Raw genomic sequence first — 72089 nt, 5'->3', positions numbered from 1 at the left:
CTTTGAGCACATTTAGTAGATATTGCACTATATAAAGCTCAATTTAAAAAAACAATATTTCAATGATGATGATATGGTGGTGGTGGTTGCAGTAGTAGTGGTAGTGATGATAATGTGGTGGTGGTTGTAGTTGTAGTAGTAGTGATAGTGGTGATGATGTGGTGGTGGTTGTAGTAGTAGTGGTAGTGATGATGATGTGGTGGTGGTGGTTGTAGCAGTAGTTGTAATGGTCTGTCCCCGTCGTTTTTCGCGGCCGCGATTTTAGCTGTTACCCGCAACTGTCCGCGATTTTTGCGATTTTCCTGAATATCTTTTTTTTGGTGGACTTTTCCCTTAACTAACTGGATACTGAGCTTTTTTTTGACCGCACAACCCTTGGAGACTGACTGGGCTTCGAGTTCGATAACTCTATGTGTGTGTATTTGTAGGCATGGTCAAGACTGGAGGACTTGAAAGTTAAATTTGATGCGTGTGGCATGTCATTGCCTGAGGCAGAGCGGTTTTTCCCTGAAGGCATGGACCAGCGTGAAAAACTGGAGATGCAGGACAAGTTCTGCCAGGCCTTTTCTGGTGCCAGTCAAAAGTTGGACAAGTATATGTCCACAGAAGGCCAACCAGGGATTCAATTTATTAAACAGTTGCCTTTTTTTTTTATCCTAGCAGACTTATTATGTTTGATGACACTGATCTTTCATCTCTGCCTGGAATGAAAGAGGTGCCTGCTACAGAAATCAGGAGATACAAAGAATCTCTTGGTCCAAGAGCCTTAAAGGCCTTTATCGGATTCCGGCACGATCGGATACTAGCACACTTTTTGGTGATGACTGACCGTGCCAGTATAACGCCAGTATACTGTATTATTATCATTATCATTATTATTATTACTGTTGCTGAGGTAATAAACAGATGTGGTTTAAATTGAAACTTTGGCCTTTGTTTGTGCGTTTGCGAATCGCAATTTTTTCTCCCCCCCCCCCTTGTCAGATAATGTTCCGCAAAATTTGGCAACTTTTGGCAATTTTTATGGCAACTTTTGCCCTTTTTTATGGCAACTTTTGCCCTTTTTTATGGCAACTTTTTGCAACTTTTGGGGTTTTAAATGGCAACTTTCCGCAGGGACAGAATGGTGATGATATGGTGGTGGTGGTGGCTGCAGTAGTAGTGGTAGTGATGACGATGTGGTTGTGGTGGTTGTAGTAGTGGTAATGGTATGATATGGTGGTAGTGGTGGTGGTTGTAGTCGTTTAATTCTATGGGGAGACCTAATCCTTTCCATTAATATTTTACTGATGTTTCCAGAACAGAACCCATTTCAAGTAAGGATTCTGATAAAGATCTTGAATCATTAAAAAAAATATATCAAATTTTGCTTCACACACTAATGACTGCATTAATAGACGCAATGGCAGTAAAAAAAAAAAAAGCCTACAACTAACCCTCTGATCATGACTGGATTCCCTTATTTAGAAATAATGCCAAAAATTATTGATGAATTTCAAAAGTAGTTATCTTTGTGAGGAGGATATTTCTATAAGGAGGACACATGGTTCAGGAACAAAGGATATCTATCTTATACATGTCTTAACAATAGATAACGACTGTAAGATGCATACTTAGCATCATTTTTTTTTATTTTGAAAGCTGTTTTTCGACGTAATAATACATTATGTACACATGTATATTTATATAGTACCACAGCCATGTACTGTTTTAATGGGATGTTCAGTTTTGGACAAAAAATGGTGCTAGTTAATATCTCCTTTTATAAATCTATTGCCTGACCGTATATCATTAGCTGACTCAATTTTACGAATAAACATAAAACAAAGTACCGTAACAAAATGTTAAAAATGCGAATTATTCCCTGTATAAAGATGTGAGACGTAAAAACAACGAAGGATAAACTGCTAAGACCTGAAAAACCCTAGCATAGTAGGAAAATAGCCGAAAGAAAAGAAAGTGAAAAGAAGGGACCTTTTACGTTTACCTTTACTTCTACAACTTAACTCAGGCTTCAAAAAGACGTCATATTGCCAGTTATTCAGTGGCTGATATTTGTAAATACAATATGAGCATTTAGATATCGACATACATGGTAAGCACACGATTTGGTATTGGTATGTGTTACTATCAAACCTAACTCACAAAATACAGACAAATCTTTTTTTTTCATCTTCACTCAACTCAACAAAACTACTTAATTAATTTTGGAATTGGAAGCTGCTATTTTCACCGTACGGTGATAATAATATGACAGGCTATTTTCACCGTACGGTGATAAGAGTGGAATAGGCTATTTTCACCGTACATTTATAATAATGTGGCAGTCTTTTTATTTATTTATTATTATTATTTATTTTTTTACACATGTCTGCCAATAAAGAAAACTGATTATTGGCAGGTACTCAATTACGAAAAGGCCATGCTTTTGGTTATTGCCAGACAGTGTCTGCCAATCAATAATCAAAAGTCCATGTTTTTTATTATTGCCAGACACGTTTGGTCACTTGATTTTATGCAAAATGCCAAATTAAGCGTGAAAAATGCCAAATAATCTGAAAAAATGCCAGTGGTAATTTGTCTCCCAATCACTTAATATCAAGTTGTATTTAACACAAGAAGAAAGTAAATAGTGCTCAAATGCCAAATCCAGCTTTTTATGAAAGCAGATGGATCAGTTTTTGACACTTTGAACTGAAAACGTCAAACTGGTAATTCCGACTTTTTTTTTTTTTCAATCTGCAAGAAACTTGTTAATCAGCAAATCGGTTCATTGTCCACCAACCATTAAAATTTTTATTCCCAACTTATCTGTTAACTTTATTGATCTTACGTTGTTTCTATAATCTGTTCAATCTGACTACAATTTTTGGGAAATTGATGATGGCCGGGGATTTTTTTATTTCGTAGACAAATCCTGGGTGTTGTTCGCCCCAAAACTGACCTTTTGTCCTGTCTTCCTCATACCAAAAAAAATTCCCTTTATTCATCCCCAAGGGGAAATTTGTCTTTAGGCTAGGGTCTATCCCAAGGGAAGACTGGAATAACCCAGGCATCAGTCGCAGTGCAGGGCCACAAAGTGAGCAAGGCAAGGAGACTTGCTCAAGGCCACACAACGAGGCAGGTAGTCAAACTCGGTACCTTTTGGGTACGAAGCAAAGACTTTACCTCTGAGCCACACTGCCCCAAATAATACAATTTATTATCACACTTCCACAAAACTAGATCCAACAGCATATTTGAATCAGAGATGAAAAACTAAGTGAGTTTTTTTTCTTCTATTTACTTATTGCTTTATTGTTTGTTTTTTTCAGCCGTCCAACACAAAATTAATTTAGTTAAAATTAAATTTTTTTTTTTTACTAAACTACGTAATATTTGTTTCACTTTTTGCTAAGGAGATCATAATTTTGGTCTTCCGAATCTAAGCTGTATTTGCATGTATAGAACTGTTTTTTTTATGTTGTTGTGTGGAGTTGTTTTGTTTTAGTTCTTTCTTTCTAATTTTTAGGCTGTATAAATAAATAAAAATAGAATAAAATTCCCTTTATTCATCCTCATAGGGAAATTTTTATTTAAGGTCTATTCCAAGGGAACAATGGAATAACCCAGGCATCAGCTGCAAAGCAGCGCCCCAAGGTGAGCTAGGGCGAGGTGACGCTCAAGGCCACACTGCGCAGCGGTGGGTGATCGAACTCAGTATCTTTTGGGTACGCAGCAAACACCGTACCGCTGAGCCATGCTGCCCCATAATAATAATAGCATGCCACCCCCCCCCCCCACCCCCAACCAAAAAAAAGAGAAAAAACAGAAGAGAGATTACAAGTAATCAGCCGTCCAACACAAAATTTATCTTTACTTTTTAGTTTTCATTTTTTGTGTTCTTCAATTTTCTCTTAGTTTCAATAATTCATATACCTTTCTGGGGGGGGGGGGGGGGGGGGGGGGGGGATTTAAGTGATTTTACAAACTATGCAAGTATTCATCACCCCATTTTGTTTGTACTGTTATCAGAAACACTATTCACTTTTCTATTTTTATGCAATGCAATTAGTCCTGAATTGTTTTTATCATTTAACCCAGCCTATTGGTCTTTTAAGCCAAGACACCTATGGGGTGGAACACTTAAACAACAAACCATTAATGTTCAAGCTGGTCACCAAACTCCCCCCGGCTCCCGCCCCCAAGACCCGCTCCATCGTTGAGCTGTATTCATCAACAAGGACAATTTAATAATTACAACCAAAGGTGCCACGATAATGAACCAGTCTTCAAAATATATTAAGTGCAGTCTTTAAAACTCTCGTTCTGTAAATAACAAAAATGTCCTGATATACTATCGTATCCTTGAGAAAGATTCTGATATCCTTGTAATTACTGGCTTTCTACTGATCCTTCCAATGAACTAATTCTCAATGGATTCAGTGTTTTTAACGTCAACAGACAAAACAGAAAGGGTGGTCGTGTCATGATTATTTTTAAAACATCCCTTAAAATCAAAGAAGGATGTACAAGTCCTTTGAACACCTAGAAGTGATTTTATCTTTTCACAATGCAGTTTAGTCTTTCTCATAATTTGCTTTGATTTCCAAAAGTTTTTCAGCATGCCGAAAGCCTGATTTGCCTTTTATACGCCTATAAACTTTTACAAATGTAGGTCCTTCTTACTTATAAGTATAAGACCTTATTGAAGCCTATACACCTAGTTGTGTTTTAAGATCACCAGAATCTCTTTTAATGAAAGAAATAAAATTCATTAATAATTATCACTAAAAACTTTTTACTGTATAGCTCCACATCAGTGGAACTCTCTCAATTTTAATACATTATCTGCAGAGCATTTTTAACTGGGTGCTTAGGCACCTAAGAAACATATTGTTATTATTATTATTGCTATGATGGTGATGATGATGATAATAATATTAATTATAATTATAATAAAAATAATGATAATACTAAGAATTAAAAAAGTAAAGTAATGATGATAATAATAATAATGATGATAATAATAATAATAATAATATAATAATAATAATAATAATAATAAAATAATAATAATAATAAATAATAACAATAATAATAATAATAATGATATAATAATAATAATAATAATAATAATAATAATAATAATAATAATAATAATAATAATAATAATAATAATAATAATAATAAAGGCAATAATGGTACATTCAAAACACTTTAATTATTTAAAATATTAAAGATACTCAATGTTATAAAACACGAGGATACTTCCAGGTTTACTCATCTATTAAGATAGAGAAAAACAAACAAAATTCACAAAGATTATATCAAACATGTATGAAATTGATATTTTGAATAATGTGTCAATGCCATAACTGATTCTAAAACTTGATTGCTTATTTACAGGCCAAGATGTGTTGACAAAGAATGTTGGAATGTCAAAACACACAACCTTTATGTCCGAAGACTTTGGAAGAGTGTCAAGCCCATCCTTCACAAGACTGATGGAATTTTATTGTCATTAAGATGGAAGTAAATGATCTTACAGGTGTCAATCATGTCTATGAATTTGAGCAATGCAGTGGTGCATTTGTGTATACTGTAGATGACTCTGGGCCAACTTATATTAAATTCAGTGCTAGGGTAAGACTTAGAATTGTATTGGATAAAAATACAAGTGCAAAAAATCCAGATAGTGGAAATGCAAAAGAGTTGCGAATAAGTAATACAAGATTTGAGGATGAATTTAAGTTGTCTCATGAAGACGGGAGCCCTCATCACGTGGATATTGCTAGTGAAGATGATATTAAAAACAGTGAAGATGAAGGAAGTAAGTCTGTTGTGTTGAGACAATTAAGAAGTCCTCCCGCAAATTCCCAAAATGAATGGAGAGAGGAAGGCGGTTGTGTGGATTTATTTGAATCAAATAATTATGAGGGTAATAGAGCAACAAATTCAGACCTTCCAGAATCCACTAGAAAATGTGAACCAACCAAATATAATTTGAGGCAGAAGAAAAGGGAACTGGATCATATTGACAAATCTCAATTTGGAGAAGAAAGAGAGGAGAGCGGTGACATTTCTGTAGAGGAGGAATCTATTTCTCAAAAAGTAAAGCTGCGGCTAGAAACCAAGAAAATAAAAATGACTACTAAAGATTTGAGAGCGAAAGTCCATAAGAATGCACCCAAAACAAAAACTAAAGAAGTGAAAAGGAAGGCAAGGAGTGATCGAGAAGACAAAACATTTAAGAAGAATAAGAAAAATGAAAATGAACTTCAGAATGATGAAATAAAGTCAAATCATGACACTGGAAGGAAATCTAGGCGCAAACAGCCAAAGCCACACAAGTTACTCTCACAAAATTTAAAATGTGATATCTGTGATGTTTTATTTTTTTCTAAGGTTGATTTTTATAATCACAGAAGGAACAAAGGTTCAAGCTTTCAGTGTAATATTTGTGGCAAGGATGAACCTTTTGAAGCACATTTAATGGTACATATGCTTAGTCATGAACCAGATAAGGGCTATGTTGACATAAGTGATGCTGAAAAAGAAAAGGATGTGAAAAGGAGACGACATAAAATGAAATGCAATGTATGTGGATTAAAAGTTTCTTCAATAGATAGTTTAAAGGTTCATATGATACTCCATACTGGGGAATCTCCATACCGGTGTTGTGTTTGCAAAGATCAAGCCTTCTTTTCGTTATCGTCTTTGTGTCATCATCAAGAAACGCACAAGATAAGCAAGCGGTTCCAGTGTAAAATTTGTCAAATGAGATTTACATCAAGAACAGAATTGTCCAAACATAAATTTGTCCATGAAGTGAAGTGTAGTCTCTGTGGTGCTCTTTTTCCAAATAAAACCAGTAGAACTTGCCACTACAGAACTTGCCATTCAGATGAAGTTAAAAAATGCTCCGAATGCTTGGGTTTATTTCCGACAGATGAAGAGCTTAAAAAGCATTTACTTTACCATCGCAAATATAAAAAAGAGCAATGTCCTGTATGTGGTATTGTTGTTACAAGACTCAAGGATCACATGTTGGTTCATGGGTTAGCAGGAGAAAATCTGTTTGCATGTGATGAATGTCCAATGAAGTACAAAAGAAAGTCATCTCTCAATAAACATCTTCTTGTTCACACTGGTGAAAAGCCATATGCTTGCAGCACATGTCCTAAACGGTTCAGTAGTCATGGGATGCTACGAAAGCATTTACTTACTCATACTTTGGAACGGCCTTTTGTCTGTGAAGTATGTGGTAAGCAGTTTTCTCTTCGTACTACTTTAGTCACACACAGGAGAATTCATTCAGAAGTGCGGAAGTATCCTTGTTCTTATTGCTTACAAGCTTTTAATTACAAAACTTCATTGGAGATCCATATGAAGTGTAAACATAGCACCTCTGATGGTGCATTATCATGTGATCATTGCTTGCAAACTTTTCAAAATGAAAGCTCTCAAAATGCTCATACATGTATTGGCCACATCGTAGAACCAAAAACATCAAAGAAAATTACCCGGGATCGGGTAATATTAAATTCTCAAGCACAACCATTGCAGGAATTTACATCATCCCAAAAGCATGAAACAGATTTTTCACAGAAAGAAACCCAACCTCCTCCACTTGGACAAGATCAAACTTTTTTTTATAAATCAGATCAACTTTTGTCCCCTATACAAGAGGAGTCTCTGAAAACTAGACAGGAGTATACATCATCACGTTCAGGAGAATTGCCAACAATAGGACAAGAAACAAATTCTATATCGCATGGACCACCCACAAATGCATTTTTCCACTTTTCTCAGCACTCCCATTCCAACCAAACCAGTACAATTCCCAATCCACTTGTCCCATTACAAAACCCTTCAATGCACCCAGTTTTAAAAGAAAGTGATATACCTTCATATCCACCTTCCAATGCAAATCTCATCAGAAGCCTTTTGACTTCAAATATGCAGGAGTCTATTGTCAATGGAAAAGAGAGAAAACATTTGAGTCACCAGAGCTCCACAATTAGTTCTCTGCTGTCAGCTCCACTAGTTTACAAGGACATTCACTCTGCTTTGGAGCAATTTCCTCAGACCAATTTTAGCAATGGGACTATGGCCAGTGGCAGTAAAACGCCTTCAGAAACTCTCGATAATAACAAATAAGTTCCAGTATAAACTTAAGTGCAAAGAATTGATAGATTTGAAGAAAAAAATCCTGCAAAAGCAGACAATCAAACAACACCCCCCCCCCCCCCCCCAAAAAAAAAAAAAAATAAAAAAAAACAAAACAGAAACAAACAAATACAAAATTTAACCCAAGCAAAAAACCAAAAACTATCAAATCATTTTCTATATTGTTATTGTTATCTAGCTTTGCTGGTCGTATTCGTGCAAATTTATAGTCCTGGAGGTAATTTTGAGTTATCCATTATTTGAGTATTGGTCTTATATATCTTTGTTCATGGTTTATTCCATCATTCAAGGCATTTTTTTTTTTTTGATGAGACCGAGGTGATATATCATAAAACGGTTTAAATATTTAAGCTGCCTTTTGATCAGGAGTTAATGCTCTAGATCAACTTTCCTGATGGCTTAAGCACCATTGACTCCAATTTATTTACTTGAGTCCAGTTAAGATAACTTGCTTAAGATAAAATCTTGTTTAAAATAAACATTTCATCTGATCCTGTTTTCCATGATATAAGCAAACTAGGAAAAGTCAGGTTAAATAAACACGAATCAGACTCAGTTCAGACTTTTCTTTGCCAAAGGGACAAATTAGGGAGCTGGTACTGGTATAATCTGAAAAGGATAGAAGGGTATATCTGTTTGTTATGAACTCTCACCTTCATCACAAAACACGAACATTGTACAAGAGAGCACGAGGACAAGGATGAAGACAGTGGTAGAGTAGCATCTCCATTTTTATTTTCAATTCGATATATCAGAGTTCAAACTACAAAACAGGCAGTGGTGTAAGTAAATTTTGAAATAAAAAAAGTGTGTATGAAGCAATGCTGCTAGACAAAGCAGAAAGAAAAGTACAAGAAACCCCCCCCCCCAAAAACAGCCTGTTTTGACTGGGGATTAAACCTCAGACCTCCCGATCACTGGTAATACATTATAATTATACACCATAGAGCCGATAAATGGGACAATTTAATGCCTAAATTTATCACAAGGGAACGTTTTTTCACTGTAGTGGCCTTCTTTTTCCACTTCCAGGGGGAGGGTTTCGCCGACTGGTCCATGTACTAGTAGTTGTGGTATTAGAGCTGTGATTTTCACCACGGGCTTGGATTAAAGGTGACTCATGGGGTAATTAGGCTACATAGCGGTAACATAACATACAAATATTATTATTAACATATTATGGAAGAATTGAATTATTTTGGTCAAACTAAATTAAGTTTATCAGAAAAAGAAATAATCCACAGTATTCATATTGAATTATTCCTCACATTCAACTTTTATTTTGTGTAAATTATTTGAACTATGTATATATATTTCTTTCCATGAAATGTTTTGCAAAGTTAATATATTTTTACAAATTCATTATTTAGCAAAGATTAAAATAACATTTGAAAAAAAAAATTATCTCTTTATATTTTAACTTATTCTCTTATTTAGGATTTTTTTTAGCCTTGCTGTAAAAAAGTATCATTAAAATCTTGAAGAGAATAATTTGTGAGTTGGTGCGAAATTAAAATGCCAAATATCCTTATAAAAAACACAAGGATTTTTTCTTTCATGTCACTTCTTCATAATTAATGTAGTGTCAGCAGTCATTGAGACTGCTGGGTAGGGCTCTCAACACCTTGGCTTATTACTTGCTTTCTGTCTCTTTTTATTGTCTTACATTGTGTCACCTTCAACTGCCTTCTCTACATGTCCTCACGTAATTTCGCCTTGACCCTAATTGGTCAATATTCCTATATGTCCTGTTGTCTGAAAATGGTCTTGGTCTCACAAATACAATCTAAACAAGCGGGCGGTTGATGGGAGCTACTGATACTGATGGGATTTTGAATCCATCTATTCAATGTCCTTCTCTACTTTACTGACTCTTTCTCTTCATGGTCTAGATTGAGGTAGAACTTGAATTTAACTCAGGCATCTCCGTGCAGGAAGTTGATGAGAGTGAATGTGTTTTTCTGTGAGAAGTGTCAGGGGAGCCCATGATTGTTGTCTCCTTAGCTAAAAGCTTTGCTTAGAGTGGGACTGGTTTTATGTTTCTTTTAATGGGATATATTTTTAAAAAAAATTCCTATTGTTTTTCAGCTTCTTTCTATTGCATTATCTAAATTGGGCTTTTATATAGCGCAATATCCACCAAATGTGCTCAAAACGCTTTACAAGGGTCCCTGGTCAACAGCAACATTTAACATGTAGGACGGGACATAACGCCTGTTAGGCGATATTACAATTTTTCGGACAAAGACAACGCTGTTAACGGCCAGGTACTCATTTTACAATTGATTACGGTGAGAGAATGTGAGTAAAGAGCCTTTTCCAAGGACTCAACTATGCGCCGAGCGCGAGGCTCGAACCCAGGACCACTGGGTGGGGATCCTGACCTCCCATAGCGGGCAGGGAGGTACATACTGTGTCTTCTATCCCCTTATATCTGTTTTCCAACATGCTTTCTAGCTTTGTCTTGGAATGAAATTACTTGTTTTTTTTTTCCTGGCCCTAGTCCGAGTCCTGGCTGGGAGGGAAACAGTCATATGCATAGTTATTGTTTTGGGAGATGATATTTTTTTCATTGTAAATCATCTCTCTGTTATGTATTATTGTATGTGTTATTTTAAATGTATAATGTAAGTATTTGAGTGTGTTCCTCTTTGTTGGATTTTGTGCTTGTGTCCGGATAAGACAAAGGTGATCTCAAACTAAGTACATTGGTGGTATGCTCTTGGAATTTACATCTGATCCCTATTTGTTCCCAGTTCCCCTTTGTCTTACTTTCTCTTGAGTGCTTTAATTGTAATTCTAGAACTATCCCATTTTCTTCCTTTTTACTTGCGCTGATATAACCTAAATGTGTTGCAAGCGCTGTAAAACCCTTAAAAACAAACAAAAACAAAAACAACGAACCCAGGACCTTCCGCTCAGAAAGCGAGTGTCATACCACTAGACCACATAGCCGCATCTATTGTAAGTTATCATCAATATTGTTACAATCTTATGGTGTACTATACTACTTGTTAAAGATCTTAACAAGTGTGTATGATCTTTATCTTACACCAGTGCCTGCTTCCTAATTTCTCAATTTTTTAATATCCTACTGGAGTCGTACCGTCCCCTACCGTCCGCTAAAGCCTTACGAGAACAAGGGCAATAATCTGTCCAAAACAAGCACCATAAATAATGCCTTTTTCAAAGAGCAATGTCGCAAAATCTTAAGGCATGGTGATAGGTTTGGGTTGTCAACTGATTTTTCCCCGGCTAGTAATATTATCCATGTTCTAGTGGTGTCAAATATGTGATGTATTTTTCCCCTACCGACCACACTCTTTTCCATCATTCCCCTACCGCCCAAAGTCCGATCCCCCACCGGCCACCCGATCTTACCACTAACGGAACATTATTATGAGGCACTACAATTTGATATAAAGCTCAAATGAATAACAAGAAAGGCTGTACTGTAAATATTATCGTAAATATACAATAAATAAGACTATCAGTTATTCATTAAAAAAAACAAACAAAAAAAACAAAACAAATCAGCTTAAGATTCTCACTCGAGGCTCTTTACAATTTCTACCTGCCAAGGAAACATTAATACAGTAACAATTATGAGGACAAGACATGACATGCAGATTTATTTTTTAAAACTAAAATCAAATTGAAACAAATACTCATCGAGCCCTTCCTCGTCAAGGGCTTCAATGGTATCAAGCTGGCTGCCCGAGCATTGTTTTTTTTTTTTTAAATGTACGTAACCAGCGCTTGCACCGGCCGCAACTAATTCGGCCATTGTACTCTCTATTGCTCAAGTAATCTGATGAACATGATGAATCATCATCCAGAATAACCTATGTACGAGTCTCTTACTAGTTTCGCCGAGGATGATTTCTGTCTTTCTCTTTTGTCCTTCCCTCTCCCTTTCTGATTCAGTGCCAATCTACCTGCTTTATTTTTTACCTCTCCTGACGTTTCCTTTCCTGCTGTTTTCTTTGCATCTAGCCCCTTTTTTCTGCCTTTCTATTAGCAGCAACTGTTAAACGACAAACTGTTTAGCAACTATTTACACATCTGGGTCTCGGAAATGAAAAAAAAACCAACATAAAACGTTTTAAGGTGTTTGGTAGGGTTTTTTAAAGACCCATTTAAAGTGTTTGGTCAGTAGGGGACGAGACATGCGAAAATGCCCTTCCCTCATCGACCAACCTGTTTTCAGGGCACAGTGGAGATTCAACATCGATTTGACAATAGTAATGTCCAAATATAGATCCCAGGAGGCAGTTTTAAGCCACTCAATATATTTCTACTGTTAGAAGAGATACATTCAGCTTATTTGTCAGTCTGGATGGACGACGTGCAACCCATAAGACAAGAAACATTTTCATCTTACCTGAACAAAAGTTGTCAATTTGAGTGAGTTTTCGCTACAACTTGCTATTTTAACAGTTTATAGTGGCGGAAGCAGTCTTCGTAGATGATGTAATCGAGTTATTACAACTAAATTCATTCAATTAAAGACGTAACAAAACAAAAACTCTCTATTTGGTCGGTCGGGGAAATGGCCGTAAGGGAAGGGATGACTCTACTTGTTGGGGATTTTGTGTATGTGCCTGGGTGGGTGAGACTTACAATGACAAGTAGTTTGATTTTTGTTTTTAAGTTTAAGAGTTTTACGGCGCTTGCGACACAAGGTCATATCAGCGCCAGTAAAAAGGAAGAAAATTGGATAGTAAAAACATTTTAGATGTACAATTAAAAGGACTTGAGAAAAAAGTAAGACAAGGGAGAATGATTCAAATAGGGAACAGATGTAGATTCCAAGAGCACACACACTATCAGTGTACTTAGTTTGGGATCACCTAAAAGTCTCACCCAGACACCAGCACAAGTCTCCAGTAAGAGGAAAACACTCAAACTCAAATGTTTACAAATCATTATGTTAAGAATAAATAAAAAAAAAAAACAGTACATAATAGAAAGATGATTTACAAGGAAAAAATACCCATCTCCCAAAACTATGACTATACATTCGACTGTTTCCCTCCCAGCCAAGGACTTCGGCCAGGGTCAGGACAAAACTAATTAATCTCATTCCAAGACAAAGACAGAAAGCAATTGGAAAACAGATACAGGAGGCAGAACAAGTTCCATGCCCACTATGGGAAGTCGGAACTCCACCCAGTACAAGTAGTCAGAGGCATATTTAGATTGCTTTTCGGGTCTACTTCTGTTCCATGGTCGAACAACAGAAATTCACTAAATTTTGTTTTGGTGAGATTTTACAGCTTAAATGAAACGCAAAGCAACAGCATTATTATTTTTGTTTGTTTTAAAGGGTTTTACGGGGCTTACAACACATTTAGGTCTTGGTTTGTTTTTAAGGGTTTTACAACACATGTAGGTCATATCAGCGCCAGTAAAAGGGAGAACATGAGACAGTAAAAAGTTCTAGAATTACAATTAAATCACCCAAGAAAAGGTAAGACAAAGGGAATGGTACAAATAGGGAATTGGTGTACCATCAATGTACTTAGTTTGAGATCACCTAAAAGTCTCATCCAGACACGAACACAGGTCCCCACTAAGAGGAATACACTCAAATGCTTACATTATAAATTCAAAACAACAAACATAATAATAATACATAACAGAGATGATTTACAGGGGAAAAAATATCACCTCCCAAAACAATAACTATACATTTGACTGTTTCCCTCTCAGCCAGGGCCAGGACAAAACCAAGTAATCTCATTCCAAGACAAAGACAGAAAGCAAGTTGGAAAAAAATATATAGGGGATAGAAGACACAGTAAGTACCTCCCTGCCCACTATGGGAGGTCAGGGACCCCACCCATTTAGGTCTTATCAGCGATATTAAAAAGGGTGAAAATTTGATAGTAAAAACATTCTAGATGTACAATTAAAAGGACTTGAGGAAAAAAGTAAGACAAAGGGGAATGGTACAAATAGGGAACAGATGTAGATTCCAAGAGCACACTATCAGTGTACTTAGTTTGAGATTACCTACCTAAAAGTATCACCCAGACACCAGCACAAGATCCAACTAAGAGAAATACACTCAAATGTTTACAAATGTAAGTGCCACCCTGCCCACTATGGGAGGCCAGGAACCCCACCCAGTATGTTATTGTTATTTGCGTACATTAAATAAATCAGTAAAGACAATCCTATATAAATTCCAAATGATTATTTATTCATAAAATCTGATAACAATAATCAAAACATCTTATAGTCACTAACACAATCAACTCTACACACACACGCACACACACACACATCTCACAAACATACATGCACGCACACACACACACACAAACTTCAAAACACGCGTGCACACACAAATTTACACACAAGCATAAGTATAAATATTCAATATTGCTATATTGTTACAACTCCATCTTGACAATATAATATCTTCATTTGAATATTGTCCATACTTTCTGCAGTAAAGTGTTATTAGTCAAAGCTTTAAATACAAGCATGTTGATAAAAATCAAATGGTGGTTGTGAAAATAGACCTATACTCGCTTTACTTCATTGTCAAGGACGATTACTTTACCGTGGATTGAACTTTTGGCCTTGGTGGATTTTGATTAGTATTTGAAAATCAAAATCAAAACTAAAACTGACTAAAAGCTTATGTACACCAATGGGGACTTCAAAGCGTTGTAAAGAATCCTTCTTCCTTTGATCAAGAGAAATTATAATGTTATTGTGAAGGCCTTCTAACGGACAACTTTGTAACATGGATACAATGAAGACACGAAAAATGCCCTTACTTTAAATTTTTAAAAAATTACTACGGACAGATTGCATTCAACGAATGCTGGGATTGAACAAATTCTGACCACTGGTTTTGTGGACCTCAAATTTTGTTGTCTTTGGATTAACTGTACCACAGTTCATCTAAGACCAAAGCATTTGTTTTTTTTTTTTTTTGTTTCTTAACAAATATCTTTCATTTTCATAAGCATGAAGCTACTTACCCTTAGCCTAAGGCGAATTCCACACACAACTTGACTATCATTAAATGTGTAAGTCTTGAGCAACCCTCATAAATTAATCAAACACGCTTCAAGTCTTAAATCATAAATATGATCATATTTATCTATATCTATATCTATATTATAATTATATATATATATATATATATATATATATATATAATATATATAATATTTATATATTATATATATATATGAGATATATAAGACATTACACATACTAAATAAATTCCAAAAAACAAATAATTTCTTATCATTATACTTGTAATCACAGAAAAACGCACTTTACGAAATGTGGGAAAACAGTATGTTAGGAGTTCATAATCTTGCATAAATACAAAATGGGAATATATTTAAATATTTTCCCTATTCACCAGTTTATGGCAATGGAAATGACAATAATTTGTTGACAGCCAATGAGAAAACAAGTGGAAAGTACTTGCAATATACGAATGTCCTATCAACAGTGTAAACTAGTATTTGAAACTGTCTATTTCATGTTAGAGAAATCGGGATGAAGTCTAGCTCCATGGTAAAATTGCTCTTTTGGTCTACTTTACTAAAGTAATTAACTTTACTAAAACTTGATGTTAACTATATCACCCAAAATAAAAGAGGAATTCCATAATCTTTCTTCAATCTCACCAATTTCTTATTAATGAAGATAATATAATGAGCAAAAATAAATGTGTGGAAGACAAAGAAAGAAAATAGTTAAAATTGATATATTTCAATTCCTTGTTATCCCGGACAGACAAATAAAAAAAAAAGGAAATGGAAGAAGCCACGTCATTCAATCCTCATACTCATAAATAAAGCTATTGACTTTGGGTCTCACAATTCATAAATAGAAAAATAAAGTGGACTCAATCGGGATCATAACGATAAAAAAGGCTTATAGAATGTGCTAGTTATGAGCAGATTCCATTTCTTGTGCAAAAGGCAGATATTACATTTCAGCATGGAACCTAAATATTGTGGCATGATCTCAGAAATGAAAATGTTATATTACAAAACATAAATCAACCTACATTTGATGTATTCGTTCCAACTATCATAACTTCGAAATGGATGTTAATCAGGCCCACACATTGACCAAAACAACTTTACATTTACACATGGTGAAAAGGACAAAATAATCTTGGAAACATTTTTTTGAATTCGAAAGCAAATTATAACAAGGAAATACTCATTAGAAGCATGATGATGACATTGAAGGTCGAAATATCTCAATTGGTAAAGCACTCGCCTCACAAGCAAATAGACTAGTTTTTAATCTTGGGTTGAGTAGATGTTATTTTTTTGTAACCCTCATTCATAAAATAAAATAAAATAAATAAAATAAAATTCCCTTTATTCATCCCATAGGAGAAATTTCCTCTAAGGTCTAATCCAAGGGAAGACTGGAATAACCCAGGCGTCAGCTGCAGTGCAGTGCCGCAAATTGAGCTAGGGTGAAGTGACTTGCTCAGGGCCACACAGCGCAGTGGCGTGTGATCAAACTCGGTACCTTTAAGGCACTAAGCAAAGACCGTAACGCTGAACCACGCTGCCTCCCAATGCATAGCTGGATCTATAAGATCTGCTGAAAAGTACTTTGTAATAGATAAGCATCCAAACTAAAAGGTAACATGCAACTGTTATTGTCCTAAAGAAACCAGATTTAACTTTGGCTTTGAAGAACTAATTTTTTTATGATGAAGACATAATGTAAACGATTTCCATTGAGAGTAATATCCATATCTTTGTTCATTGAACATTCTAACTGGAGCAGGGGAAAAGAAAATGATTAAACATTTGCTAAAATTATACTAAGTAAGATATTGAAAACAGTGTGAAAATTTAATAAACACCTTATTTAATAATAAATGTTCAAAAATTGTTTTTGTTTCATGTATTTAGAAAGTTCTGAATATATCAAAATAGCTGAATGAAAACTCTATTATTTATATCTGGTATTTATTTAATATTTTATACGCTTAAAGTTTTTAGGTCTGTCTGAAACAGGATATATGAGACAGAGCCATGATATCTCTGAGATCAAAAGAAAAAAAAATCACAGAGTCCTCACTGGTAATCGAACCTGCAACTTCCCAATCAAAAGACATTTAATCTACTACACACAGCCGTTTATTACACTAGAAATCTTTCACTTTAGTTTACTACCGCCTCACCCCCAATGGGAACGACCCACCGTCGATGACGGGGAGACCACCGTGTGGTTACGTCATAACAGATGTCCAGAACGTGAAAACTGGCCTATATTTATCCCTGCAGGTAGAATGCACCGCTTGGATTTCATTGTCAGTCAGGCTATAGGACAGATTTCGTAAAATCGTTCATTTTTACACTGCAATTGCTGACCATACACTTCTTCTTATTTTTCTATTTTATATGGATATAACGGCCACATTTTCGTCTTCAAGACGCAATTATTTTCATTGATATCAAGAAATGGTGAGTATACTTTATTCTTTCTTGAAACATGTATATTTTTCTATTTAAAATTAACCTGAAAAACATTTTTAATTGTTTAAAAAATTCAAATTGATGTTATCTGAGTTTTGTTACCCTAACACATGGTAGTAAATACAAGAGTAATAATCTACTTTTAATATAGCATTTATTTCACCGACTTGTAATGACAGGTTTCTGCACAATGAATGTGTAAACACACCTTGTCTAATTCTTTGTTGGCTAACAAAATAGTCCCGTATTCAGACAAACTCCAGAGACATAAGAACACGAGTCCAATGGTGATGATAACGTTGTTGTTGTTGTTGTTTTATGGTGATGGTGATGATGATGTTGATGATGATAGCGCAGTAATAGTAGTAATCGTAGTAGCAGCAGCAGCAGTAGTAATAGTAGTAGTAGTAGTAGTAGTAGTAGTAGTAGTAGTAGTAGTAATAGTAGTAGTAGTAGTAGTAGTAGTAGTAGTACACACACACACACACACACACACACAGAGAGAGAGAGAGAGAGAGAGAGCGTGTGTGTGTGTGTGTGTGTGTGTGTGTGTGTGTGTGTGTGTATAAAACTCATGTACGCACATTTTTAGCACGGAACGATTTTTATTGCATTGAACTTTGAACCTATAACTTTCACACCGATTTGCCATTCCGACTTCACGATTCGCACCTTCCCTCGATATTCTTCTACATCGCCCGTTGATACAGTCAACGGGCGTGAGAAAAGAGGGTAGATAGATATATTATGACATCATCAAAAAGCGATGTAATCAAAGGTGGCGGATGATTGTGTAACCTCAAAAGCCCGGTGGACTGCGCTACAATGCCGAGCATTCGAGGGGATATGTGATTTGAGTGGGAGGGGCTTATTTGACTTTGCCGATGACCGACTGGTGGACGATTGAAATTATAATTGTCCTTTTTCAGCAGCCAGTGATTGGCACTCCATGGATAGAAAGCAGTTTGGATGTCATGGGATGAAATTTCTGGAGAGGTGGAGTAAATTTGAAATGAATTGAAAGTAACTTGGGGCGTTGTCTAGGTGTCAAATAAGACTCTCGCAGACCGGTGATAAATCAATTTTTTGGCCGCAAATGCTACAGTAAACTTCTTTCTCTATCTATTTTTGCTAAAAATATTTCAGAGTGGGTATATAGGCGGATTCCATTTTGAATAACGTGCATTTAGAACTATATTTTAAAGGAAAATTATTACGTTATTATTATTAGCAGGCATCTAGGCGATCACTATCGTATTATTACTAACAATCAATAATATTATTATAACTCTTATTATTACAATTCTTCTTCTTCATATTATTATTATTATTATCATCATCATCATCATCATCATCATCATCATCATCATCATCATCATCATCAACATCACCACTCATCATCATCATCATCATCATCAATATCAATAATAACTAATGATTTTTTTTTCTTTACTCAGATGAATGGTCATACTGAAAACAAGCATGTCTCAATGCAAATGGACTCTGCCGAATAAGCTGTGAAAGGGCTCAAATGAGATATGTGGTTAAAAAACATTTCATGCAAACTGCTCCAGAATTAGCAAGTGAAGTTCCACCGGTGAAAAAAAAGAAAACAGAACGTTGGTTGATTAATTAGATGCTGTTCCTTAAAATAATCGTGAGGTTTTACGTATGTTAATAAAAAGTATAAAAATATGTTAAGATCTATACAAAGTTCAGAGGAATACTTATAACTTATTTTTACCTATGATTGTCAATTTATTTTAAAATAACAGTTCATTTTGATTATCTGATCATTAATCCCCCCCCCCCCTTTCCGTCCTTTTCAATGCGTTTATCACGATTTTCTATTGTCAAAAAATGGATATTATTTATTTTTTACTACTACTACAACTATTATTATTATTATTATTATTATTATTATTATTATTATTATTATCATTAACAATAATAATAATATTGTTATTATTACAGTGGTGATCAAGAGTAAGATAAATACACTGATATTATATGATTATTACTAGTATTAGTATTACATCGATATCACGTGTTTCAACTGATTCACAATGATCATTTCTGTTATCCACGATGCTTCGGTTGATCAATAAGCAGACCATTTTCAACAAATTTCCATTTTAAATATTATTAGTATTAGCTATCTGGTCGGCGTCCTTTTTTTTTGTCGCAGCACTGGAGAGAGAGAGAGAGAGAGAGAGAGAGAGAGAGAGAGAGAGAGAGAGAGAGAGAGAGAGAGAGAGAGAGAGAGAGTAAGTGTGTGTGTGTGTGTTTGTGTTCATAACATAAAACTAATTTATGCAACGTTTTACCACGAACTAATTTTCATTTTACCACCTCAGTTTAATCTCTCATCAGTTCTCTCTGACAATTGAACTTTGAACCTATAACTTTAACACAGCTACGTCATTCCATCTTCACGATTCGCACCTCACCGCGACATTCTTTTATGTTGACTCGTGGTACAGTCAACGGGGTTGAGAGAAGAAGATAGATATTGAGTGACATCATCAAAAGCGATGTGATCAAAGCTGGCGGATGGTTGTGTAACATCAAAGACCAGTGACTGGTCTACAAGGCCTATCATATTCGTGGGTATGTGTGATTTGAGTAGGAGGAGCTTTCTTGACTTTGCTGATGACCGAGTGGTGGACAATTGAAATTAGAATTGTCCTTATTCAGCAGCCAATTGGAAATGGGCAATTGTAAAAAGCTGATTGGACGCTCCATGGAAAGAAAGCGGTTGGAGGGACATGGAAGGACAGTGCCGGAGAGCGTGGAGTGGGGAGGAGTAAATTATATTGAATGAATGATAGTAATTTGGGGCGTTGGTCAATTCTTTGGCCGCAAATGATTCAGTAAAATTCTTTATTCTTTCTTTCTTTCTATTTTTAATTCCTTTCTGTCAGGGGGACATATTATAGGCGAATTCCATTTTTTTTTAAACGGGCATTTCGAAAGCTATTTTAAAGAGAAATTAATGCGTTTTTCCAAAATTAGCAGGCGTTTAGGTGATAGCCACTATATTATTTTCATGAAAATGATCATCATCATCATCATCATCATCATCATCATCATCATCATCATCATCATCATCATCATCATCATCATCACCATCATCATCATCATCATCATTATTATTATTATTATTATTATTATTATTATTATTATTATTGTTATCCTTATTATTATTGTAATTATTTTCGTCATCATCATCATTATTATTATTATTATTATTATATCATTATTATTATTATTATTATTATTATTATTATTATTATTATTATTATTATATAGTTTACATCTATACAAACGTCAAAGGAATGCATATAACATATCTTTTCCTAAGAATTGTCAATTGCCATTACTAAAACCAGTTCGTTTTGATCATTTGATCAACAAACTCCTACAATTCGGTGATCACGAATTTTTTTTTATTGCTGTCAAAAAAGGATATTGCTGTACAGGTGAGCGGATATCTCAACAATGCTTCATTACAAAACGACTTTGATTATATATTTCTACTCTGTGAATATTGATGATTATTGCAGTATTTCTCATTTATTTGTATAAACTCAGATAACTATGTAATTTTTGATTATATCGTTTGAAGTAATTAAAATTTCTGACCCATTTTTATGGTTATTTCCTATAAAATCTAATCCCAAATGATCTACTAAAATTATATCAAATAAAAGTATGTAAACCACTTGTTATGATTCTAAAATATCTTATTGCTACATCTAATAGCATCTTTACTACGCTACTTTGAACTTGAGAAAAAAATCATCGAAATAGGAAAAATTGCTCAGTCTCCCTTTCGGCACAGGCCGTGACTCGCCATCTGTTATGAACTAGCGTCCGGCAAAATTTACCTGTCGAACTAAAGTGAAAGCAGTAAACGGCTGTGTACAGCACCTTCAGCTCTCCCTCTGATGAGTATGTTATGGGATAAAATCAAAACATTATTGTCTCTTAAATATTACAGAAACTCTCAATCACTCAAAAAAACCCAATGGTAACAGGCTTCCACACCCTGCGCAGCTAAACCACCTCCATATCTCCATAATTAACTCAAAGCAGATCAATAACAAAGAAAAGATGGCTGATGAAAATAATAATAACAAAAAATTATAGACAATGACATTAGTCATTAATAATTAATCTTTACAGAGGACAAATCATCATATTGACAACCTCCTCCCTCCATAACAAAAAAAAACCAAAAGCAAACAAGCCCTTCCCTCCACCCGAATAAATAAATAAAACCCAAAAAACTTTGGAGAAATTGACTTGATGCGGTTTCATAAATAACTCACAAAAAAGACAGCTAAATGCACTTTATAATTGAAATTAAAGGATAAACTTTTATCTAAAATGCCCCCTTTATGACACCAACATTTCGGTATCGATGGCAAAATTTACTTGATAATTTATTAATTATGCATCAGTGTATTCCTGATATGTGCCCTATACACTATTCACATTCACTCAAGTATATATCACACTGGTGCTACCTCATTCTTCTCATAAAATATAACACGGTAAAGCCAAGGGCCAGAACAGAGGCCAGATAAACATCCCACATAGCACCAAAATACAGCTGGGGGTCCATGGTCTCAAACATCCTTGACAATCCTTCAAACTGAAAAGAGAAAATGCAAAGACATCTCAAGAATAAACAATTGAAAATGACGAGTAAAACTTTAAAGAAATTATTCTTCATGTAATCATAATATAATAACCAATTACATTACCTCTAGCAGACTATTGATGATTGTGTCAATCAGATATGTTGAATGATGCAATAATCTAAAATAAATTAATTTTATTTGTAAGGATAACATCAGTCTACTCCAGAAAAGTTATATTTTACACTTCATTGTAAAAAAATGTGCACTTGTTATCTAAAATAAAAGTTAAGAGCACTGAATTCTGGGCGCATTTAACCCCCCAGCAACACCTCTAAAACCAAATATTATGGCAAAAAAAATAAATAAATAAACAATCTGTAAGATAATATAATGAAATTAAATCTGAAGTTATTAAAATCAAAAAACAAAAAGAACACTTCTAAAACAAAAGCCAACTCCCCCATCTCAAAAAACAAACCCAAAAAAACAAACAAACTATTCCCTCTTCCCGCAAAGAACCCCACTTCTGCACAAAAAGAAAATGTTCTTTTTAGGATGCAATATTATTTTAGATACAATACATGATATAGTCAACTTGACAAAACCTTCAAGAACAAACTCAAAGCAAAAGTTTGAAGACATACCTCCTTGCTAAACACATCCACTCCATAGAAAAGACCTAACTTGAAAAGTGCTAGAGTAACTGGGATGTGGGCATCGATACTTGTTTCAGCTGCCATGTCATAGAATCGTTTTGCTAAATGAACATCCTGGTGGTAAACAGAATAAATATGACATAATTAAAAACAAAAAGAAAAAAAAAATAATCAAAAAATTAAATGTACCTCAGGACACAGAGTTAATCTGAAACATAGTAACAATCACAAGTGATTGGGGAGGATTTACTATTTCTTTCCTGTAATCTGTTTAATTCTATCAAGGCACACAGGATTTGAAAAAGTTATTTTTAGTGAGGGAAAAGTAAAAGTAAAATAGGACTGATAGCATTATTTGAGAGGGAGTAAGGAATTGATTTCATCCATATTTTGCTTACAAATTTGATGCTAAATATTAGATTTTGGGCATAATTTGAGAATACAAGTGTAAGATCTAAGACACAAGAATTTTCGAAAATGACAAAAAGCATAACAAGGAACGTTTCAGACGGAATTCTCCACTTTAGACATCAACAGAAATGTTGCAAATACTGAAAAATATTGCAGAAACATGAGAACTGATGTCTCAGAATTTCTAAAGAGAAATATCATTAATATCATTATTACTACTACTACTAGTAATACTATTACTATCAATTTTATACTACAACAACAACAACAACAACAACAACTACTACTACTACTGCCAATAATAATAGTAAAAATTAATAATAATAATAATAATAATAATAATAATAATAATAATAATAATAATAATAATAATAATAATAATAATAATAATAATAATAATAATAATAATTTAATAATAATAAATTTAATAATATTTAAAAAATATTATTACTATCACTATTATCATTATTTTTTAAATAATAAAATTACTATCATAATCATCTCCAATAAAACAAGATTAAAATGATTCAAAGTGTATACCTGTTTCATGCCCAAACCTCTTTCGTGCATGTATCCTAGATTAAACATGGCTTGAGCATTACGTTGTTGTTCTGAGGCAATCCTATAATGGGATGCAGCTGACTCATAATCCACTTCTGTGCCACATCCATAGTAGTGATAATCTCCTATCTTCAGCCTGGCATGGGTTGATCCTAAAAAGAACAGAAAAAAAGGGAATATCATCTGACATAGTTTCATTAAATGCTTTCTATCAATAAGTCTTTAATAACCTTGAGTGGTCAATCAGGTGAGAATTCAACTCACGTATTAAGCACGTTTTTCCGAATCTTGATGGAGTCAGCATCTTTTTCTCTTTTGACCCTTGGTGTCCATCTAGAGGTGATTGGGTAGCTGGGTGTGTAAAATATGGTGAAAAGTACTTTTTGATAAACCACCCTCTTATCTAAGGCAATGGCTACCAAGCAATTGTTACTGTGGGATTCATGAGACAGAAACTGAGATCAGCAGCTGATGAAATATTGATGTCACAGGTTTTTTATGAAAGACAGAAAATTTAAATTTAAGTAAAAAAAAAAAGAAAAGAAAGATATATGAGAGGAAAAAAACCAAAACAACCCAGCCTCGAATGGTAGTTAAAACCGAAATATTAAGTCTTTCATCTGTGTTTACTATTCAAGTGTATCAAAAACAAAGTTTTAATTTTTCTCTTCCAAATTAAAAAAGAAAAATAAATAAAATCTTATTCTTCAGGTCAGAAATGTGTGTGTGTGTGTGTGTGTGTGTGCAGGGGGGAGAGAGGGGGAGGAAGGGGGCGGTATCACAATTGGACGCCGTAACTTTCAATTCTTTAATATAGACTATAGACTTTGAGTTAATAAATCTTCTATTTACAAGGTTCGTAAATAACTGATCTAAATAATGTCAAACATAGAATGTTTATCTTTACCTTGAACTGCTGCCCTTGAGTACTGTAATAAAGCACGTTGGTACATCTCATGGGTTTCAAATTTACTGATAATGCCTGGGGAAAAATATAACAATAACAAGAGATAAATACCTTGTACATTTTAGTCCAGATAACATTTGTTTCAACCTAAACAAAACTTGTTAAAGTTAAGGAATAAAGTGTCTAATGTAGTGAATCGAATATTAGTAGTAGTAGTTGTAATACTACTATTAGTGGTAGTATTAGTATTAGTAGTAGTAGTAGAAGTAGTAGTAGTAATAGTACTAGCAGTAGTATTAGTGGTAGTATTAGTAAAAAATGAGCTTTAAAATGAGCTTTTATATAGAGCAATATCCACTAAACATGCTCAATGCGCTTTACAAGGGGTCCCTGTCCAACAGCAACATTTAACATTTCGGACAGGACATGACATCTGTTAGGTGACATTACAATTTTTTTCGGACAGAGACAACGCTGTTGTAACAGCCAGGTACTCATTTTACACCCGAGTACATGAGAATGTGAGTAAAGAGCCTTCTCCAAGGACTCAACTATGCTTTGAGCGAGCCTCGAACCCAGGACCTTCCGATCTGAAAGCGAGTGTCATAGCACAAGACCACATAGCTGCACTAGTAGTAGTAGTAGTACTAGTAGTAGTGATAGTAGTAGTATTAGTAGTAGTAGTGGAGCGCTTTGAGCATGTTTTGTGGATATTGTGCTATACAAGCTCAAGTTTTTTTTTTCAGTAATAGTACTTGTATTAGTAGTGGTAGTAGTAGTAGTAGTAGTAGTAATAGTAGTAGTAGTAGTAGTAGTAGTAGTATTAGTAGTAGTAATAGTAGTAATAGTAGTAGTAGTAGTAGTAGTAGTAGTAGCAGTAGTAGTAGTAGTAGTAGTAGTAGTAGTAGTAGTAGTAGTAGTAGTAGTAGTAGTAGTAGTAGTAGTAGTAGTAGTAGTAGTAGTAGTAGTAGTGGTTGTAGTAATGGTACTAGCACTATTTGTAATTTGAATAACAATACTAAAATGAATGTTATTTCTTTTACCATTGTCAAGTACATAGGCTACATTGGATTGTGCCACTTCGTATCCAAGCTCTGCCAGAAACATGTACTTGATTAGGGCTGTCTCCAGATTGCCTTGCTGATACAAGCGATGGGCATCCATCAACATTTCTGACCAACGTCCTCTTTCAGCTACATTTTTGAAAAGCTGTTGATGGCAACAACAACAACAATAATAATAATAATAATAATAATAATAATAATAATAATAATAATAATAATAATAATAATAATAATAATAATAACCTCTAATTGCATTTGGAATTAACTTTAATTTACAATAGAATCTGGCACCGGAAAATAACTCAAGGTTGCCCGAATTAACTGAATTTCAATGCCAATTCCAACCAGAGAGATAATGAATGATACATCTCCAATTCAATTTCATTATGACTAAATACCACTTATCTTAATTATTACATTGACCATTATCCATATCATATTTGTTACTATTATAATGCCCCCTCCCTCTTCCCATTACACAATATTCATGGATTTACAAAAATATTGAAAACAATTCACACAAGCAGTAAAGCTTAACTGAAGGTTGATGATCAATGGATTGATGGTGTGATGATAACAAATCAAAGGTTCGATCCCCAGTCGAGGTGGGCTGAATTTTTGGGATGCTTTTAATTTTCTCTCTGCTTTGATTGGCACTATTTCATACACCCTTTTCAGATCTTTATCTTATACCAGAGTCTGCTCCCTAATTTATCACTTTGATATTTTCAAAATATAAATGGAGCTAATGTCTTTGTCCTCATCCACTGTTGTTCAATATATATGTATTTTGTATTGCAGGTGAGGGTTCACAGCAGAAATGCGTACACTTATGTAGAATATAGGCGTTAAATCGTCCCAACTATAAGTCAGGCAACATCCTTGGTGTAATGGTATCCCATCTGATCAGTAATCAGGTGGTCTGAGGTTCATAGGCAGTCAATGGGATGTTGTTTTTTTTTGTCCTTGGTATTTTTCTTTCTGCTTTGTCTGGTACTGTTTTATGCACACTTTCTCAGATCTTTATCTTACATCAGGCCCTGCTCCCTAATTTGTCACTATGATCATTTTGAATACACTGAAATGAATATAACAATATGGGAAATAAGGGTACAAATAAGGTGGTATTGGCGACGTTTTGATTGACTTAAATTCAATGTACATAATAAAATTCTGTATAATATCAACAATGGTAGCCTACCTCTACAGCTGTGTGGCAATTTCTCAAAACCCCAGTCCCTGTAGCATGCATTTGTGCCAAATTAAAGTAAGCCAAAACATGGCCGTTTTGGGAAGCAAGGGTGAAGTATTTTACTGCCATTTTGTACTCCTTTCTAATTCCAATGCCAGCTGAAAATAACAAATTAATGATGATAAAGATTAAGTAGGAATATATATAGATATGAATATATGGAAATGTATATCGCCAATTTGAAGAATTACTTTAATGGAGTATCAGGCATAAAGTAGAAGTAATATAAACATTTTTTCGTTATAGTGGTATCAATACTCATAATGCAATGTAGTGATTTAATAATTTTAATTACCTTTTTCAAGAGGTTATTTTGCCCAACTCCTTGGTTGCCAAGCCTTTTTAGCAAAACGAATTAAAATTCAATGCTCTCAGGAAAAAATCACTAAAAAATAAATTAATCAACATACCTTCCTCAAATTTTCATGGATTTATATGAATATACTTAAGTACATTGTGACGTAATCAGTTATGCAAATAAGGTCACGTGACCTTGGCAGTCATCTTGGAAATCTAATTAATATATTATTATTTTGTGAATTTCTATACACTTTGACATTTATCTCCACCATAAATCTACAGAAAATGGATTTTTATTGTTGGATATTGAAGATAGTATCTTGTCTATAAAAATTGTCATCACTGTCTGAATCCATTGTAAAATTGTAAACAAAGCATTCAAATCGAAAAAAACTAAAAACTTCTTGTCAAAAATGTGTTTCCACACCGTCCACGATAAGAAGGCTTGACCATTAGTGTGACCCACGGCAGTCGAGCAGTTCATCACGCGCTCATATGATTAATTCATCAGCCCAACATTGGCGACCATTTCTAGTCCCAGTAATGCGACCGTGGCAACATGGCAGCCATGTTTTGTGGACGCCCTAAGGCGACTGTGGCAACTAAAGAATTAAATAAATTTTAGCAAATGATGAAAGGTAAGCCCAAAGGTAGAAATGACTTACTGAAATACATAATGCCGAGTTGTAGTTGTCCATCAACAGAACCTTGATCAGAGGCCAATGAGAAGAAACGAAATGCTTTGCTGGTATCCTGGAAATATAAAATAAAGACAGAAAATCACAAATTTATCATAACTATATGGACACAGTTGGGGAAATATAGGGTATTTATGACAATGAACAACATCAATGTGAAAATCAACAACCAGGTGTGTACCCACATCTTATAGTCTAATTATTTTCTATCACTCATTCTGTTTTGATTTTCTGATTCATTATCTATTATCTGAAGAAAACTGTGTGGAAGTCTCACAATACGAACTCCAAATTGGAAAATTTAAAATCTTAGATGTTGATGAAGCTTAAATAAAGCAAAAAAACCTTTTCTGAGTAAATTGAAGTTAAAATTTCTGAAAAAAAAAATCTTTATAAGGAACAGAATTATGGGCATATTAGTAAGCCTAGTGTGAAAATAAAGAAACAGAAGGATGATACATTTGAACCAAAGATCATTCTCTTTTGGTCACCAATATCAATTTACAAAAAGATAAGTAGGAGATCACTGTATGCCTCAAATAAATAGGAACCAAAATTAAGTAAGACATTGTCCTTGTTTTCAGAGTATACCGGTTTTGGCCCACAACAGTCCATTAGGTGCTATTCTTGAAGTGACATGGAGTATCTATTCATCCCACCTACTCCCCCCCCCCTCTCCCCCAAACAATCTGACTGATAGTTAAAATAAATTAAACAAAAAATATATATTCTACATAAAAAATGGAGCAAAATACATATATTCTAAAATTAAATTCCATTTTGCACTGTCAAAATATGAAGGATATTATAATTTTTGTCTTAGAAGATTGATTTTTACCTTGGTAAGCAATAGTGCCACGCTGAGGACCGGTCCCAAGAACCGGTCCCACGGTTCCTTAGCTGGGACCGGAGGACCGGTCCCAAGCTGATGAACCGCACCGTTGAACCGAACGTTATTATCCTCACTTCTTATCTCTCTATTTGAACGGTCCCAGCGATTCTAGTTTCTTTACTGCCTTTTCTCTGTCCTTTTGCCTAGGTCGTTCGCCTAACCACCCATCCCACTTAATTAATCGCACCAACCCCCTCTTGTGTGTGTGGTGGGGTAAGAGGGGTCGCGAGACACCTTGGACGATTCCATTACTCGGGGTAAATTTCCTAATTTACTACACACTAATGATCGCAATGACAATGATCTATTTTGACGACATCACCCCTCTTCTCTAATGGGTTATTCTTTGAAATGAATGTGACTACTATAAGATGTGTGATTGTGTGTATGTTTGTGTTCGTGTGTGTGTTTCGAACCTAGCTGGTCCGATTTTTTTCTTTTCGCTTTCTGTTGTCACCACTCCTTTCTATCGCATTGTTGTCTTGTGTGTGTGGTGGGGTAAGAGGGGCCGCGAGACGCCTTGGACGATTCCATTACTCTGGCGAAAAATACTTTGGGATAGACAGCGTCCTATCCAAAGAGAGAATTTTTTTTTTTTTATTAAAAAAGAAACAAAAACGTGAGCTTTTATATAGTGCAATATCCACTAAATGTGCTCAAGCGCTTTACAACGGGTCCCTGACTAATAGCAACACGTAACATGTAGAACGAGACATGACGCCTGTTAGGCGATGTTACAATTTTTTCCGACAGAGACAACAGTGTTGACGACCAGGTACTCATTTTACACCTGAGTACGGTGATAGGATGTGAGTAGAGAGTCTTTCAAGGACTAAACTAGGCGCTGAGCGAGGCTCGAACCCAGGACCTTCCGATCCGAAAGCGTGTGTCATACCACAGGACCACATAGTCGCACAAAAAGAGACACAAAATATTAACAATCCATTTTCCTTTCACTCCCGAACATTGACCCGATCCGCTCCATCAATCTTCGCAGACACACACACACACACACACATGCTTAATTGTATAGTGTTATAGCACTATTTTCATGTTTTGAGGCAACATGCCTTCTCTGCTCTCACTTACACTTAGCAGTTCGACAGCCATCTACTGCAGGGCCGGTTCCTATCGTTTGACGGTCACAATGACGCCTTGTGATTGGCCAATGTTGAAAAAGAACCGGTTCGAACCGGTCCTTGCGGTTCACATTTCCCAGGGACCGTAGAACCGGTGGTCCTAAACATGTTTGGGACTGCTCCGCACTAGTAAGCAACTCAATAGTAATTAGTGACAAATAATTTTCAATATACCTTTTCCACACCCAGGCCTTTGAGATACATCATACCAAGACCTGCCTGTCCTACATGATTATTCTGAAACACACGAAAAGCTCATTATTATCTCTCTGAAGATTAAATCTCATTGAAAAAATAAGTATAAAAAAACAACAACAACAAAAAAAAAGAGCAATAAGAAGCTTCTTCAATCAAATTATTCAAAAGAGGATTTATCAACATAGACATAATATTGTGAACTCAGAAAAATAAAAAAGAAGACAAAGCACAAAACATTGTTGATACGAATAACATTTTTTAATTAAGTTAGAGAAAAATTGTGAAAGGACATATAAGGAGACCTTTCCCCCTAATAATCACAACTATTTGATGTTTTAGGGTTTCAGTGAGTATTTTAGGAGCTACTGTCTGTGCCTTGGACATTAGTAATGCGAAACATGGTGCTTGTGAGTTTTGAATTATAAAAGAATCAGGCAAATCATGAGAAATACACACTTTTTATGTAAGAGTACATTGGAGTAAAAACCTCACCTTATCTGCTGACTGTTTGAAAAATTGCAGAGCAGTTTCATTGCTTTGCTTAACAAATGGACTACCCTCCGAATGCATCTGTGTAAAAAACAGAGGAAATCGAGATCTTTCAAGAATAAAGATGTGACAATAGCGAGCAGGTGGTTAATAAAGCCCTCAAATTATAATAGTACAGATACAAACATAATTGACCTTTCAAGTTAGATGTGAGATAAAATAATTTGATATCAATAAAAAAAAAAAATCATTAAATGTCTATTAGTGGTTTAATAATAAAGAAACTCTATACAATCATGAGCAGAAACCTTTTGGTGAAAAAGACAGAATCAGGTTTGTTTTCTTTTTATTATTCTTTAAAAATGAGTCTTTCGAAGCCATTAGACAACTGGAACCAGAATTTATCTGTTTTTGTAGCAGTCAATGAACGGTAGTGATTGCTTGAAACCCTTTGGGTAGGATGCTAATCTACCACAAAGTATGTTCTACAAGATCTAATGACACAGCAACCTAATAACTTCTGATTGGACAGGGAATAGAATCTCGATTGCACCATGGATTAATACTGGTCCCTTAGGTTGTGTGGCGAGTGCTCTACCACTGATCTATCAAGACCCTAATTTTATTCTTCGACCACCATTTTTTCATTGAATATTTTGTTTAACTTTTTTGGTCTCGTTTCAAAGGTGAGTATGGCCTACAAGTATCAGAAGCATTATTTTAAAAATTCAACTGACTTGATAAAGTTATAAGGTATACACACCTTGCCGAGATAACCCAAAGCATGGGCATTTCCAGACTCAGCAGCAGTTGAAAAATAGTGATAGGCTTGCTGAAAAAAAATAAAGAAAATCCTAGATGTACATTTTTCTATCACTAGGTGCATTAAAAAAAATACAAACACAGACACAAACAGAAAAACAAAAAACAAAGCAAAAAAATAAATAATCCCAAACAAAACCCCCCCCCCCCAAAAAAAAACACAAAAAAAAACAAGTATCTTTCGGTTCTATTACTAAATTTCCCACATACCAATGACTGAATCAGGCAGTGCCAAAACACTAATAATAAAAAACAAAAAACAACACCAAAAAAAACAAAAACCTTAAAAAGGTGCTGGTGAAAATCTAAAGCCACCTAAAAGAAAGAAAAAAAAAAAAAAAAAAAAAAAAGAAAGGAAAAGAAAAAGAAAAAGAAAGAGAAAGAGCAGTCATCAAATATACCATGAAAACATTTAGAAAGTATTTTTTAATTCTTTAGTAAAAACGATATCATTATAGGTCATAGTTTAAAACTTAAGGTCTCATATAAAATCTCACTATTTCATAGTAGCTTCAGCACCATAAAAATCCCAATTTCAACCGTAACTAAATAAAAGATTTTAAAAAGGAAGAAAAAAAAAGAGAGACGAAACATAACATCACCCCCCCCCCTCCCACCCCCACCCCAAACAACTCAATTTCTCAGTGACTATTGCCCCACATCACTTGTTACTCGATTATCCACTATTGATTTCATTATGCCAAATTTACAATTTTAACGACAAACATATAGCCAAATTTAATAATTAAAATCTTGTTGGGATTGGCATGGATCTAATTGTTTTTGTAGCAATCAAACTATTGGATAAATATTCACAAACCTCATGATTAATCTGGACACCCTTTCCGCCCTGATAGTACAAAGTCCCAAGAACAATCTGTACGAAATGAACAAGAACGGTTGACTTAAGTAAAAGGAAATGGGAAGAAATAATCCAACCAGCTGAAATTGTAATATTCTTTTTTTTTTCAGTGTTTGTCTATGAAATAGAAAAAATTAAACTAAATAGTGTAACATATGGTAGATGGCACCAATGAAGCTAAACAGTGCAACATATATTAACAATGATGGGTTCAATATCTGTACATGTATTAAATAATGTGATAAACAGTGCAACATATCTTACAATGGTAGCCTCAATATCTATACATGTTTTAAATAATGTAATAAAACAGGATGTCTTATTCATTTGAGAAATCATGCAACTTGTTTAATGGTTTTATATTATATTTTACTTTTGAATTATAATATTTATCTCAATGACTAAAAACTTACTTGAGCTTGTTGATCACCTTTATCAGCAAGGAAATGATAATACTGGAGCAAGTCATCATCTAACAAAGGGCTATTACTACCCTGACTTTCTGCCTCATCTTGGAGTCGTATCCTCTGTACCACTGGACCTCCAGCAAAGGTAATCGACTCCGTAACTTGTTGAAAAAGAAAAAAGAGGTAAAATAAGGTTTCATAAACCATATTATCTAATTGGTACAGGTGAATAAAATGTTGATTTAATGAAAAAAAAATTAAATAAATAAACAAACATACAAATAAATAAAATTTCCTATTAGATGTTAATTGCTATGGTGTAAGTGTAAGTGCTATGCATAACTGAAAAAGCTGAAATGGCCTGGATTGAATATGAGCATAAATCAGACAGAAAAGAAATTTGTATATTACAACATCATATATCATCTAATTATTTTGTTTGAAAACTATAAAATCCTTATAATTAATTTTTGTAAACTGTTGTTAACAAACTACTTGTAGGTAATGTGTTAAAAGAATTCAAGACCCATGATTAAAACCATTAATGGAAAAACAAAAAAAAAAACAAAACAAAACTTTATCTAAACAATCGAGTTTTATATGATATTTGATTAAACCATGAGGCATATCATTCACCTATGTTTCTCTGTTTTCTCTAAAAATTAATTAATTTTCTTTTTATTGTTTTCGTATTACCATCCACTTCAAATTTAGACTTAAATTTCAAAATCTTGAAAAGAAACTGCACCATACCTTTAGTAGCAACTTTCCTGTAATAAGTCAGAGCTGTTTCACACTTGGACTCCACACCTATACCAGCATAGTAACGATAACCCTGCATTAAAAGAAAATTAAAGTGAAAAAAATATTATATTTGTAGATTCATTGGTAAAATTCAAAGAGCATGGGATTGGCATTCAATGCATAACAAACAAAATATTAAACAATGGATGATGATATCAAAATATGACTTAGACTTAAAGAAAAATAGTCCTAAAGTGCAATGAAACCTACTGAGAAGGATTATATCAATTATGAAATGTGATATTACTTGCTATCCTTTTGAAATGCCACTCTTAATCAGGCTTTGGGTGTTTCTAGTGCCTAAGTGCATGTAATTTAATTCAAAGAATGCAAATAAAATCATTCAAGTTTTGATTGACGTGACAGCAAATCATGCACGAGATATAGTTTTTATACTACTATGCAAAATTAATGACATGTGGATATTTTTTTATAGTAAAAGAGCAAAATATTTCTTTACAATGTTTAACTTTATTTTTTCAAAAGACCAAATTGAAACTTACAAAGCTGTTTACAACAAAGAGTCACAGTTCATCAAAAACAGCCAGGGCTTTGTGTGCAACTAAAGCTAGACGGTCCCTAACTTCTCAAGAAATGAAAATTGACACGACCATTCACAATTACAAAGCACTTAAAATTAAAACAATATGACTGAAAGTGCACTGACATAATTTATTAAATGTTTCTGTTTACAGCTGAGGGTAATATCTTTTACTGATCGATGGCTATCACAATCTTGTTAAATCTGGAATTATACAGGAACTCCTCAAAAATCCGCATGATTTTCCAGTACTTCCAAAATGTTACCTAAAAGAAAATGCAAGCAACTGACAATTTCTATAAATTTTCAAATCTATGATCCTTTAATTTGTATTTTCTCAGATTCAGATCTAATTGGCAACTAGTCAATATGAGTGAATTTATATGTAGGAATTAATTATATGTTGAATGTTCATACCAGTGACATCTGAGCAAAAGCATCTCCTCCCAAAGCACCAAAAGTTAGGTAGATCAAAGCCTGTAGACAAGTATGTAGTAACTTTAAAGTTTGAATATTTCTTGGGGTTATTTTTGTTCCAAAATATATTTATTACTATAAAACATCTCCATCATCATCACGAGAACTATTGGGAACACGTTTGATCGTCTATCAGGGGAGATTTTTCTTCATCATCATTAAATAAGTAGCTATGTCTAGAACTGCTGACAGTGACATGGGAAGAAAACAGGTCTTTCTGTCACCATAGGCATCTAACAGAGGTAAAAAAACTTTGCCATCAAAGACCCATCCCAACCAAAACATACACACATCTGTCAAATATCATGCACAACTTTGCAATCAGTTTTAAGGGTCGTAGATGACCAAATCAACTATTTTTTGCATCAGAGATTTAGACATGAGTGTCACAAGTCACGACTGCAACAAAGAGAGACAACAAGAAAAAGTCAATTTATTTCCCTTTACTCAAAACGGGATACACACCATATATATATATTGCTGCATTCAACCACTGCTGGTCAATTTGTGTTGGGTCAGTGAGTATGCTGACTGAACTAGTGAAGTGCTGAGCCTTCTTGTGGAAACTTTCTGAGCAAAAGTTTAACTTGTTTGTTATTTGCACTTCATTCGTACAAAACACTTTGGACATTTTTCTAGACTGTGTCAATGAAAATGTTTTTACTCCTTTTCAATATTGTTTGAGATCAATCAGAAAAAAAAGGTCTTTAATGCATGGCCAATTTTTTGGGGGAAAATTTGAACAGGACGATTAATGGCAAATAATAATTTTAAAAAAATAAATGAAATGACCAGATATTAAATATAACTATCAAAATCATTCTTTGAAGCCATCTTAAGTTGAGGAGTGAGATGGCCGAGTAGTAAGACATGGCACTGTGACCTGGATGGTCCCGGGTTTGAACAATACTTCAAGCACTTTTTTTTTCTTTCTTGGGCAAGGTTATTAACCCCAATTTACTTACTTGGGACAACAAGGGCGATTCTTGTTGACATCAGACATTAGTTTGATGGATTATCTATATACCCTCACAGAATGCATGCTGCATGGAAGGGCATATAATTTATTTTTAATAATTCATTATTATTGTTACCATATTATTGTGCGCAATACTATTGAGATTAGTCTATCTTGTTTTACAATGCTCATATTCAAAATCGATTACAATTCAAGGCAAAAGCATTTAATTTTTTAAAAGAACACCCCCCCCCCCAAAAAAAAAACAAAAAAAAAATAATCAAAAAACAAAAAAAAACAAACTATACTTTTGCTTGGCTGGAGTTGAAGTGAATTCCTGAACTGTACATGAAAGCCAGACCCTGTGAAATCAAAATCAATAAAAAATAGTTAGAAGTGACTTTAAAATAGTACTCTTTGACTAGAAGACAAAAAGCAATCAGAAAACAAACAATATTAACTAATTAAATCAAAATCAATACTGATTCAATAATGATTGGGTCAAAACAATTCTAGTCTTTTATTTTGCTTGATGCCCCTGCTGTTAATATTTCAATATTTAGAGATTCCTACTTTTGTTAATTTCAGGAAAAAATTTTTAAAAAGTTGTTATTTATCTAACTCTGTTTTGGGTGGTAAGAAGCAAAGCAAAATCAAATTATCTAAATACCATTTGAGCTATTGGATACCCCATGGTGGCTAATTCTTGAAATATCTCTGAAGCTCTTGTAATATTCTGGGGCATGTAATCACCGAACAGCATTCCATATGCAATATAGGCCTTTGCTTTAGTATGATTCAATTCAGCAGCTTTCAAGAAGTATAGATAAGCTCTGTGGAACAAATAATGAAATGATTTAGAAATATTATAGTAAAAATAAGAGCCAAAATGCTGGGTTTATAATATTTTCAAACTCCAATGAGCAGTTTAGATTTTGAAAAGCTGTATTATATAAGACTCAAAATTATTAGCTGAAAATGCATATGATGGCTCTGCTCTAAATGTAAAAGTTTTTGCCTTTGACTTGTACCTTGAATCTATTATGAAGCAGCTTCCTGAGCATAATTATTTTTGGCCTAGCAGGTTCCTCTTAAGCATTTTTGAGCTTTAAAAACAATACAATATTGCTTGGGGTGAAATATAGGCTGAATCGTGAATGAGGCAATTCATTGATTCCAAGCAGAAGCAACTTCAGTTTTTGCACTATCCAATCCAATCCAATCCACAATAGTTGCTTCATGTGATGAAAGGTTGGTGCAACTAAGTGTGGTGGGATGGCATTGACAAACTATCTATTTATTGGTTTTAAAAACTATGGAATATTGTTGGGTTATTGGTTGCTCTGACATTTTCAGGAATGTTGTTCTATGTGCAAATAGTACTAGGGAAGGATGACTGTTTGTCCACATTGATTTTGGAATAGTAGTAGTAGAAATCCTCGCAGTCCGAATGACGCTTGCTGAGAATTGTGTGATTCATTCATAGTCAATGAGTATAGCTGTTCTCTCCATCCATGTTGTTAATTGTTTCCATTGGTCACGGTCCTGTGCCAGAGTTTTGGGGCTGTCAAGATCTTGTGACTTTAGTACGGAGGGCACTGCAATATTTGTTAGTTCTTCAGGGATTGATTCGGCCTTATCTGAATCCATAAATTTCTGATATGTAGAAATATCCTGGTTCAGGGTAGTTACTATTGATGTTGGTGGTCTCCCTACATATTTGTTGCCATGAAGGAAATATTCTGTCATTGTAGTTTGGACTGGGATGTTATCTTCTCGACGTAAGATGCGACCAAATAGCCTCCATCGCTGTTCTTTTATTATTGTACTCAGGCGTTGGACCCTGGTTCTTTCATAGAGATCAGTATTTGTAATTGTCTCTGGCCAATAGATTCCGATTATGCAACGTAATTGTTTGCGGTGGTATGAATCGCGAATTTCTAAGTTCTTTTTTGTGAGGCCCTAGGTTCCACAATATGTCACACTGCTATTTATTTCTTCATAAAATCGGATCACTTAGTTATACTGCTGGAACCCAGCAAGTGACTGACAACAGCAGCTGCATGCTGTAAAAGTGGCTACCTGGACGGGGATTCCCCTTTTTGAGGGTTAAGACGCAAAGTATTGCATTTTCGTGATGTAATACAACACCATATCTAGATGACCACTTACATTACAAAGATATTAACTCATGGAACAGACAGTACTACTTTCACTTGTTATGTTGGTTATTTTTTCGTTTTATTGTGATTATTCTTATAGGTTTTAAAAGCAATTTAAAATCCCTACTATTTTAAAATATTTTTGTTGTTGTGCGGACAATAAAAAATTCAAATCTTTAAAATCAGACGTTGGATTCCGAAACTAATTAATGCTTTGTCCAGTCTTAATATTTTTACACAAAGTAAAACATTCATTTTCTGATTCAACACATTTTAACTACGTTTTTAATGGTCATAAATGTAATGGGCTGGACATAAGGTATGTTCTCTTCATTTGTATTTTGTAACGTATTTAAAAGATATGGAGAGAAGTGGATTAAAAAATTTAACATACCCCTAAAGAACATATAAAGCAATATATTGTGTGTGTAGGTTTTACTTCACTATTCCAAATAGAGACAAAACCATCGTCATTACACCAAACTACAACACCATCACAGTGGCGTAGTAGATAATACAAGCAATTAATATAGCAGAAAAGGGCATTCCTCTCTCTCTCTCTCTCACACACACACACACACATACATACACACACATGCATACATACACACCTACATCCTGCATATACGCACATACAAACGTAAAAGACAGGCTAAGAGAAATGCATCACATTCACACTACACCTAATTCATATCACTGACAACAACGATATAACATCAACAGTTAGTACAGATAATATTCCACAAAGGCAAGTTTGACTGGGGAAAATAAAAAGAGGGGGGAGTGGGGGGGGGAGTACTCAAACATAGCCAAGATAGAGAAAATAATAGTGGCACCTCCTAGGAATTACACCAGAATTCAGACATTATTCTCAATATTCACAATGTACAAGTAGTGCAGCTGGTGAATAAAACCTTCCCATACCAATCAACAGAGACATGAATGAAACAAACCCATTCATTTCATATTTCTTAAATCAGTAACAGATGTGTCTTTAAGAACTATTATTGTAGGGCTACTTGCAGAGAGAGAGAGAGAGAAGAGAGAGAGAGAGAGAGAGAGAGAGAGAGAGAGAGAGAGAGAGAGAGAGAGAGAGTGTTTATGTATATATATATATATATATATATATGTATATATATATTATATATATATATATATATATATATATATATATATATATATATATATATATATATATATATATATATATATATATATATATATTATACACGTTCCTGTACTACAATAAGTATGACTTCACTCCTTTACCATATTCGTGGGAACTTTTAATGATAAAACTGTAGAATCAGTGTAGTAAAGTGTTCCATGGTCAGTAGGGAGTCCAGGAAATGATTATGACATTGTTTACATTGTGTAACTGGTCCAAATTCATCACCCACGATAGCCTAGACATCTCATAGACTGCTAGATATTCCCAGTGAAATTTGATACCCCACCCCTACACTTGTTACATATTTGTTGAACTGATTTAACATTAGTGCAACAGAAAGAAGACGGTTTGTACTATGTACTAGTGTGAATAATAATAAACTGCAACGTCTGATTGTTGTTGTAGGGATTCCAGAAACATTTGATTTAAATGATAAATGTAGTGAAAATGTGAGTTTACTTTGCTGTCTTCCTGAGAAAGAATTATACTGATGATATCTATGATATTTAGTTCACTGTGTGAGGGGGATCTCAATCTATAACATGAGTGATATAGATTTACATTTAAGATAATTGTGGCTTGGCTATGCCATTATTTATCAGACCAATTAGACTACTCGCTTCACTGACTGCAGGCACGTGCCATACCAGAGCGCAGGTAAAGAGAAGGAGAGTAGTGACCTCTTGACCTAGCATCTCAACTAAGTGATCCGCTGGTAAATCACTGTGGTCAATATCGGAATAATCAGTGCCTTGTAAGTCTGTATTTGTTTATTCTCATGGATTATGTTATTTCTACTCCATAAATTTTGGAGTTGGTTGAATGCATTGGTGGCCAGCTGCTTTCGTTTTCTGATGTGTTCATTTTCGTTGATCAAATTGCCTAGTCTATGTACAATTTTCCATTCATTTAAATTTCTTTTGATTTTTGTATATTCTGTTTTGAATTGATTCACTTTTAGATTCCATGATTCTAGGGTAGGTGATATTATTGGCGTGTATATTTTCGCTTGATGTTCTGATTCAAAGATTAGGTTTGTATCAACTGCGTATATCAATTCACGTATGATCTTCTTTGTTGGTGGTAATTTTGGTCTTAGTACTTTCATGGCCGATTCGAGGTTTTTCCTGAATAGAATTGGACTCAAGCTGTCTCCTTGAGGGAATCCAATTGAGGTTGATATTGTTGTTAATTCACCCATACTATTTTTTTCTGTCGCAATCTATCTATTTTCTTTTTGTGATTATCTACTGATTGAGATTTAATTTTATGCATGATTTCATTTCTTTGTCTCTTCATTTTGTTCTTCACATCTGTATTTGAGCAGCTGTTGATGTTAAGTCTCAGTTGGTTTTGCGGCTGTGATAAGTCATGCAGTATTGGACAGTAGTCTTGTTTTTGTGTACTACTTCTCTCAGGCAGTGTTCCTGCTCACCAGCACGCTTTGGACAAGATGTTGAATTTCAGCTGGGTAAGAGGATATCCTTTAAATTCTTTGACAAAAGGTTTGACACCAGTGTGTTTCTGAAATTTTCTTTTGACTAGGTCATCTCTTAGACTACTGACGTCTTTGATTGATTTTCTATTTTGTTTGTAATGCTTATGCCTTGGCTTTTTAAATTTTCTGTTGGCCTGAACTTTGAAATTAAGAGTCTATAGTCTGTAGATGTCTTCATTCCTGCATATGTTTGTGAATCATTGAGAATGCGCTTGTATTGGTCCGAAATTATGATAAAGGCCATGTAGTACTCCATGTAGTAATATGGCGGGAAGGGTGTTTAAAGACACTATTACAAATGAATCATTTATGTTCGCAACAAAAATCAATAAGACACTGGCCATTTTCATTATGCAGTCCTTTGGAATAAACACCAAGGCATGTTCTGTTGTCTTTCCTTGTTCTTATTTTAGCATTGAAATCGCCCGTGATTATGATGTTATCATTTACATGGTCTCCGATTATCATTTCAATTTCATTGTATAATCTATCTCTTACTGTTGAATCTTTTTTGGATACCCCCAAAGTAGGATGGTGGGTGTTGATTATAAGTGAAGTTTTGTTGTTTAGAAAGTATGGAATGGTTTTAAAGCTCAAAACAGATATTCTTTCATTTATAGGAATATTCTGGAATATGGCAGTATATATGCATTTTCTTTTTTGCCATGGATTTTCAACGTGTTAAAAAGGATGATGGTGGTTCCAATGTCCCTTGAAAAACATATTCAACTTTTGCGTGTTTCTCCTTTCAATAAGTGGAGTCCAGTTTAACAGCTCCATCGTGTCTTTTTTACTGTGTTGTCAGTGAAAGTCATTAAAGACAAATCGACAGGCCCTTCTTTGTATCTATCTTATTAGCAATGACTATCCCGCACAAATCTTTGGGCCTCTTTTTCGCTCACGAAGTGCCCAAATTCGCGACAAAATATGGGACGAAGCCGTTCAGTACATGCTATTTTAAAAAATTAATTACGACGCTGTTTATCGATGAATATGACTGAAAGTTGGCACACAGTTAGAAAAGAGGTCATTTTAGATTATGTCAAGCAACAAAACTCGTACGATTACCAGAAGACAGTTAAAAATAGATTTTTACTCTTTGGAGTACAATATTTCTAAAACTACAAAGAGGAGAGATTTTGTTGCTCATAAGGTTATATATGCACATTTCTTCTATTTATATTTCAAATTTCATTGGACTATGATAAGTACTTTTCCCGTATTCTCACAATACATCAACCCAATTTGCATTTCAATGAGTGAAAATATGGAGACGGCCATTTTGCTTCCCTCATCGCACGACACGAAAATGACGTGAGCGAGGCAAGGCTGCCAGATGGCTAGACTTTAACCTGACCAAATTCGACTTCAAAAGTGGCTAAATAGAAAATCATATGGCTTTCACTATTAAGACTGGCCCACTTAAAATGAACTAAATTTTAACAAACAAAAAATGGAATAGACTAGGATAAATGTCACTGAGACAAAAATAGATGTATAAAATTTAATAAAAGAAACAAAATTATATATTTGGCCACACACGTGGCCATCTGGAATCTTGTTCGTGAAGACTGACGACACAAATCCTCGCGCGCTTTTTAAAAAATTAAGGTATTGTTTCATTGTTATGTCATAGGGATTGTAGATTAACACACACACACTCTCTCTCTCTCAAATAAATACTAGAAATAACATAAGGCCATGGTCTCACGGAACTGATTGATAATAATTTAGCAGGCTTTTTTCGTGTCATTTGTATGGGTTGTAGACACAAAATTACACTTTGGAAAAGTTCCAAATGATCAATATTATGTATATTTTAAAACAAAATTATAGTTGACCCTAGCCATACAGCTCTAAAACTATACAAGTTAGAACTCTTCTGATGTCTTCATCATATTTTCTGATAATTTTGCCATAAAATTGCCAAGTTTTAATATCTAATTCCACGTATTAAGCGAGATACAGCCACAAACCAGAATAAAACGCAGAAAAAGTCTCCCATATTTTCCGTATTTTTTTCTCTTTGTGAGTCATCCAAATAAATGACATCTTTGAAACAGCATAACTTTGTTATATATTAATGGATTTTCAAAATTTAAAAAGATTTTTACTCAGTGGAGATAGGGCTTTGATTTAAGAATAGTATTTCTTACAAAAATAGAAAACAAAAATTTTCATAGTCATTGCTAATCTTATTGATCAATGTTGATGTAATCGCTCCCATATGTTGCTGCTATATTCTAAACCATGTCTTAAAATACTTCGTTGCACTATCTTTTCACTCTTGTGGGGCATGATGAGAGGGAAAACACTGTTATAATGGACAGCTAATCCAAAGTGGGATCAGACCTTTTTTCCCACGAGCCTGACTCATTTCAATGTGACTACATGGTTTTCATTGATAGTGTTTCCACTAAGCGATGTCTCTATAACATTCATGCTTTGAAATCATTCAAAACCCTGCAGATTTCTTACATTCTTAGAGATAGAACTATGTTTGCATTGCATTGATTCACTCCTGTAACAATCAACAAGATCTTGATACCTACAAACTTTATTGAATTTTCATGCTTATCATCTAATATGCCATTTCTCTACAAAAATAAAAGGTTTCTTAATTAATTGATCATTGAGCAATGAAGCAACGTCAATGTCATAATTTGATGGAAAAATCCCCTGGAAACAAAACAAACATATGAATAAATCATTGTTATTATCTGAAGCATAGCTATCAAAAATTTATTGCAGACATTATATATAAATAACCAAATATAATTCAGTTAGTCAATAAAAAACCACAATAGTACAGAAAAATCAATATGACAATAAATGAAACCAAAAAAACAAAACAAAAACAAAACTAAAAAAAATATCTCCATATTAGGTAATCACTAAATGAACTTACTCCTTGTATTCCTTGTAGTATGTAGCATTGATCAATTTCTCTCCCTCTTGATAGAGCTTTTCAGCTAAAGAAATAGAGACAAAAAAATCAATTTAAAAAATCAACAAATTTAAATCTATACACGATACAGTTAAAATTTCATGTTCATCTTGAATCAAGTAAAATGCATCATTCCGTGGGATTTCAAAGAAGTTAAAAATCAGCTCTGATCAAGTTGGAATCACACTGCTTTCTAGGGTTTTACTTTTTTGTTGTAGGGGAATCGGGAAATATTTCAGAAATGAAACTTGTTCACAAAAATAAATAAAAAATTATACTTTAGTTTGGTAAAAATATCCACTCAAATATGCTAACAATTATCAATAATTTTTCTCAATCTGTCCTAAAATTGTTTGAGAATGGATCAAAAAAGAGAAATATTATCAAATGAAGAAGTATTTCTGGAACAAATCATTAATATTTCAATGATCAATGCTTACATCTTTTCCATAAATTTTAATACAGATCAGATCGTCATGTCCTTTCTTGTCCATGGTACATCTTTGCGAAATTCTGATTGTGACATTGATCTTTTATTCTAAGTACAGTGCAACCCCTGGATAACGACATTGCCCGGGACAGAAAAATTATGTCGTTATCTAGGAGTGTCATTATTCCGGGGTTTTCAAAATGGTGAGAAAAGCCGGGTTTCCACCAAGTCGGGAATTCTTGAAAAGTCAGGAATTTAATTTTGGAGAAAAATTTTGGAAAATGCGGTCAGGAGTAAAACAATGGTCTTGAATTTTGCAATCGGGTCGGAAAAAGTGTGGCAAATGCTTGATTTTGTGTCTCTAACTTTGTGTGTTCTAGTGTGGTCGATGTTACGGATTGTAGTATATATTAGTATCAGAATTAGATTTGCTACTTAATCTTAAGAAGACGCCAAGCTCAGACTTGGCTCACAGAATTTTGTTTTTCAAATTGGCTGCAATTCAAAGGCAGCACAAAGTAAGGGAGGCTTATTCTTCAGTGTGTATGTAAAAAGAAAAACTACAATTGATTCACTTGATAGATTGACAATGGCCTCCCATATGAAGACAAAAAACACTTATTGGTACATGAGGCCAAAAACAAGAATGACAAGAATACCATGTTGGACTTCATATGTCATTAAAAGTACACGAGGTATTGGTGATAATAAAGATGTTGCTTGTAGTTTATCTAAGTATTCTAAGAGAGAGTTTATTGTCAAAGTCAAGTTTTCACAATGAATTATTAAAGGATAATTACTCATTTAAGTGTATACTTGACAAATTATTTGTTAAATTTAGCTCTTTAGGGGCCAATTTTTGAAACAGCAAATTCACCACCCCCCTCCCAGCAGAAGTAGGTCTTGAAAAAATTTCCAGGATTTGGTGAGGACCCTGGAAAAGGGAAAAGGGTGTGCGGTGATACCTGTGAATATGTAATAGTGCAATGCACGAACCAGTGCCTGAGAAAAGACACGTCCCAACAACGTTAGAATGTATATGTGTAATGTCATTGCCTTGATCATAAGCAGTGTTCGAATGCCACTTAAAAAAACTAAGAATAATTTTTTTAAAAAAATCAAGTGCCCATATGAAAGGATTGAACAAGAACACATGCACATATCTAGATTTGATTTTAATTAAAAACTATTTAATGCACCAACATTTACAAGCACTTAAAAATTAGTGGTATTCACCACCTTGTGATATTAAAAAGTGTTTTAAAAATTTTAAAAACTAGGTATTAATATTAACCACAATAAGATCAAATTTGGACTGATGATTAGAGAAGAAACTGATTTTTCAAATGAAAATAATAAAATGAAAGAGGTTGTTATTGTTTTCCCCGACTATTCCAAAATATCATAAGATAATCATCCATAATTGCCTGATATCAGTTAACCTCCATTGACCTCAGACAGGTAACTAACAGGAAAGGTTAATGGACCCTTGTAAGTTCCCTCAACTGATAAACTTCTTTTGCTGTGGTTCCATATGAACGAGCGCTGACTCCACACAGTGTAGTAAACATGCTCTGATTGTTCAGTAGCAAAGCAATCTCGTTAAGAGTATGAGATGACAATGGTCAGGTATCAAGCATTGTTATCAACTGCTGATTATTGTTAAACTAAGTCGCTAAACAGGGGTTTTACTAAAATGTATGTCACTATTTTGAGGTTTTTATTACTAACATAAAGCAAAAAATTGGGACCAGAGACCAATGTTGCTATCCAGGGGTTGTCGTTATCCAGAGGTTGCACTATACATGACATTTACAACTGAAAAGGACTGATTCACAAGCTCATGTCATGATATATGACAGCACAAGGTAAATAATGGGTGGACTCCACTTTAGTGGGACTTTTCATGTTCTTTTATGGGAACATACATACACCTCTGTTAAGCTGAAAATAACTAGCTCCTCTTTATGGTAAAAGCAGATCATGTCTATTCAATCCCAAAAAAAAAAAATTAAAAGAATTTTATTTCTAATGACCTACAGAAATTGTTTTAAGTAACACAGAAAAAAAAGATCAATTTTTAAAAAAATGATGACAAAACAAAAACAATAAAACTAGTGCTTACAACACGAACAAAACAAACTGCTTACCTTCAATCTCTTCAGGTGTCATCTGTTTCTTCTCTTCCTTTTTTTCATCCACATACATCTTAGTTTGCTGTGTATACTGCTTTATATAATGTTGATCATCTTGACTCTGTTCATGTTCAAAATCCTCCTGAATGATGCCCTGTTGATTTGCTATCTCTTTTTTTTCTAGATCTTTCAGGTATTCTTCATACCTTCGCAAGGCTGCATCTTCATCACTAATTTGTTTGTCTTCCGGAGATATTTGCTCCTTGGATTCTTGATTGACTTTATCTGTGTTTTGTTGAATATTTTGTTTCTCGGTGAAATCTTGTCTTTGTATCTGCTCATGTACTGTATCTTTATAAAAACTATTTCCTTCTTGAAAAGATTCATCTTCATCTACGTCTTCCTGGATTGTTTCCGCTATTGACAGTTTCTCTTTCTGTTCTTGTTGATTGCTTTCAAAACCTTGTCTGTTTTCATGATAAATTGAATCCTGTTGATGCTGCTGTTCCTGCTGCTGTGAGGCAGATCCACTGCTTTGGTGTACATTTGGGTCTTGCACATAAGGTTTTTCATATTGCTGTTGTTTGTGCTCATCTATAATCTGTTTAGATGATTCAGTATTCTGTTCAGACTGTAATGTTGAGTGTTGTGTTTGATGGCCACTTGAAGCATCTTCTCCAAATTTATTTTTCAATGGCTGATTGGCTGATGAATCTTGATCTCCATTAACTTTCTGTGGGGGAGACTCTGAATGAAATGAGTAAAAAGAGATTTGATGAATGTGAAGAGGTCATAACTAAAAAAGCTTGAGTGTTGAGTGCATATATCAAACAAAATTATGAATTCAAACACAGAAATGCAGGGGAGATGTGGACATACAACTTTTTTTGGGTAAAAAGTGCATGGTGGGCATATTCTGCACTGAATGGGCACATCTAAGTACAATGCTAGACAAAAATTATTTTCCAAAGCTATAAAAAAAACAACAAAAAACAAAAACAAAACAAAACAAGTACCAAGCAATTCCTTCAAGACAAGGTTCAGCTCAATGAAGTGAGGTGACTAGTTCATATTTAAGGACATCCTTGAAACATGGACATTGAACAAAGACGTCATAATTGTAAACATAGGTTTAGAAATTAATTCTACACTCAATCTGTCCTTTTAAAACTAATATGCTAGAAAACAACAAGTCAAATATCCATTGGCTGACAATCAAGATTGCATCTAATATGTAATTCAAACTGCTAGGAAAGGATCGCCACTACACTCATTTTGTTTTCAGCATTAATTATCTATCGACCTGACGACAAAGGATATACAGTTTATGGGAACTATGATATTGATCTATATCTATTTGCTGAGATTATGTTTATATCTAGCCAAAATTACAACTGTTTGCAATCATAGAGAGAAATTATTGTGAAATTTTGTATCTTGGATAGGAATTGCAATACATCAAATAGGAGAGCAGATCAATTGCATGTGAAGGGACCAGAACTTAAGCCAAGTTCAGACTAGGTTTGTTTTTTTTTTCTTTCCTGGCCCCCAGCAATGATTATGTAGCTGCGTCTGTTGGATTTGACTCAGAGTAAGAGCACTTTCAGATAGACTGGTATCCTATCCTAAAGACAGTAAGTGTAACTGTCGATTAATAATATTGAAACTGGGAGTGTCCATGAGCCTAACTGCTTTAAAGTACTAGATTTTTACCTTGGTTATTAAGGATACCTTCTTAACTTACCCATTTATGAGTGATCAGATTCATGTATATAGGCTGTTCATGCTAACTTACCCGAATGTTGGGAAAATACAGTTGAACTGGACAACAAGAAGATTAGAATGATAAATGCTATGCAAGGAGAAGCTTGCTTGTGGAAAGATGAAACAAACGGTCTTGAGATCCAAAAATTCATTTTGGAACTTGTTCTCATTGATATGTTTTGGGGCATATCAGTACCTGAAATTTAAGGAAATAGAACAGTTAGGCATCAAGGAAATAAACAAACAAGAAACTGGTCAGGATTATATTTGAATGAAATATTTGAAATGAGCATATATAACATCACTTTTCTTACTTTTTCCTTTAAACAGAAATAGTATATAGTATAGTGTGTCCAGCGATGCAGGCTTTCAGTGCCTTTGCTGATCTTGGATATATGGATAATTCTTTGCAGTCATCTCAATTTGATGGGGGACTCACATGAGCTGAATCTATGGTTGAAACAGAGGCTGTCAAATTGCCTTTTGAAGGCATTGAGATTTGGAGCTTCCGTGACTGAGATTGGAAGGTTGTTCCATCGATCAATTACACACTGGCTAAAGAAATGCTGCCTGAGTGATGTGTTGCATTGGCTTTGTTCAATTTATAATTATGGCCTCTGGTGTTACTGTCAGCAAACACAAATAATCCCTTCTGGACATCCAGGGCATGCGTAAATTTCGCTGTGATTATCCCCAGACACCTTGTAACGCCGCTCTTTTAAACAATTATACACATTCCAGAATATGGAATGTTTCCAAATCCACATAGAAATAAGGAAAGTTAATAAAATATCTATGAAAACATAAAATTAACCAACATTAAATCAGTTGTTACTACATATACACAATATACGTTGACTTCAAAGTGGGTGTCATGGCCGAATGGTTCAGTCGTCTGCCCTGGAAATTTTACCAGAATTGACGTTGTGGGTTCAAATCCTGATTCCGCCACCTTTAAAAAAAAAAAAAAAAAAAAATTCCGTCTTCTTTGTACAAGTAGAAGTCTATTCTTTTCTCCTTTTTGTTTGGCCTTTTGTTCCGTTTCTGAGCATGAATTTCTTAAAATTGCTTTTATTAAAAAAAATAAATTATTGTTTTGTTTTTTTCTCCTCTATCTGACCATTTGATAATTCTCTGTTTGTTTGCTTTTTAATTATTTATTCTTTTTAGACACTTTTTGAGATCGGAGTGGGGACGAATATGACAATTTGCTAGAAACTAGAAAGGAACCAAGAGAGAGAGAGAGAGAGAGAGAGAGAGAGAGAGAGAGAGAGAGAGAGAGAGAGAGAGAGAGAGAGAGAGAGAGTTTTTTAAAAAAAAGGGGTGGGGGGAGGATGGATGGGACATTTATCCCTTGCGTTCTGTAAAAAGAAGACGGAATTTAAAAAAAAAAAAAAAAAAGGGGCGGAACCAGGATTTGAACCCACAACGTCGATTCTGGTAAAACTTCCAGGGCAGACGACTAAACAATTTGGCCATGACACCCACTTCGAAGTCGACCATATTGTGTATATGTAGTAACAACTGATTTAATGGTTAATTTTATGTTTTTATAGATATTTTATTAACTTTCCTTATTTCTATGTGCATTTGAAAACATTCCATATTTTGGAATGTGGATAATTGTTTAAAAGAGCGGAGTTTCAAATATGTGTCTTGGAATAACGAATGTTTAACAGATGTCTGGGGATAACGAATTTTCATTATCCCCAGACGTGTCTGGGAATCTGACAGCCCGTAAATTTATGTTTCCATCATGCTGCCTCTGATATGTCTCTATGCTATAATGGGAATTCCAAACATTTTCAGTTATTCTTTATAGCCTTTATTATTTATGCCTGGTATTATCTTAGTTGCTCTGCAGAGCACACCTTCTAACAAACAGTAACAGCTTCTTGTCCTTTTCATATTTGGGTGACCATACTGAGTTGCTAAATTCCAGATGAGACTGAACTAGAGCATTAAAAAGCATTCTCACAGTCATAGAATAGATTTGAAACAATATCAATATGGAGTCAGTTATAATTATAATAAGGCATAAGTATAAGTAAGGAGATGCCCATCGACGACATGTTCGGGGTTAGACAGACAGTTAAGACTAGAGTCTGAGTAAGAGATTTCTCTAAACGCCACTAGGATGGCGACACTTCAGTAGAGATTTTAAACAATTGTTTTTGTATTTTACATCTTCATTAACAAGGTGTTAAAAATCTATTCACGACAATCATAAATTCAATCATGTCAAAGTCAAAATAGAAGAAAAATGAATTATTAAGAATAAGAGGAATCCATACGATTATAAATTCTCCTCCTGAGAATTGAATTTGAGGTCTGGATAGATGCCTACCTACACTTCAACTCTTTTGACTCATATAGATGTTTACATTAGACTGACGTTTACAACAGTAGAGATTGACTAATTTACCGTTGAAGAGATAATTTCATTATTGCAATGCCACTGCTGCACTGTTGTCATTGTCATCTAACAGTTTTCGTTTAGTTTTCTTGCTTGTCGGCCAACTTCTGTTGACAAGTCGTATTTTGATTGGATCGAAATCGCTTCCGCGGCGTGCAATAAATCTTTCGTTTTTTAAAATATCAGCACTATTCCAAACAATATGGGCACTTTTAATAGTTAATAGTGTGTATCTAGGCGTAGTATACACTTTTTTCTTCTTCAGTTTTACGTTTTACTAAAAGGTAAGCTATCGTCGGGGCCCAAACGTCGAGTAAACGGATGAAGCAACCAGCTGCGTGATGAGGACTGTGCTGATATCAGAATATTGGCTGAAATGAACTCACTATAATATATATATGAAAAATACAATGCATTTATGTGTCTGCCTGAAGCTCGAAGAAATAAAAGACACAAATGAAAGGGAAAGGGAAGCTTCAATTTGATTTACGAAGATATTTGTTGTGGACGTTTTGCATTTGCCCTTTGTCAACAAAACCCGATCAATGAGACACCATAGACGAATCAGGGGCAGTTGCAGGCTGTTTATTTAAGGCTTTTTATTTACACGCAATCCATACCGATACTATGAAAGGATCCACGGACAACTTCAGTGATCGGGTAATTACAATTTTGCTTTTTACAATGTATACTGCTCCCCTTTCTGATATGTTATAACCTTTCCCATTGATTTTCATTTTTATGCTGATGACGACACTCAGTTGTATACAAAACTCAATTATGATTCAAAGCCTTCATCAGTATATGCTATTAAAAATTGTATATTGCCAACATAAATGATTGGATGAAACTGAACACATTTAAATTTAATGATGACAAGACAGAAATGATAATTTTTGGAATGGGTATCAACTCTCAACCATATCTACAAATGAGGCACTAGTGGATGAAAACACTATTAAACTTAGTTCTTGTGTGGGAAATGTTGGAGTGTATTTAGATCAAGGGTTATCCGTGGAAGATCATGTTTTAAAAATATGTCAATATTGTAACTAGCACATCAGAAACATTGGAAGAATCAGACATTATATTGATGAGGATATTACAAAGATGCTTGTTAATTCTTTTAGTAATAGCTGATAAGATTATTGTAATGTCCTTCTCATTGGCTGTCAAAGCAGAATAATTCATCAACTACAAAAAAAAAATAATAAAAATAATAAAAAATAAATAAAAATAGAGCGGCTAGACTTAAAAAATTAACGAAAACAAAAGAGATCATTTTACACCAGTTCTCCAGGAATTGCACTGGCTTCTTGTGAAGTTTAGGATATAATTTAAGTTATTGTTTTTAGTTGTCTAGATGGATTAGCACCTGAATATTAAAAAAAAATATGAATCCACTCGAAATTTAAGATCATCTCAGTCCCAACTTTTAAAGGTTGCAACCTCAAATTCCAATTTTGGTAAAAAAAAAAAAGAGCCTTTTCATCCATAGCTCCACGCCTTTGAAACGCACTCAGTCCTCGGACATAGTCCTATGAAAATTTATCATCTTTCAGGAAATGTCTGAAGACTGAGTTGTTCCGTAAGGCTTATTTTTTTTTTATGAAATAGATTTTGCTTAGATTTTGTTTCTGTATTTATGCTTATTATGTTTTGTTGTGATTTTTTTACTATTATGTAAAGCGCCGAAAAGCACGATTAACGTGGATGTTAAGGCGCTATATAAATTCATTATTTAATATTTACTAGTTTTTATATAGAGGAAGTTCGACAAATGGATCTCTTTTTCATAGATCTATCGTAAGTCCCAATTACGTGAGTACATCTCTTTAAAATTCAAAACGCACATGCCCCCCCCCCCCTCCTACACACAATAATATACACAGATTCTAAAATAAATAACTCACCAAAACATTGATATAGGGCAATATCCACGGAGTGTGCTCAAGACGCTTAAAAAGGGCTCCTAAGCCAATAGCACCATGAAAAACGAGACATGATGCAAGAAGTTAGTGCGGCTATGTGGTCTAGTGGTATGACATTCGCTTTCGGATCGGAAGGTCATGGGTTCGAGCCTCGCGCTCGGCGCATAGTTGAGTCCTTGGAAAAGGCTCTTTACTCACATTCTCTCACCGTACTCAGGTGTGAAATGAGTACCTGGCCGTTAACAGCGTTGTCTTTGTCCGAAAAATTGTAATATCGCCTAACAGGCGTCATGTCCCGTCCTTCATGTTAAATGTTGCTGTGGATATTGCACTATATAAAAGCTCAATTTAAAAAAAGGCCATTTGCTATTCCCACTTTTATTTCTTGTGGTATTGGACTGGGTAACAAAGACAGCATATGGCAATTCCAACAATGACATTCAATGGAAAAAAGACTTGAAGACCTTGAGTTTGCAGATGACCTAGCCCTCCTCTCACACCGCCTACAGGACATGCAGAACAAAGTAACGGCCCTTGAGGAACAGCTCAGCGAATTGATCTCAAGGCTAGTGAAGAGAAGATAAAACTGCTGCCAATAAACAAAAATCCCAAATCACTATCTCTGGTACAGCAATAGAAAATGTCGGAGAATTTCTATACATTGGCAGCTAATTCAATCAGTCAGGTGGAACTAATGAAGACATCATTGTTAGAATCAAGAAAGGGCGCCAGGCGTTTGTTATATTGAGGCCAACATGGAAAGCTTCCAGCATATCCACAAACACCAAGGTTAAAATATTTAACACAAATGTTAAAGCAGTCCTGCTCTTTGGGTTAGAATTTTGGCGATCAACCTTGACCACATCAGCCAGGATACAAACTTTTGTCAATCGCTGTCTTCGACAAATCCTCATATTGAAATGGTTTGACAAAGTGCAAAACGCCAACTTTTAGACAAGAACAAACCAAGAGGAAATGAATGTCCAGGTCAGACGCAGAAAGTGGCGATGGATTGGGCATACTCTGCGGAAGGAGTCCTGTAATATAACCAAGCAGGCTATCGAATGGAACCCGCAGGGTAAGAGGAAACGGGGTCGTCCAAAACGGACTTGGAGGAGAAGCCTTCACCAAGACGTGTGCGTGTCTAATCTCACCTGGAGTGAGCCAAATGTCTGTGCCAAGGACAGAAGAAGATGGAAAAGTGCTGTTGAGGCCATATACTTTGCCAGGAGCCAAGAGGCATTAAATCAAGTAAGCAGAAATCACTTTCGGTATCTGAGGCAGTGCCCTGGCATGGTTTACATTGTATCTAAGTAACAGAAAGCAAGTTATCAAAATAAATGAATGCTTTTCCAGAGCAACTCCTCTTTTATGCGGTTACCCCAGGGCTTTAATTTTGGTCCTGTTTTATTTCTATATACACGCAACCCTTGTCGCAAATTTTCACAGACCATAGATGCAGTTTCACTTTTACGCTGACGGTACCCAAATGTACAATTCAGATATTTTATTAAATATCCCCATACTTGTGACTAACACAGAAAGGTGTGTATCGATAGTAAAAGATTGGATATTAAAAATATTAAAAAGATTGAAATTAAACGTAGGTTATACGCTCTGGAAATGTCAAAGAGAGTCAAGTCGCATAACCCACTGTTGTTCTGAATATAAATAGACATGGCATAAAATCTATCAATGTTTTAAAACACTTTTCGTGATTGATCGGTTTACGTCCTGCCAGATTTCTAATCTTTGCAAATCATTGAACTATCAACTTAAATGAATTTCATCTATCCGTGATTATCTAACTCTTAATGCTACTCAAACACTCATAACAACACTGATTCTGTCTCGACTAGATTATTGCAATGCTCTACCGTTTGGCATAACATATGATACAATTTCAAAACTCCAGATAAATGAAAAAAGTGATGCAAGATTGGTAACAAAACAAAAAAGCTTGCACAATCTCTTCCTTTACTGTATGAACTTCACTGGCTCCTAGTAAAAGAACGTTTTAAAAATAAAATTGCCATGATCTGTTTTAAATGTATAACCCATGAAGCCTCATCTTACCTCAGAAATTGTTTAAATGCCTAAAAACCGCCAAGGCCACTCCGTTCACAAATGGATACCACTAAAACGTATGAAGAGAGATCATTTCTCTCCCCAAAACTGTAAGAGATGCACCAAACATCACCATTAAAAAAATTTAGATTGACACATAATTTATTTTATGAGAAATATCTTGCAAAGTGCCTTTTATTGTATTGTACTAGACGTCTACTTCGGTTATATTTGTATGTGTGACAATCGATAGTAGGTGTGTTATCAGATAATAGTTACTAATGTATGATTTAATGTAATGGTGCCAACGTAAAGCGCATAGAGCATGACATCGTCATGGTTATGCACCATAGTAAAGCTATTCATTATTATTATTATTATTATTATTATTATTATTATTATTATTATTATTATTATTATTATTATCATTTTTTTCTCTCTTTTGTACCATCATTATTACACCGAGTTGATCTGACTGCGACATAAGTCAGTTTACATTCCTATGATAGTAACATTAAATCTAAATGACTAGACTCTTAGTCATCAACAATATCAATTGAATCTTGCATTTCTTATTCAATTAAGTGTATCCAATGGAAATATTTTACTTTTACCATTCAACGTTGTCATGACACGAAAAAGGCAGATGCTCATCACTTTTTGGATGCTGTGAGAGTTGTTAAGAGGAAATGACGACGCGACTTTTTCATCCTACAACACAATTGGTCGAATTGTGAATTCATATGAGTGATGAACCATCCATTTACCGATCACTTGGAATCTTTCCGTCTAACTGATCACACGCATTTTTGGTCTCTCTCTCGTATTGGTGACGAGAATTATAATACTAATACTACCCAGCTATTGTAGGAATCTTTACTTCTTTTTGTAATTTTTTATTAAGTTAATGATGTGTTTAATTCTTGAGTGTATTTCAGTGGATTATTGTGTATCGTGTTTTAAATAATTCGTTACATTGATTTAATTTTGTATAATCACTGTGTCTGGAGATTGAGAGTAAGTTGCCTCATTTAACACCCTGCCTTTTCCATGATTATACAAGCATCGCCGTTTCTTATCTTTATTACGTTTTTATATATATAATTGATAGCTATTCAGTAGCTGCTATATGATATTGTTGTTATGATTTTGATGAGTTCTATTTAGTTATTTATATGTTTTAGGTGTTTTTGCTCATGGATTGTTTAGTTGTAGGAACTTGGCTGCTAGATAATAGATTTTAGCATACTTGGGGACCAATACGATGAGGGCGCGGTTGGACATTATTGCACAACCCGGCATCATCAGTGTTCCTCAGTCCCCTGTTTTAGGGGGTTCAAAGGAACTGATTACGTCTTAGACGTGATTTCCACACGTCTTTTTCTGGTAGGGATGTTCCTGAATCCACGGGAAATGACATAAGTTACGTCAGGACAGAACATCAGAGGTTCACATTAGTCTTGTTTCAATAATTTGTCACATCAAACTATGGGCATAATCATAATATGAGGGGTGTGGCCATATCGGGGACTAAGGGTGTGGTTTAGTTTTGGAGCGGTCTGATTCGAGGGATATAGACGGCCAAACACAGCGAATGTTATGAGGCTTGATCTAATCAGTCAGATGCATAGCCCTACTATGACTCTTTTAGTACGCCATGGTCAGATGTCACGGGTTTGAAGAAGAATTATCCATATAATTAATATTCATTAGCAACGTGCATCCTTAGTGGTATCTGGTACTTAGCACCCCCCCCTCCCACATAGACACATAGATAACACAGGACGGTAGTCTGTGGATAGACACTCAGTAAGTGTAGAGGAATATAGCCACGCCCCTGGGGGACAGTCGCAAGGCTCAACTATGTAAACTATCGGTAACCTACGTTGGAGACGTGAAAATTAGGGGCTCCTTCTATTCTATATGGGCGTGTTCAATGTCAAGTCAGTAAAAGTGGCATTTGTGTATTGATGGTGTGTGATTAACTAAAATACACGCCTTTTCTGCCCACTGTATCTTACCTTATAGTTGAAATTACTCAAAAATTAATCATAAATTACTCACTGAATAGAAACCTTCGAAACCCGTGCCTAATTTACTATACGTTTGATGCTTATATCTTAATTTTAATATGATAGATGGGATAGATGCCAGGGCATCATTGAGTACTATAAGTAGAATTTAGATAGATGCATTTGCTTCCATGGCCAGTGTTGCGGTAAGTCGCGTCTGGAGGGTAACAGTCGTGACGTCACTTCCCTCGTATAGAATACGTATAGTAACCTACTGATCATGTTTTTTACTTTTATACATTCGGATCACATGACAGGTGAAGTTCTAGCCAGAATGAAGAATAAAAACAGTGCCAATTTTCTTTGCTGGGCGGACGTGACTTCAGACTATTGAATCCGATTGACACCCCCTCCCTTTACTTTGAGTAGATGAGACGATGAGACGTTTCGATATTACTAAGAGTCGGAATAACATGACATTTCGCGGTTATAGCTTTTAGATCTCGCAAAGCCATCCAAACGCTGTGGTGGAGTAGCTCTTTGATGTCATCGCTTCCATCGCTCGTTGGGTATTGCAACTACCCTCTGGTGGTGCGGAAGGTGTTACATATTTTGCATAACAATAACGTAATCCCGGGACGGGAGGTAGCGTCTTTGTTTCGGCCGGCCAGTTAAAGAGCATGTGATTAGTCGAACACGTTGATATGCTTGACTCACAATTCTACAGGAATGGACAGTGTCGGTTGATCAAAGAATATAACATTGTTGTTTACCAACCATTTTTCCACTCTGAAGTTCCTATCTCTCTATTATAATAAAATTGATACTACGAATGACAAAATCGACCAACAAATTAGGGAGTTACAAGTTATTCATAATAAGAATAGGTACTTTTAAAAGTTTACAATAATCCTTATCTAAGTCACTTTTCATCATCAAAGTCGAACCTTTTTCCCGATTTTTATCAAACAAAGTACAAAGTTAATAATTTTCACCCGCGGATAATATGGGATCCATATCTACATGTTTTAATTTTTTGAATCAAAGCTGGAAACATCCTGCGAAACTGGAAATCCTGTCATTTTCTTCACAACGATTAGGTTTTACTGATTGAGAACAGTCTTGACTACTCCGCCCATGGATATTTGGTGGTTGTCGCTATTGGCGGGTTGAATTTTAGAGTTAAAGCGGCCTTGGCTATTGTTGTGACTGCGCGGGATCATTTATGGCGCGGAGTTGCTTGGTTGATGTTGAATAATGTAATGTTTATACAAGAGGCGATATGGCTAACCTGAGAGTACTTCGGTGTATTTATTTCAATTGCACTGCAGTATAATAGATTACACCCTTTGATGCTATTTATTTTTGGAACCATAATTCTTAGGCAATAATAATTATGGTTTTTCGTTGTTATTATGTGCCGTTGGCTTCGGGGGAAGAATGGCGATTTTTTAATCGTTATCTATATTTTTAATGGGGCATATCTTCTGACATCTATGGCTAGCAGCCAGCGACATCTATACGAAGGCCTTGCTAGCAGCTCTATCGTCGCATGAGGTTCTCACATGTTTTGGCTTAACCCTCTCGTGTTCAGATTCTTTTTGGGGGAGTAGATAATGAGTTCCTTATATGGCCATGTCAATCATGTAGACATCCTTTGATTATATAAGCCTACTCTTTGATATCTGTAGTCGCCTTTTCGTTTTCTACGGTCACTCATGGCTAAACTCCGCCCAGAAACGATTTCATAGGTCCGTCCATCACCAAATTTCAAACTTTTGTTCTCGTGAGTTCATAAGTTTTTTGACCGAAGAACGATTGGCTACTGAGCATCTTGACCCTTCAACGATTGGTCGTTCTGGCAGCTCACGTGTCCACAGCCGTCAACAATGAATTGAATCATCGTCGATGCAGTGGAAGACGGCCATGGAATAGTTGCGTCACATCGCCACGTTGTTGAATAAATTATCCAGGCATGGTCGATAGGTAAAAAAGCCAAATTATGTTCTAGTTACATTTGAAACAAACAAAGTAAATCACTGATCTCGTCTCTTTGAGATATAAAGAATGATATAAAAATCAAGAAAATCGGCCGATAAATAAAAAAGTTGCTAAAAAAAGCTAAAATAAACAAGAGCAAATTTTAAAATCAAATTTATTCGTAAAACAGTTGGTTTTCAACCGATTTTTATGAAACAAAGACCAATGTACTTCTTTTTTCAAGCTGATTTCAGCAATGTGACTTTCAAATTCCTCAGAATTATGTTTTTTACTTTTAGATTTTAGCTTTTAGGCCTACTCCATAAGGTGTTATATTCCTTGCATAACAATAGCGTAATACATCGACGGGGAGAAGCGTCTTTGCTTCGGCCAGCTGGATAGATAGCCTGTGATTGGTCGAAGACTTTGAGATGCTTGATTCACAATTCTACACGAACGGACCCCGGCGGTCTATCAAAGAGGTGTAACAAATTTATTTACCGACTATTTTTCTTGGTGCTAAAATTACAAAGTAATAATTTCGCGTCAGAAAAAATAACTCTGAAGTTCCTATCTCTTTATTACAATAAAATTGATATCTCGAATGACAAAATCGACCCACAAATAAGGGAGTTATAAATTATTCATAATATTTTTAAAAGTTTACAATAATTGTCTTCAAAGTCATTTTTCATCACCAAAGTCGTAATTTTTTACCGATTTTTACCAAACAAAGTGCAATGTCAATGATTTTCACCCGCAAATAAAATAGGATTTAAATCGCAATTTCTGAAACGTATTTTCTTTTCTGTCGGCAAATTTATAAAAATCAAAGCTGAAAACACCCTGCGGCAGTGACAGGGCCTGTCATTTCCTTCACAACGATTGGATTTTACTTACTGAGGCCAGTCTTGACTACCCCGCCCATGAATATTATGCCGTTGTCGGTTTTTGTCGGGTTGAATCTTAAAGAGTTAAGTTCGTTTTGGAAGGGGGTAATTCGGTTACTATCGGCTCTTTATGATTATGCTGAGGAACATAGAATGGATGAGTTATGGGCCTTGTTATCCAGTTATTATTCTCTTTACCGACATGTGAGAAACTATGATGGAGGCTATGTGAGCTAGACCTGTAACGATTATCTACTCATAACCAATTATCCGCGGATTAAAAAATATTGACAAAATGTTTATAATGTGCGGCTATGCTATGTGGCCTTGTGATATGACACTCGCGGTCGCATCGGAAGGTGTCGGATTCCAGCCTTGCTTAGGGGTATAGTTGAGTGCTCGGGAAAGGCTCTTTTTTCACATTCCCCAATGATTTACTATATTATATACTTGTTGCTTTCTCTCACCTACTCAGGTGTAAAATGTGTATTTGACCATTAACGTGCTGTCTGGGAAATTTGGTAATATCGACCAATATCATTGACATCTAGTAGCGTTCTACATTTTAAATGTTGCTGTTGGACAGTGACCCTTTGTAAAGCGCTCTGAACACATTTAGTGGATTTGCGCTATATATATATATATATATATATATATATATATATATATATATATATATATATATATATATATATATAAGATCTTATTTGTAAATATGACCGTCTATAATATGATCGCATTTCCTTAGGGTCGGATTACTTTGGAGAATTTCTAGTCTATTTGGCAATGCGTCTGTTGATGATTTCTAACAACGAAGCCATCTCACACCCTCACAAGACTATATATGTTTCTTCTTTATGCCATGATGGTGGACCTCCATTCACTCAGGGGGCATATCTTAGCACAGTTTTTTGTTACAAAGGATTGGAACGAAGACTTCAAGATTTTGTCTTCTCTATGCCTAATATAGGACTAATATGACAACAATGATTTATTGGAACTGGTTTATATATACAGACACTGACATTTTTTCAATACTCATTATATGCTGTTATGATGGCATATTATAATGACGATATATCATTTTTGTTTTTTGTTTGTTTTTGTTTTTCTATCAGGAGCATAGACACGTGTCAATTGTTCAATATTTCATTAGATGCTTTTACGATGGCATATATTATACTGATGATTTTGCACCTTTTTTCAATCAGGAGCCTTAATTTATTACTACGGTATTTCGTTACTAAGAGAGGAGCATAGGCTTTTTGCTCTCGATACCTACTATGCTAGTGTGGGAGAATGATTTTTTGTAGCTGCTAGCATGGTTTATTACGTGAGAAGATAGAAGGTCTTAGTATATCATCAATTTTCTCAGCTTTACACTGTTATGGTAGTATGACAGAGAATCTAACAGTTAGTGGTACTAACAATTGACTAGTGTATTATATGTATACAAACATTCTGTATCTGCTTTATCCATTACACACACATATCTATCTGTTTTTATATGGGCATATTCTAATGATAATAGATTCAGTTTAGTACGAGTGGACAGGAATGAAATAGGATTACTATATTAGCACCGAGGATTGATTAATTTAGTCTTGGGTTCAGTGTAAAGTTGTTTTCTCTCGAGGAATATTTTTTTGATGGTTAGACCTCGGCTGTCTTCACCCGTGTATTCACGTTTGGAGAAGTCATAGGTGCAACACGCCAGACTATGGAACCCTCTTGTGAGGTTTCGGACATAGCTTATATGTCCAGGATTGATCATCCTTTTTCACTGTCATTACGACTCTAATGACCTACGGGACTCTAGGTGCTTAATCTTTTGTCCTGGCCCGGGGGTAGTGTGCACTAAGTCACCTGTCACCGGCACGGTTTTCTGCCGTTATACGTTAGACAACCCAGACATTAGATGTCTGAGGCTCTGTCTAGGCCTCATCAGCCAGATTGTTTGTATCAAGCAATCTTTATGTATGACCCACATCATTTCCAGACTCTGGCTGCCTAAGCCTTTGGCCCTGGACCGGAGATAGTATTGACTAAGCAAGTCATCTATCAATGGTACGGTTTTCTGCCGTTTTTGAGCTCTTTTGACATTCATATGTTAGACATTTGAGACGATTTTTATCTCATATGCGTGGGTCATACATTAGTTAGTTTTTCTCTCTGATGTAGATCTATGCTGCTTCGCTCATACTATTTGAGTTTGGAGCAGGCATAGGTAAAGTTTGTCAATGCCAGGGAACCCTCTTGTGAGGTTCCGGACATAGCTTATATGTCCAGGATTGATTATCCTTTTTCACTGTCATTACGTCTCTAATGACCTACGGGACTCTAGGTGCTTAATCTTTTGTCCTGGCCCGGGGGTAGTGTGCACTAAGTCACCTGTCACCGGCACGGTTTTCTGCCGTTATACGTTAGACAACCCAGACATTAGATGTCCGAGGCTCTGTCTAGGCCTCATCAGCCAGATTGTTTGTATCAAGCAATCTTTATGTATGACCCACATCATTTCCAGACTCTGGCTGCCTAAGCCTTTGGCCCTGGACCGGAGATAGTATTGACAAAGCATGTCATCTATCAACGGTACGGTTTTCTGCCGTATTTTAGCTCTTTTGGCATTCATATTTTAGACATTTGAGACGGTTTTGTGTCTCAAATGTTTGGGTCATACAATAGTTATTTTTATTTATTTATTTTGATGTAGATTTATGGTGCTTCGCTCGTCCTATTTGTGTTTAGGGGCAGGCATAGGAATAATTTGTCAATGACATGAAACCTCTTTGTGGGGTTCCGGACATAGCTTATATTATGTCCAGGATCGATCATCCTTTCTTACTGTCGTTACTATTCTAACGAACTACATAAGCTTAATCTTTGGGCCTGGAGCATACAGGTGAGAGAACATTTATTTCAATTTTTCATCATGTGAGGTAGCACATATTATAATTGTTGGATATTTACTCACTGCATAGGGATTGTTGGGTTTGGATAGGGATACCTATGAGATTTCCACTCGTGTTTTTGGCGTTTGGAATAGTCATTGGTACAAATAGCAATGCTAAGGAACCCTCTTGTGAGGTTCCGAACATACCTTATATTATGTCCAGGATTGATCATCCTTTTTCACTGTCATTACGACTCTAATGACCTACGGGACTCTAGGTGCTTAATCTTTTGTCCTGGCCCGGGGGTAGTGTGCACTAAGTCACCTGTCACCGGCACGGTTTTCTGCCGTTATACGTTAGACAACCCAGACATTAGATGTCTGAGGCTCTGTCTAGGCCTCATCAGCCAGATTGTTTGTATCAAGCAATCTTTATGTATGACCCACATCATTTCCAGACTCTGGCTGCCTAAGCCTTTGGCCCTGGACCGGAGATAGTATTGACTAAGCAAGTCATCTATCAATGGTACGGTTTTCTGCCGTTTTTTAGCTCTTTTGGCATTCATATTTTAGACATTTGAGACGGTTTTGTGTCTCAAATGCTTGGGTCATACTATAGTTATATTTTATTTTTATTTTTCAGGTAGATCTATGCTGTTTCGCTCGTGGTATTTGCGTTTGGAGCAGGCATAGGTAAAGTTTGTCAATGCCAGGGAACCCTCTTGTGAGGTTCCGGACATAGCTTATATGTCCAGGATTGATCATCCTTTTTTACTGTCATTACGTCTCTAATGACCTACGGGACTCTAGGTGCTTAATCTTTTGTCCTGGCCCGGGGGTAGTGTGCACTAAGTCACCTGTCACCGGCACGGTTTTCTGCCGTTATACTTTAGACTACTCTGACCATAGATGTCAGGTGCTTTGTCTAGGCCTCATCAGCCAGATTGTTTGTATCAAACGATCTATTTACGTCTGATTTTTATTCGGGGGGGCTTTGACTGTTAGTCGGCCTCTGTTCCGGACCAGGGATAGTATGGGACGGGGCTTTGACTGTTTGTCAGCCTCGGTTCCGGACCAGGGATAGTATGGGACGGGGCTTTGACTGCTAGTCAGCCTCGGTTCCGGACCAGGGATAGTATGTGACGGGGCTTTGACTGTTTGTCAGCCTCGGTTCCGGACCAGGGATAGTATGGGACGGGGATTTGACTGTTAGTCAGCCTCAGTTCCGGAACAGGGATAGTAGTATGGGACGGGGCTTTGACTGTTAGTCAGCCTCTGTTCCGGACCAGGGATAGTATGCACTCAGTCAACTATCACTGTTTGCCTGATTTTTAGACTTTGTAAGGTGGGCAGTTATTTGCTAGGGTCAAAGTGCCTTGATGACCCTGATAACTTTTGGGTTTTTTGTGAATGGCTTCCTCAGCTTTGCCCGGGGCCAGGGATAGTATGCGCTTAGTCATATATCTCTGCTGGATTACCTAACTTTGCATACTGGGTGTCAGGGATATCTGTTGTGTAGGGGTGGTTTACCTCTTGATTTTGGATTATACATATCCTTAATAGACCTGGTTGGATTTTTTGTTCACATCTTTTTAAACTAGATATTTTATAGACATCTCCTTACATATGGCGTTAGACAGGCGCTCTTTAATAAGAGCCGTGGTGTATTCACTCAGAGTGGCATTACTTAACACTCTGTATTGGTTGATTTGACAACATTTTATGTTACTTGGACCATTAACCTAGGTGGTTTAACATTTTCATACTTAGTAGGGAGTCCTTCGATCAGACATTTGCGCTGGATAAAGGGGGAGCTGGTTTTCAACAGTTTTGCCATCTCTGGAAAGAATTTCTGATGATATTAGATTCTAGGTCTTTATTGATTGGAGACTATGGGTAACGACTTATGGTTGTGAGGCTGATGCACTAACTTTTATACTTAAGTTTTTATCAGTGTTGTTAATATACAATGACCTACAGTATATTTTCCCTTGTTTCGATTGAAATTGTTTGGGATTTTTAGCAACTATTTTGTATATAATTTTTTAATGCATACATAAACATACAACATGGGTCTTGATTCCCGTTTAAATGCAAAAGACGCATCGACCCACGATTTGCGGCAGTCTTAGTTTCCAGCATAGTGTAATATACACATGACGTGACACGGATATCGGTATATTTAGTTCATTTTATTATTTAAGTGGGCCGGAGCAGAATTAGTCAGATTCTTCCATGGAGGTCTTTGTATATTTGGTTACAAAGCTGCACCAGGGGGAAACTGGTGACGATGAGGATTAGGGACGTGTGAGGAATGATGATGAGATGATGATGAGGATGATGATAATAGCGTTGGTGATGGTGAAGAGGATGAGGAGGATGAGGCTGTCTGAGTCACATCTTATTGACAAGGAGTGAAGACAGATGGATGTTTATGAAGGTGAAAGGAGAAACTAATGTAGTATCTTAAACATTTTAATTGGTGAACAGGTCCGATTAGGCAATTGTCTTTCGGCTTGGGCAGGCATGCCTGTTATGACTGATGGGACTGGTCGGTTTGTCAGAACTTCAGGTTTCGGGCGTGTCCGATGTTGGTTTCTGGTGTGAACGCTGGTAGGAGTTAATCTCTTATTCTGTAATGTGAGTCACTTACTTTAGCCTAGTATGGGGATGATTCTTCCTGGTTTGAGTTCCAGTTGGTGACATTCACGAAGATTTTCTTTGTACTTGTTCGATTGTATTTAGGTGGGCTTTGTTGATTCGGGCTTGATTGATGCATATTCTAGTATTTATGCCTAATCAAGGCAGGATTAGCGGGTGTTTTAATTCACTCAATCCTAGAATTTTTTGCTACTTTTCAAAATTGGATATATTAAAAATGAGCATATACATAGACATTTTTGTTCAACCACCATTAACATGTAAAACTAAAAACATTAGCTTTGATACTACGCCTATAATTTGTCGCATAAAATACGTAATAAATAGGCATGGGGCAAAAGTAACCCTGTTAAACTACGGATATAGTCAGTTTTAGGGTTGAGCGAGTTAATGGCCTTAGGGATGGATCCAGAGGCCTTATGAGTTATAAACTGTCGCCTCTATGTTATGGAGGTTCTGATCCCAGCCCGAGGACTTGCTTGTTGTCTACGTGCCATCATCGCTGCTACGTGCTAATGTTTGACTTATATTATTAGCTTGTGGTGTTACTGGAATGATTATTATAGTCCCGACTCCCATGTAATTTTGACGTCATTTAAGACAATTGCGTCGACTGGTGTTTTGTTGTTAGGAGTGGCCAGGGAACATAAATACTACCCTGTTGGTTGAACTGTTGTATAAAATCAACGATTTGTTCACTTTTGGTGGTATGACCATGGCCTTCACTTTTGACTGAAATATTTGGTAGAGTCAGGCTATTTTACGGAAGCTACAGTTTAGGTGTTTCTGTAGGGTGCATGCATGTGTAACTCGGGATATCAATTACTCTCTTCGTACAACAGACCTTACCCTATTGCCACAAAGGGTGGTATGCATTAAGCATAATGGATTCGTTGATTTGGACTAATAATGTAGCGGATATTTCATTATATTTTACGATTCATTTAGTTAGTCTTGAAGCGATAATATTTTGTGGGTCTTCATCGTTTTACATCGCGTGCTACTATATGACTTTGAAGTCTCATATGAATTCACAATTCGACCAATTGTGTTGTAGAATGGATAGATAAACGATACTTACCAAAGTTGAAGTTTGTCTGTTATTCTACAACACTGGTCGATTGTGAATTCATTTGCCCTCCCTTACCATAATTATCATAATATACCCTCCCCTCTAGTTCTGGTGATAGATTTATATTATCTTCATACAATCCATGAGCAGTTTATGTTAGAGTTGGGTAGTATCTGGGCTCATATAGTAGCCCGCTCAAAATTTAAAGTGTGATCGGTAAATGGATGGTTCATCACTCAAATGAATTCACAATCGACCAGTGTTGTAGAATAACAGACAAACTTCAACTTTGGTAAGTATCGTTTATCTATCCATCCCTATTTGTTCCGTTAGAGACGGAGAAGAGCATTCAGCTGGAGATTCGTTCATTTTGGGATCGGAGTGTATACAATTTTAGAAGCTGATTGATAAGATGGCGTTAGTTATATCAATTAGGCGTTTGAAGACCATTGTGGAAATATTTAACTGCCCCCCCCCCCTCTCTATCTATCTATCTATCTATCTATCTATCTATCTATCTATCTATCTATCTATCTATCTATCTATCTATCTATCTATCTATCTATCTATCTATCTATCTATCTATCTATCTATCTATCTATCTCTCTCTCTCTCTCTCTCTCTCTTTTGGTCTCTCTAACAAGAAGCCAATGGAGACCTAATAAAGGGCCAGATGTACCTACTCTGTAGGTAAAGAGAACGTCACTAATATAATACTAGTTAATTGTAGCAGTTTCTGTAGTACCCACCATCTTCATCACAACCACCATCACCACTCTACAACAACAACAACAACTACTACTACTACTACTACTACTACTACTACTACTACTACTACTACTACTACTACTGCTGCTGCTCCTACTCCTACTGGTACAACTACTGGTGGTTATGACGATGGTGGCTGAAGTTGTAGTGGTAGTGGTAACAGTGGTAATAGTAGTGTTTAGCTGAAGGAACTGGCGATGGTCATGAGAGTAGGATGTGCAAGAGATATAGGTTGTATGATTTTGATGCATTGCGTTTAGCAAAAAAAAAAAAAAAAAAAAAAAAAATCATAACATCCGCCAGCTGGATATAACGTATCATGAACGTTTATAGTCTGATTGATGTGATTTTAGTGAGAAAAACTCATTAAATGGCTGGCTAAAAACAATAACAAATAGCCGAGTGACGTCAATTTCGTTCCATCTATAGCTCGAGTTTATGCCGTGAGATGACATCGACAGATCCAATGAGAGAGTAGACAAGACGAAAGGGGGTGACACGTCATCAGAAAAGGAGATGTGGAGCATCGTCATAATCCTTGATGTGAAACCAGGGACGCGAGCCGATTACGTCTCTTCTTGACCAATTTGATTTAACTAGTCTAGTCGAATAAACATTTAAGTGGGTTTATATTTTTACTAAAAAATAAAATAAAATAAAGTATATCTTGCCCCTGATATCAACTGTAACGACGAACCGACGATCAATAGCCACTTTAAGTACTTGCCTATCATCCGAATCAAACAGCTCACATGATGATGGTGATGATGATGATGATGATGATGATGATGATAATGATGATGATGATGATGATGATGATGATAGTAGTAATAGTAGTAGTAGTAGTAGTAGTAGTAGTAGTAGTAGTAGTAGTAGTAGTAGTAGTAGTAGTAGTAGTAGTAGTAGAAGATGATGAATCATTGCCTTTATTAACCTCAGCAATAACAGGGCACCAGGAGAAGACGACATTGATTCAGAACTTTTAAAATGCGGAACATCGTTATTAGGTGAAGGAGTAGCCTCAACATCAACACAGGAATTTTAAGACCAATCCAAAAACCCGGCAAACCAAAAGGTCCACCCCAAAATCTGAGGCCAATTACTCTGCTTAACACTATCAGAAAAGCATTGTTAATATTAACTGAACAGGATTAGGTCATTCATTGAAGCATATCTCTCACCTTGCCAAAGTAGCTTCCGCCAAGACAGAAGTACTGTAGGCGTTGTATGGGCACATAACTGGCTTTTGGCGAAAACCTTGTCAGAAAAGGTCAACATTACCATAACAGGAATAGATACTACTACTATGCGTCTACGTGGTCTTGTGGTATGACACTCGCTTTCGGTCGGCAGGTCCTGGGTTCGAGCCTCGCTCGGCGCATAGTTGAGTCCTTGGAAAAGACTCTTTACTCACATTCTTTCACCACACTAATGAGTAAAATGAGCATCTGGCCATTAACAGCGTTGTCTCTGTCCGAACAAAAATGTAATTTCGCGAACTTGTGAAGACAGGCGTCATGTCCTGTCCTAAATGTTAACTGTTGCTGTTAACCAGGAACCACTTGTAAAGCGCTTTGAGCACGTTTAGTGGATACTGCGCTATATAAAAAATAGCTAAAAAAAGATATTTCCGCAGCTTTCGACACAGTAGACCGACATGCCCTTCTAAAGATCACAGAAGGCATCGTTATGGAAGAGGCTCAGACTCTACCGATTTCTGCTGAGCGAAACCTGGGTAAAAACCAGAATACATGCGTCCTCAATCAAAAATTAATTCCTTAGCTACATCGGCACACCTCAAGGAGATAGTTTTTGTCTGATCTTGCTCGTTGTTTACATGGAAAATACATTTAGAGATGTAAGAAAGCTACTACAAATAGCACAAATCGCTTTTGAAAATAAATTTCCATCACAGATCACTTACGCGGATAACATCAGCCTCGCGACGAAATTGACATCGACAAGGTACGTAAATCTTACATTTGGAAAGCACAAACCTTGTCAACGTCGAGAAAACAGACATAACGATTCTATCAAAGGAGGAAAACAGCTGGCAAAAGACGAAAAAAGAGGGATAACTACATGGAGATAATGAAGATATTCAGAGAATAAGGAAGAGAAGAAAACAATTCTCTACAATTGCTCTTAACAAATTACAGCAAATATGGATAAGAAAGGACAAAATCAAAAGAGCAAGGAAGATCACGCTCTATCTATAAGTCCCTTGTCATATATGTCCTCATTTACAAATGTTGAAAATGGGCTATTATTCTGAACGAAGGAGAAAAACTTGACACATTCCGTAGAATACAAGAATCAAGCTTAACATCCGCTATCCTAAAAAATTACAAACAAATCACTCTATAAAAATGCAACGAAACGCCACTCTCAACCAAGATATTAGAAACACGATGGAGACTTATTAGAAGAGACAACAATATTCGAGGAAACAAAGCCATGAATGCATACTTCACACAATCAGATTAAAAAATATAAATCGTGGCAGACCAACAAGAATCATTCACACAATATTAAACAGACACTTAAAGCGCCCCGAGAACCATCAAGAACTAAGGTCGGAAGAAGAACTTACGGATCTCCAGTCCCTCGCAAAGGACAGAGACCAATGGAGGGAATTCGTCAATAGAATTAGTGAAGCTGCCAAGACGCCCCTGTCGGTTGATTAGGAGGCGGGCGGCAATAAGTCAGTCAATTGTTCAGGCTGGCATTGGCCAGGCTCCAGAGTCCAATTGTTTCGTTCAGTGGTGAATGAGGCAAAGAGGGTGTCATCCTTTTTGTCGCCTTGTGGGTCTTGACCATCGGCATTCCAAAGTAGAAGCGGAGGCGTAGGTTACGCATGAATCTTTGAATGTCCGCTCATGGCTGAATATGGTCAAGACTGTTGCGGAGAGTAATGCATTTAAGACTTTTATTCAATACATTCTTTCAGCCTGGCTCAATTTGATACTTGGGAGGATGCATGTAACCTGTTTATCGCTCTGGTTCTAAAGAGTGGTCGTGGTGGTGCCTAGTGTTCTATGATGCAGATCAGTGATGGATTAAGAGAGTCACAAGAAGCAGTTTCATGGGTGGTGAGGGTTTCGATTTTTCCCTTAATGTTTTTAGGACAGGAGAATGGCCATTTATTTTTCAGATGTAGAGACGAATTTCTTTGCATAAAACAAGTTTCGAGGATGATATATTTTTAAGCGTGAGGAAGATTTTTGAATGAATTGAGAATGGTCATTCAATGATGAGATTAAATTGTTGATTATAAGTTGAACTATTTAAAGTACAAATTTATTTTCCAGCCTGAAGTCTGCTTCAACTACTTACCTAATCCTCTAGGGTCCTGGGAGCATAGGGTCTCAACAGCACTCTTCCATCTTCGTCTGTTCTTGGCACAGACCTTTGCCTCACTCCAAGTAAGATTGGAGACGCACATATCTTGGTGAAGGCTTCTCCTCTAAGTCTGTTTTGGACGACCCTGTTTCCTTCTGTCCTGCGGGTATTATTCGAGAGCCTGCTTGGTTATATTACAGGGCTCCTTTCGCAGGGTATGGCCAACCCATCGCCACTTTCTGCGTCTCTCCTGGACATATATTTGCTCTTGGTATGTTCTTGTCCAAAGGTCAGCTTTTGGCCAAGTCATCCATAATGGTCGACTCTCAGAGGATTTTGATATCACCCCAGGAGTTAGGCAAGGCTGTTAGCTATCCCCACTTCTATTTCTTGTGGTATTGGACTGGGTGACAAAGACAGCATACGGCAACCCCAACAATGGCATTCGATTAAGACTTGAAGACTTTAAATTTGTGGATGACCCAGCCCTCCTCTCACACTGCCTACAAGATATACAGAACAAACTCAAGGCCCTGGATGAAACATCTTGGTCTCAAGATAAGTGAAGAGAAGACAAAACTACTGCGCATAACTGCCAAACAAGATTCCCAAATCACTATCTCTGGTATAGCAAAAGAAGATGTCGGAGAATTTACATACCTTGGCAGCAAAATCAGTCAGTCAGTTGGAACTAATGAAGACATCATTGCTAGAATCAATAAAGCGTGCCAGGCAAGTGCAGTATTGAGACCAATATGGAAAGCTTCAAGCATAATCTGTCTGCTTTGGCTTTGATGCTAAAATTGTTAATAGATGGATAGGATTTCGATATAAAACCTTTATGTTGAAATTTTAAACAAAACGGATACAGAATTAGAAGTAAATTAAAAATGGCAGCACGCCTTGGTACACTTTATTTTACTGTTGTAAGAGGCGGTGGCTAAACTCATGATGGCTTGCTGGGGTAGAGTTCCGAAAGTGGGACTAAATTCTTAAGTATCGTTGAGAATAATTCGGAACACACATTTAGGGGAAATAAATAACATAGTTGCAAAGACTGGTAGTGGCATGAACGACTTGGAAATAAAAATGGGATTGAAATAGCGTCCTGTCTGACCTGCTGTATAAATGATAATGGAACGAACGAATCACGGTGTTTTAACTGAAAAGATATCCTTGAAGAAGTCTAGATATAATGCAAATGTTGCTGCTTGAAGCTCAAATAAATAAATAAATAAATAAATAAATTAATAAATAATAATAATAGTAATAATAATAATAATAATATTAATATTAATATTAATATTAATAATAATAATGATAATAATAATAATAATAATAATAATAATAATAATAATAATAATAATAATAATAATAATAATAATAATAATAATAATAAAGGAATGGAAGCTTCAATTTAATCATCGGTATGAGTTCATTACTGAATTGTAAAGTTTTGCATCTTGGAGGATCTAATCTCTGTAATATGGTATTTACTGAGGTTTCTAAAAGAATACTCATTTCAAATACTGATTCTGAGAAGGAATGTTGAGTCATTCACATTTTTATTTCCACATTAATGACCAACTAAAAAAACCCAAATAGAATTATGGTTATAATCATCAGAAATTTCTTTAAGACAAGTCCACGTTCACAAATTTCTCGTTCGACCTATCCTTGAACATGACTATTGCATTCGAAACTCCTATATAAAAGACAATCTATTAGCGTTGAACGTGTCTTTAAAAGAGTGAAGAAAAGGTTATTTCCAATTGGATTCAGTAGTCTGATGTCACGCCGCCCGGCAACGGCGGCCATCCTGGTTCTAAACAAAGAAAATCATTACTTTTTATTCTTCATGCTGGCTAGAACTTTTCATATGCCTTGTGATCAGAATATGTAAAAGTCAAAACATGATCAAATTTATGTGTTTTTTCTCCTCTGGATACGCTTTTATGCTCGCCGGAGAAATATTTCAACTGGCGTCCGCCATTGTTCGAATAGTTTAGAGCCAGTGTTACTAAGTTACCATGCGTCATTAGGAAGGAAGTGACGTTATGACTGTTGAAGAGTATTGAGTGATTACAATCTTATCATGGTAGGTTATTCGAACTTAAATCGTTATATAAGCAAGAGAATTAGGAGGATTTTTTTCGTTGGTACCTAAAAGTTACCAGCGTAGACCTTACCTTCACCTTTCTCA

General features: G+C 35.5%; 2 protein-coding genes across 4 annotated transcripts; one reads left to right on the top strand and one right to left on the bottom strand.

The window, feature by feature from the left end:
* Positions 1 to 1929: 1929 nt before the first annotated feature.
* LOC144960389 (uncharacterized) lies at positions 1930 to 8277 on the top strand. The gene is made up of 2 exons (XM_078893475.1): positions 1930 to 2095; positions 5389 to 8277. The coding sequence occupies exon 2, from the start codon at positions 5509 to 5511 to the stop codon at positions 8140 to 8142; it is 2634 nt and encodes an 877-aa protein (XP_078749601.1). The 5' UTR covers positions 1930 to 2095; positions 5389 to 5508; the 3' UTR covers positions 8143 to 8277.
* Positions 8278 to 21967: 13690 nt separating this feature from the next.
* On the bottom strand, positions 21968 to 50388 carry LOC144960371 (protein sel-1 homolog 1-like). 3 transcript variants are annotated; one of them, XM_078893457.1, is made up of 20 exons: positions 50280 to 50388; positions 47886 to 48050; positions 46106 to 46837; positions 43487 to 43550; positions 36418 to 36580; positions 36056 to 36109; positions 34730 to 34789; positions 33721 to 33802; positions 32974 to 33128; positions 32519 to 32575; positions 31640 to 31708; positions 30880 to 30957; positions 30364 to 30426; positions 28126 to 28213; positions 27110 to 27258; positions 25888 to 26053; positions 24845 to 24919; positions 23917 to 24089; positions 22954 to 23079; positions 21968 to 22320 (listed from the first exon to the last, which is right to left on the bottom strand). In XM_078893457.1, the coding sequence occupies exons 2-20, from the start codon at positions 48040 to 48042 to the stop codon at positions 22189 to 22191; spliced, it is 2643 nt and encodes an 880-aa protein (XP_078749583.1). In that variant the 5' UTR covers positions 48043 to 48050; positions 50280 to 50388; the 3' UTR covers positions 21968 to 22188. The 3 variants fall into 3 exon arrangements, with proteins under 3 accessions (XP_078749583.1, XP_078749592.1, XP_078749589.1); XM_078893466.1 differs by having other exon boundaries at positions 50149 to 50361; XM_078893463.1 differs by having other exon boundaries at positions 50202 to 50310.
* Between the last annotated feature and the right edge of the window lie 21701 nt (positions 50389 to 72089).

Source organism: Berghia stephanieae, chromosome 1 (assembly GCF_034508935.2).
Source record: "Berghia stephanieae isolate SIO BIC M18660-M18661 chromosome 1, UCSD_Bste_1.3, whole genome shotgun sequence".
NCBI lineage: Eukaryota > Metazoa > Mollusca > Gastropoda > Nudibranchia > Aeolidiidae > Berghia > Berghia stephanieae.
The sequence above is the reverse complement of the archived record's forward strand: the minus strand, read 5'-3'. Positions and strand labels throughout refer to the sequence as shown.

What these genes read in the sequence shown, in the direction of transcription:
- LOC144960389 (XM_078893475.1), top strand. Translation starts at nt 5,509, where the DNA reads ATGGAAGTAAATGATCTTACAGGTGTCAATCATGTCTATGAATTTGAG.
- LOC144960371 (XM_078893457.1), bottom strand. Translation starts at nt 48,042, where the DNA reads ATGCCCCAAAACATATCAATGAGAACAAGTTCCAAAATGAATTTTTGG. An exon ending in CTTTGGGTTATCTCGGCAAG is followed by an intron (nt 30,958 to 31,639) that starts GTGTGTATACCT and finishes TTTTTTACACAG; the next exon opens with ATGCATTCGGAGGGTAGTCC. An exon ending in ATTGCCACACAGCTGTAGAG is followed by an intron (nt 26,054 to 27,109) that starts GTAGGCTACCAT and finishes TGCCATCAACAG; the next exon opens with CTTTTCAAAAATGTAGCTGA.